General features: G+C 40.4%; 4 protein-coding genes across 4 annotated transcripts in view; 2 read left to right on the top strand and 2 right to left on the bottom strand.

Annotated features, from left to right (window-relative positions):
* Positions 1-4,471: 4,471 nt before the first annotated feature.
* Positions 4,472-13,399, top strand: LOC146309441 (medium-chain acyl-CoA ligase ACSF2, mitochondrial-like). The gene is made up of 16 exons (XM_084744978.1): positions 4,472-4,640; positions 7,622-7,817; positions 8,111-8,239; positions 8,378-8,431; positions 8,615-8,733; positions 9,370-9,532; positions 9,646-9,741; positions 10,146-10,297; positions 10,387-10,475; positions 10,556-10,632; positions 11,326-11,433; positions 11,516-11,667; positions 12,413-12,554; positions 12,908-13,018; positions 13,116-13,184; positions 13,286-13,399. Exons 1-16 carry the CDS (start codon positions 4,522-4,524, stop codon positions 13,334-13,336), a joined length of 1,827 nt encoding a protein of 608 aa, XP_084601104.1. The 5' UTR covers positions 4,472-4,521; the 3' UTR covers positions 13,337-13,399.
* Positions 13,400-16,442: 3,043 nt separating this feature from the next.
* On the bottom strand, positions 16,443-29,254 carry ndel1b (nudE neurodevelopment protein 1-like 1b). Its single transcript, XM_084744422.1, has 9 exons — positions 29,106-29,254; positions 23,923-24,019; positions 20,348-20,501; positions 18,793-18,941; positions 18,557-18,693; positions 18,280-18,447; positions 18,097-18,188; positions 17,424-17,569; positions 16,443-16,636 (listed from the first exon to the last, which is right to left on the bottom strand). The coding sequence occupies exons 2-9, from the start codon at positions 24,006-24,008 to the stop codon at positions 16,546-16,548; spliced, it is 1,023 nt and encodes a 340-aa protein (XP_084600548.1). The 5' UTR covers positions 24,009-24,019; positions 29,106-29,254; the 3' UTR covers positions 16,443-16,545.
* A 2,572-nt stretch (positions 29,255-31,826) lies between these two features.
* LOC146309439 (RING finger protein 222) lies at positions 31,827-33,942 on the top strand. Its single transcript, XM_084744284.1, has one exon. It carries the CDS (start codon positions 32,096-32,098, stop codon positions 32,726-32,728), a length of 633 nt encoding a protein of 210 aa, XP_084600410.1. The 5' UTR covers positions 31,827-32,095; the 3' UTR covers positions 32,729-33,942.
* Positions 33,943-41,203: 7,261 nt separating this feature from the next.
* arhgap44a (Rho GTPase activating protein 44a) overlaps positions 41,204-60,948 on the bottom strand; it is a 36,726-nt gene continuing 16,981 nt past the window's right edge. Inside the window, exons 4-22 of the mRNA XM_084744536.1 lie at positions 60,895-60,948; positions 60,606-60,717; positions 60,334-60,410; positions 59,632-59,746; positions 59,379-59,447; positions 59,164-59,245; positions 58,046-58,173; positions 57,086-57,197; positions 56,496-56,577; positions 56,239-56,319; positions 54,949-55,062; positions 54,760-54,851; positions 53,218-53,401; positions 52,216-52,233; positions 50,627-50,815; positions 49,003-49,515; positions 45,790-45,935; positions 44,225-44,626; positions 41,204-41,660 (exon numbers count right to left, since the gene is read on the bottom strand). The exon at positions 60,895-60,948 is cut by the window's right edge and continues 23 nt beyond it. Of these exons, the coding sequence (XP_084600662.1) occupies positions 41,506-41,660; positions 44,225-44,626; positions 45,790-45,935; positions 49,003-49,515; positions 50,627-50,815; positions 52,216-52,233; positions 53,218-53,401; positions 54,760-54,851; positions 54,949-55,062; positions 56,239-56,319; positions 56,496-56,577; positions 57,086-57,197; positions 58,046-58,173; positions 59,164-59,245; positions 59,379-59,447; positions 59,632-59,746; positions 60,334-60,410; positions 60,606-60,717; positions 60,895-60,948 (2,725 nt within the window). The 3' untranslated portion in view covers positions 41,204-41,505. The remainder of the gene's footprint in view (positions 41,661-44,224; positions 44,627-45,789; positions 45,936-49,002; positions 49,516-50,626; positions 50,816-52,215; positions 52,234-53,217; positions 53,402-54,759; positions 54,852-54,948; positions 55,063-56,238; positions 56,320-56,495; positions 56,578-57,085; positions 57,198-58,045; positions 58,174-59,163; positions 59,246-59,378; positions 59,448-59,631; positions 59,747-60,333; positions 60,411-60,605; positions 60,718-60,894) is intronic.

Genomic DNA, 60,948 nt, shown 5'->3' with positions numbered 1-60,948 from the left:
TGTTAAGTCATTTGAGTTTGCTTCTTCAACACTGTGAACACATGCTAAATGGAAATCCAACCCAACAACAGCGCTGCCTAATTCAGGATAGCGTCACAGGAATTTAGGGCCTGTCGCACACCAGCTCACACATAGCACAGCTCAGCACACGCCCCAGTGCCAACGATGGATTAAACAGAATTTTTACTCTTTCAAATGCTTGATTGGATAGAAAAACTGTTTAATTTCTCTCTGTACAATCCTCAAAATAAGATTAGAGTCTGGGTTATGAGTCAGACAGAAGCGCAGGGCTTTAATTAAAATCATTAGTGGTTGTAAACCAACGTGCTGAGTTCTGAGTTATGGCAACAGTTATCAAGTGGACAAGTGTTGGCAACAGCTGAACGGTCAGCTGGGAAAAGAATGGCTGAGCCCAGGGAAAGTAGAGCTGTTGGGGGTCACACACACACACACGGTTGCATGCACACATGCATGTAGCTGTTTCACATCGTTGCTCGGCACAGGTGACAGTCAGTGACCCTTAATCGGTTCAGAGTTCAGGACCTTGTTATGTTGCCAGAAGCCTCCCTGCACTCCAAAAGGTCAAAGTTCAACCTGATTAATTACCAGTGAGGGTGTAAAAGACAAAAAAAAAAAAGATTACAATTTTTTGGTTGAGCTTGTGAAAATGAACAATTGGCAAAGGCGAGACAAAGAAAATAAAAACAGGCGCTTTTTTTTTGATAAATGAGACCGCAGACATGAGAAATCAATTAAATATAAAGAATATTTATTTCATCCTTTTTGACTCGCAGCCTGTTTCAATTCTTTGCTTCACTCGCACTGTTTCCAATCTGTGTAGTGGAGCTGTGTGTGTGTGTTCATGTTGCACCACAGTCACGTCAACTTTACCCACTTGCAGAATCATGAGACAAGTGCTCAGATTTTTGGGAGGATTATCGCCGCTCTGCTGTGGAATCCATAACGTGTCTGAGTGAGGAAAACAGAGGCGGCAGAGTGCTGACAGTAAAATTTTGTTTCGCCCTTCTGTCAAAAAAAATATGAGACTGCTCAAAGACATCTTAAAGGGACAGTTCACACAAAAATCACATATTTTATCCATCTAGATTATATTGGTGTATGTGTATTATTGGTGACATCAGCATTAATGGTGTCCTCCTCAGCTGAGCTGTAATGTCGAAATGCATGGTACTTAAAGTTGCAATTCCAAGTCAGAAACCTGAACAAGATCCATCTAACCGGAGTTCGCTGACATAAACACACAGTGAGCCATACGTAGAATTACGTTTTCAGATTTTTTTTTTTCTGTATGTGGTGTTTGTGTTGTGAAATGTGCAGTAGCAACTTTGTTGTCACATTCCAATGTCCAATTTTGTGTGCTTGACTGAAGTCTCTGCAGGTATGTGGTACTAGCCTACTTGTATTGTCTCTTTTGCAGTGTGCCTAATCTCTTAAATCAGCTGCTGTAGATACAAACATAAATTTGCTGCAGGTGTCCTTGTTTTCCCGACCAGATGCACTGGGACCCTGAACTATCAACTTCCAACTTGCAATGGATTGCAGCATGACCTCACATGGTCATGTCTAAAATGGAACCCTGGTTTTGTAAAATCACTGTGAGATTTGTACATGCCGTTTCTTCATTGTGCACGGGGCAAGGTCTAAACAGACACCACTTTCCACACACTTACTGGGTCATAAATGATGAGTGAGATGGATTATTTTTGTATGAGTATAAACTTTGATTTTTGGAAAATCCTGCATGGTTTGCCTTTAAAACTTTTCTGTCGAGTCATCCAACTTGGAAGTGTGATACTAAATCACTGGTGCAAGTAAATAAAACATGAGAATCACCAGGCACCTCAGAGTCAGTTGTTGAGTTTCATTTAACTCTTCAGGCAGGTATTTTCACAATTTTGGCATTTTTCATGAAATGCCCTTAGTATGCCCTTGGTATGTAAAAGAGAAAATATTTCAAAAAGTTCACTTCATCAATATTACAAACTCACCCTTTAGTTTGAACGTTCTAGTGTCAGAATTTGTTACATTTTTGCACTTTGAAAAACAAGGCAAAATGCAAACCCCACAGAAAACCACCAGCCTGTGAAATTAATGGATTTAAGCTGGATTTTAACACAAGGCTCACGTCTCTCTCTTAACAGGACAGATGCTGCCCCCCTCAGGACAAATGTCACACTCCCGCAGCAGCTTCATGTACCCTGTCACTGCTGTGTGAATCCTGAGACAATGACAATAGCACATTCATCTACTTATTACAATCATGCCTGAGCCTATGGACTGAGTTATGCAGAGTATTATTAGCCCACTAACCAAAGCCATAATAACAGTGCAGTGAGAGTACAGACTGCAAGCTTCATGCTTAAAATCTTTCGCCAATCCCAGAGAGACTGCTCATATTTCCAGCTGTGGTGAAATGTAGATTTATGCTGTAGTCATAACAAAGCCTGAACAAGACTGACACTGCATAATAAGACGGCTGGAGCTGTGATCATTTGTACTGCAGACATGCTGTCCGCACGCTGATGGATGGGTTGATTCTGTCTCATGTTAACAGTGGATGTGTCCAGTTAAACAAAACAAGGCATTGATCAGAAGTGTGCGTGTGAGGCCGTGCCTACCTGCAGACATGAGTCAATATACAAAGAGAAAGAGCGCGTCTGCCCTGCTGATGCAGAAAACTGACGACTGCAAGTCGCTGTCCCAAAGACAACAGTGACCCCACGAGGGAAGGAAACCAAACTCTGCTTTCTGCTGAGAGCGATTTGGCCGAGTGTGTACTTAAAAACTCATCAGTGTATCCGCAAGGGTTAGATTTTCAGTGAGTGTTGGAAGATATTTCATACCAAATTTAGAAAGAAAACACAGTCCATCAGATCAAGTTCAGTTCATGACGCCTGGGAAGAAATCCAGTAATAAAATAACAGTTATTGTGCCTGTGAGGGGTCCACGAGGTTGTTTATAATGGGCCTGTGAACACTGATGACCTTTAACTCATTTTACTGATTACAAAAAGTGAAAAGTTGTGCCATATTTTTAAGATTTACAGCTCTGGTGCCAAAAAGGCTGGGATGTTTTGTGAAATGTAAATAAACAAGAATAGACGAAGATTTTTCATTCTTAAAATGATAAACCTCTCTTTTTTTTTTATCACTTTCAGAATGAGCGTATATTCACAAAAAATAATAAAGTTTATAAGTTTGAACATTAAATATCTTGCCTTTTTACTGTATTCAACTGATTATAAGTTGAAAAGTCAAGAAAAATCATTTACGTTTTACACTGTCTCAACTTTTTTGGAATTGGGGTTGTACTTTGATTTAGATAAAACAAAACAAACACTTCATGTTTTTCTATATAGTCATTTTATTAACTCCTGAATGGATGAAACAAGACTTTAAACACATAGTGTACAGGTTTTCCCTCAGTGGAAGATTCATAATATAGAATACAGTCGAGTGGGACGTTTGCAGTTCAGCTATGGGTTTGTGCGGCCAGTAAGGATGTTTCCCTTTGTCAAGTTTTGTCTCTGAGAAAGTCTCGTTCAGGTCTTCAAGGGTCATTTGGTTGAAGGGAATCATGTTCTTGAATTTGTCCAACTGGGAAAAGAAGAGTAGAGGATACTGATTAAGTGTTTTCACATTAGAATCAGGCTAATTAAATTAAATCTGTAGATTTGTGTGTGAGACAAGTTTCGGCTCCTGAATTAAAGGTGCACACAGAAGTAAGTTTTTACATTTTTGAATCCCCACCTCTTTTTCATACTGTGCAATATGAGCTTTGGATGCTTCACTGTAGGCAGCAGCTGTTGTGTTCTGGATGACAGAAAGACACATGGGGGAAAAAAATCAGAAAAGCATTAAGGGAGAAATCTGTAATAAATCTACTGTAATAAATCATAAAATGACTGTGATATGTCATCAGAGACAACAACGCTACAGGGGTCAATTATTCCCTGTATTACTTAATGATTTATTAGTTAGCAGGTCACAACCTTCTTATTAGGCCCTAATTCAGACTGTGAGTGACAGGAGATAAGACTGAGATAAGAGGTGATAACAGAGAGGATTTTTCAGAAATGGAGTAAAACAGAAATGGGGATGAACAGAGGTATTAAAAGGGTTGGAGGTGATGAGTCAGTAGCTGTGGGTAGGTGCGAAAGGCGTATGTAAAATAAGGCAATCTTTTTTTTCTCTTGATGGATTATGTTTGTAAGCAGCTACTTGTCTCTTGCTTTTTGAGTTGCAGACTAAATCTTTAGCTTTTTCTCTCCACTGAGGCAGGAGAATGAGTTGTGTGTGAACTTGTGAATTGTTTGAACTCTCCCATCAGTGTGGGACATTGCCAAATGGCAAATATGCTCTTATCTCTGACCTCGTCAGTATGCGTGGAAGTTAAAGATTACACACACAGTGATAATGACGAGAATCAGCTCACACCATACTGTCTCACTCACTCTTTAGATCCAGTTGGAATAGACTGACTGTGTGATAGTTGAGGCTGATGTCAGTGCTGATTTCTTTGTCGCTAAGGTCCTGGGCTCGCGGGCTCAGATCTGTGGATGGACTCAAACATGGCAAGACTTGGAAATTATGCAGCACAAGTTTGCTACAGTGGTTTAAGTAAGTTTATACTCTTCATCTTCAGTGGTCAAATTGTGTCAGTCACAGATATATTAAGATATCTCTGTTCTATAAAAGTCTGTAATGATTTGATGCAGAAACAGTTTTAAATCAGATGACAATGCTCAGTCCAAAAAGACTTGGCTTGGGGAACAGAGAGTGACCAGTTCAATTCAGGTCACACTACAGAATGTGGACACGCATGTGTGCATACGTGTGTGCTTCAAGCCTACTTGTGTGTAAAATTAACAATGGGGTTAAAAAAAAAAACTGAATTATGTCTTAAAGGGTACAAGAAGCATCGCTTGCTGAGGACCCCCATTGTTTTTGTTCTTTACTTCTTCTTATTTTTCTCTACTAAAAGTGTCTGATCAGCAATAACTGTAAGATTAAAACTCACCAAAATTGGCAGGTGCCTCACAAATTCCACCCACTGCTCTACTAAAAAAAAGACACTCGTTGACATCATGGTGGCGCTATGTCATAGACTAAACATTATTTTCTTTCTTCACCATTTTAATCTTTCAGTTCGTCTCCATCCTTTATCAATTAGTCAGCTTGTAGGACTTCTCCTCAATGTTATCAAAAAACTACTTTTGCAAACTCCTCCCAGACTGTTGGGCCAATCATATCTGAAAATGTGTCAGCACCATCTACAGACTTTGCTGATCTAAAGTTACCAAAAGAATTTTGAAACATCAATCTATTTAGATTTTACTAGTCAAACAATTTTCATTAAAGTAGCAAATTTTATAAAATTTGCAGTAACTCATGATCGCGATGAGATATAAAATTGTCAGATGTGTTCAGAAGTGTTCACTAAGCTTAGCTTTTCAAACACATGGCATTTCATGTCTAGAGGGCGCCACAAATTTAAGTTTATATCCTGTAATCGGCCGCCTGAATTTGTATGAAAATCAGTTAGCGCAATCTTGGGTCAGTCAACGCATGAATTTTGGTAATAATTGATTACATTTAATTTAGATTCATAGACATTTCACAATCCAAACTTCAAACCATCCCCTGTACATCCTACATAGCTGAAATTTCTTCATCACATCTGCTGAACTGTGACAAAAGTTTATGTCACTGCAACCTGTGGTCAGAAGTCTGCCAGTCTGTATCAGTCAACCTCTCCACAAGTCTCCATACAAGTGCAGTGAAAATTTACACAGATGTCCTGTAAATGATAAACAGCAATGCATAATATCTTGCTGTACTTTGTACTGCACGGACATTTTCTTCTTTTTTGCTCTGTGTTGCGTCAAATATAACCAAAATATCTGACAAAACACCTGAAATTGGCAGTGTGATTTTTTTCAAAATGTCCCCATCTTTGTACACCTGATGTGATTGCCTTGTCAGATGTTATATTGAAACTGTCCACCTCAGTGGTGCTGTCTGTAAGTCACCTGCACTGATGATCCAAAGGTCAAGTCCACATGTGGATAAGTCCCACTTGCCAGTGTCGTAACAACCTCTGCATGACTTGTGTCTTAACAATGCTTGATTCTTACAAGCATCTAGATACTTATTAAAAAAATAATAGGTAAACCTGTCTCTAATGATTAACCTAATGATTAACACTAGCATTGTTAATTTGCCATGAATGATTTTGAGACTGATCTTCCATCTACACAGTGTTACAAAACAGTCTGTGTCTCACCGGGTGCTTCACCTTTTGGCTGGAGGCAATCTCATAAAACAACATCAGCCTGTATCTGAATGCCTGAATTTCTCATTTGCCGTCTAATGGGATGTTAATATTCACTGCACTTCACTGATAACTTTTGAAGTGTCTTACATATTTATCTTTTCAGCTGTGTAAAGTTTCCAAAACCAGTTTTTTTTTAACTAGACACTTAATTCCTGGAACAATCTCTGCTTTACTTCACTGATTTAACAGTACACATCTATTCTCTACCTGCAGGATGTGGTGTCATATATCAGTTTTACAAGCTGCACATGTGTTCACTTCCTCTCAGCACCATAGTAACGTTACCTTTGCCTCCAGTGTGAATCCACAAATAAATTGAATTCCCTTAATTTCCTGAATCAACAAACATTAACACTGTTCATTCTCAGCAAGTTGACACTTAACAGTAATTCCCCACAATCCACTTTGTTTAAACCATTCGGACAGCATCCAATCAAGTTCAACTTCAACTTTCAACTTTAGATGCAGACAGTAAAAAATGCAAAAAAAACGTACATATGGCACATCAAAGGAGGGAGGGAGAACGCTGGTATAAATAAAATGTTGCAGGCTCAGGAAAACAGCACTGGTCCCAGGTTGGCTTTACAATCGTAGAATACAGTACAAATTAAGATAAAGTGCTGAATTTAGGGCAATTTAAAAAAAAGTACAGTCCTGTGGTCCAACGGAAACATGGTGTCACTCATCAATTTATTAAGATGTCAGTGTTACACTGAAGTCTTGAACGCATGGCTCTTGAATCAGGGGACAAAGATCTGTGTGAGAGACAATCTTGTCTCCAGTACCTAACCTGAATGCTCCTGTTGCTTCCACAAGCATTGTTTAATTGACTTGAATCCTTTATCCACACAGTTACAGTTTAATAGTCTATACCCTTTGCTTTTTGGCAAGAGGTGGTCAGATTAAACAAAGTTAAACTTTTAACATCAGCCTGCCGTTACGTGCCTGAATTTCACATCTGCTGTCTGATGGATCACAAAAAAATACAAAGAATGATAGGTTGATGATTGTTTGGTCATTTGCGGCTAAAAAACTTGCAGTATATATATATGTGCCTGGTGCACTTTTGTGTTGTCTCAGATTGGGTCATTTCATCACTTTTTTGCACACATGACTTTCATCACTTCATATAGAGAGCTTCTGTCGTACATATTTGGGAAATCTATCTTAGACTTTTACAATGTTAAGGCTAAATTTAGGAAGTGTCTGTAATGTGGCCTCTGATCCATGTGCTTTTTTTCCTGAATCTTGCTGTCTATGCCAGGTCACTCCACGTGGACAGTCCTCCTCACATCCCCTCTCTGACCACCAGCTATGTCCATGGTACCTCCTCCAACTCTCTGCTCCCGCTGACAGTAAGCCAGAGCTTGGATGCCACAGTCCAGCGTTGGCCTGACCGTGAAGCTGTGGTCTTCATGCAGGACGGTATACGGAAAACCTTTGCACAGTTTCAACAAGATGTGCGTCTCCGATTGTGGGCCTTCAACTTTTGCTTTCAGGAGCCTTCATGCTTGTTATCAACCCATATTTGTGTTGTCCGATTAAGTCTCCTGTTTCAAAAATACACTAAGACAGCCTGTATTAGTCTGGTTTGTTAGTTTGATAATATGAACTTGATCTCTTTTTGGGAGAAATCATCACCAAGCTTCTCTAAACCACAAAAATAATTAAACTGTATACAGTGGGGGAAAAAGCCAGAGAGCTATATTGCAAAATGGCAGAATTTATACCATGTAATATTTTTGTGGTGCAGGTTGACAAGGCGGCTGCCGGTCTGCTTGCTTTGGGCCTGAAGAGGGGTGACCGACTGGGAGTTTGGGGGCCCAACACATACGAGTGGATCCTTTTCCAGTTTGCTTCAGCCAAGGCTGGAATTATACTGGTCAGTTTGGGAGCAAACACCCTGCGGTCAAGCGTCAGTGAGCAGGACATTGAACCCTCTCGGGGGGCCAGGGAGCTATTCCATAATGTAGGTATATGATTGAATATTCTTGGCTTAAAATTGTTCTTATCTATGCAGGTGTCACTGAATCCGGCCTATCAGGTGAAGGAAGTGGACTTCACTCTCAGGAAGGTCAGATGAGTTCTGTTACATGAGCATTAGCCTCCTTACATAATCTACTAAGATACAATGAAAAAGCATGACAACTTACAGTGGACAATTTTGTGTTTTTATAGTAAAAATAATTCTTACTCCCAACTACAGTAAGTAAGAATATACAACAAGACTCCAACAGAACTGATTTGTCATATGCAGGTCCAGTGTAATGCTGTGGTCTGCCCTACCCACTTTAAAACACAAAATTTTTGTGAGATGCTGAGGGAGATCTGTCCAGAGATTGACACAACACGAGGAGGCATGATCAAAAGCTCCAGGTTTGACAGAGTCAATGTCAAATATCAGATTTAAAGGTTCAGTGTGTAAGATTTAGGGGGATCTATTGGCAGAATACGGCAGAAATTGAATATACTATATGTATATATGTTTTCTTTGGGATATAATCACCTGAAAATAAGAACTGCTGTGTTTTCGCTTTCACAGCCACCATAGGGTCTCCTACCCTTGGAAGGAGAGTACTTTTACTTCACAAAAAATTAAAACCCCTGTACAATGTCTTACGAATGTTGATCATATTGTACAGAATAAAATATGAGCTTGTTTAGCCTGCAATACATCATGTTTCAGCATGCAACTAATCACTGGGGGGCAATTACCCATTTTTAAAAAAAACATGGAACAAGTGCCACCTTGGTTTTCCCTATAGTAGAAATGGAGTGCCCTCTAAAGTGGCAAAATGTTCAAAACACTGTGATGCCCCTCCAGGCTTTCCAGCTGCTCCCGGGGCATCCTGCAGCATTCATAGGCAAAAAAGTAGCAACACTGCTTACAACTACAAGCCACTAAATCCTACACACTGGTCCTTTAATACATGTTCTTCCTCTACTGTGATCACGGGAGTGAATAAATACTTAACAAAGATGTCTATAAAGATCCTATCTTGGGTCCTCCAGGCTGCCGGACTTGCGTATGGTGATTGTGACTGATAGCAGACAACCAGGCATGCTCCACGTAGAGGATGTGATGAATGCGGGGGAGAGTCGGCACCACAAAGAGCTGATGGATCTGCAGAGCAAGCTGTCCTGCGATGAACCCATCAACATTCAGTTCACTTCAGTAACCTTCAGCGTTGCACCTTTCACACTGGCTCATTTGGACTGACTTTATGACCTAACGTAGATCTGACATTGATTCAGATTAAGTCATGTTGCTTGTTTTATTTGTTTCAGGGAACAACGGGGACTCCAAAGGGAGCCACTCTTTCCCATCATAATATTGTAAATAATGCTTACTTTGCAGGTCTCAGACTGGGTTATAATAGCAGGGTAAGTTTGTCACTTGGTTTGAAGAAAACACAAACGCAACAGTTCTTCTATGCTCTCAAATTTTGTTCACAAACTTGTTAAAATCCATGTTAGTGAGCACTTCTCCTTTGCTAAGGTAAAACAGGTGTGACGAATTGAGATGCTGTAAAAATGTACACTTTTATCTCAAAAAAGACATTTATAGGCACTATACTGTGTTTATTTCACATGAAGCTACAGAGTTACACTAAATTTGATGCTGAAACGGTGTAGCAAAAATTTGAACAAATTTGGGAACAAAATTTGAGAGAAATAAACCTTTTCTGCGCACAGAAGTTGTCTCAGATTTTTTATACTTCAACTCATGAAAAATGGGAGCAAAAACAAAAGCACAGTGTTTATATTTTTGGCCATATTTCCATCAGCCTCAGGTACGAATATGCGTGTCTGTACCCCTTTACCACTGCTTTGGCTCCGTTGTGGGAGGGATGAATATGGCGGTGCATGGTGTCACACTGGTCTTCCCCTCTGCTGGCTACAACAGCCGAGCCAACCTAGAAGCCATTCAGAGTGAGAAGTATGACATGTTGCTCATCACCAAAATTAATTTCAAATTCACAATATTATGCACTTTCACTGATTGTCATCCATGTTTTTGCATTCAAGGTGCAACATCGTCTATGGCACTCCCACAATGTTCACCGACATGCTTAGCCAAGATTTACAGAAGTATAATTTATCATCAATTGAAGCTGGTAAGAGATCTGACGACTGAGATCAATCAATTTGGTGTAAGCACTTGAGGCATCCATGTCTACGTGCTGCTATGTTTTAGGTTTGATGGGAGCTTCCCCGTGCCCTCCTGAGATTCTGAGAAAACTGAAAACAGACATGAACATGGAAGAGATAGCGGTGAGTAGTTGCATTTCTGACACATTTTCAAAGAGGTGTGGGCTTCAGTCAAAATTCAGTGACTTGCAACTTGACATGTATTTAAAAGAACACAAAAAAAACTCCAAGGCACTCTCTTCCAAAACAATTAAAATGCCTTTATTGTCATGGCATGGTCATGTTAGATCTTAAAACGAACAAACTGCAACACGACAAAAAAGCAGTAAAATATAGGCCCTTTCCATGTTTTTGTTTGTTTTGTTTTGTGTGATTATTGTCAGTCTTTGTATTTAATATGTTGCTCTTTGTTGCAGGAGAGAACTATGGAGAACTAACATTATGTTACTGAGCTCCAGTTGGAAACAGTGATACCAAAAATAATTTTATTTGCGTATGTTACTGGCCATAAGCCTTGGGGTTCTTGGTGGCTGCAGAACAGTAAGGAACACGTACATGAACAAAAACAGTGCGGCCATCAGCAAAATACAGATCAAAAATTACAGACGCAACAACTTCCAACACTCCTCAAAATTTGAGCACATTGTGACTTGTTTAGCACTCGAAACTTAAAGCTTAGGACTTTGGAATTGTCAGTCTTGACTTGGGGCTTGACTTGGTACTTGAGTAAAAATGAGACCTTATGACTTGCAAAAAAATGGCTTGAGTGTAGCTTTTTCCAGCCTGTACGAACATGTCTACATTATGTTTTAACAGGTAGTTTATGGAACTACTGAGAATAGTCCGGTTACATTTCTAGGATTCCCTCAAGACAACGAGGAGCTGAAGCTTCATACTGTTGGATGTATCCTGAGCCACACGGAGGTACGCCTTAGTTTTTGTAAAAAACTTTTGTCTTGATTACCACAACAACACCGTGGCTCATTTCTGTGAGTCTTTGCAACAGGCTAAAGTGGTGGATCCTGCTACTGGGGAGATGGTCCCTGTGGGGACCTCAGGAGAGCTGATGATCAGGGGCTACTGTGTGATGCTTGGATACTGGGACGAGCCTGAGAAAACCAGTCAGGTTGTCTCCCAAGACCGCTGGTACAGGACTGGGTATGTACAATACTGAAGGTTGTCAATTGACAGAATAAATTACAGCATACTGTATTTCCTCAAATGGTGACTCTCAGTGATACCAGTGACATCCAACATAGTGAACAGAACTTTAAAGTTCTCATGAAACAGCTTGTGGACTGCTTATTGTGTTACATGTTTCCTGTAAAACTGGCAGATAGGGAGGGACTTGTTGCCAACATTGTTTGGTGTTTACAGTAGCCTTTAGTGCTCATACTGCAAACGACCTGTATTCCCTGTCTCGGAGGCTGTGGTCTTCCTGGTTGTGTTCATTGGGAGGCTGCTGAGCTGGTTCTGCAGCAACAGTTACCGTTAGCTACTTTAGCAACTAGTAAGCTAAAGCTATATCTGTCCATCAGGAAACTCTGTTAATAAATCACTGAGAGTTGAAGCTAAGCAGGCAGAGGACATCGGACTGGAAACCAGAAAATATATGTACCTATGAAAAATGATCTAGTTTGCATCCAGCTTTTCAAATTAAAAGCCCTCTAATCTTTTAGTGGACAGTGCAAGTTCGTATATTTTTTCATGTTCTTTATCAGTTTAGAAATGCAAATGTTAATGGCAATTCATGGTGCATTTTTATAAGTTTGGGTCCTGGAGAGACACCACATTTCTCTTTTGGGCATTGAGTTGAAAAAGAGAGACGTGTTACGGGAATTGATGCTCACATGCTGGGAGATATTGCATACATCTTGTGTGACTTTTTTTTTTTCCTGCACAGTGACACTGCCAGTCTGAACAGTCTGGGATACTGCCGCATTGAAGGACGCTTAAAGGACATGATCATCCGAGGAGGGGAGAACATCTACCCGGCTGAGATAGAACAATTTCTCTATACACATCCCAAAGTACAGGAGGTGCAGGTGAGACTCAGAACCACTGGGGGGCAGCAAAGATCAGAAACAATGTCTTCAAACAGCTGACAGCAGTTTTTACTTTTTCGCTTTATGAATGTGTGGACAGTTATTCTTTATATTGAAAACAAAGTGTATTTCATGAGGAAAAATAAAGATACCTAAAGACATATGGTTGACTTTCACTTTTACTGAAGAAATGTTTTAGCAAGATATCTTTACATTTACTCAAATATGACTTTGGGGTACTTTTTACAACACTGATGAAACATCTCAGGATGAGTGCAGTGAAGTCTCTGACAAAATAGGCTTTAGTTTCTCTGATGTTTATGATTTGTTCCATTTGTCTGCTTGTTTCCCAGGTGGTTGGAGTGAAAGATGAGAGGCTGGGTGAGCAGGTGTGCGCCTGCATCAGGCTGAAGGAGGGCCTGACCTCCAGTGCAGAGGAGATTAGAGCATTCTGCAAAGGCCAGGTGAGAGTCGGTGATAAATTAAATTATCAAAAGCTCAACGTACTCAAAATCAAAGCACAGCTGTACAGTTTGTCAACTTGTTTTTTTCCCATCCTAGATTTCCCACTTCAAGATCCCACACTATGTGTTCTTTGTAGACAGTTACCCTATGACAGCCTCTGGAAAGGTACGATACCTCTGCTCTAACGCCACCAACATACCTGAACCATCATCTATTGTTGATTAATATAACAAGACTGAAATGGCTGCTACTTTCTGTGTTTCTAGATAAAGAAGAACGTATTAAAGGAGAAGATGGAGAAGAAATTAGGCCTTTAATTGTGTGGCCCTGCTGGACATTGGAAAGCAGTGGGATTTCGTGCTTTCTATTCCATTCTATTCTGTTCATTAGCTTTACTGACATAAAGTACAATGTTTCCAAAGCACATCAATGTAAACATGCAAAAAGTAAACAAAATAAACAATAGCAACACAAAAGGCAAAAGGGCATGGAGAGCAAGAGGGGCTATCGAATAATAAGAGTTGTTGTAGGTTCATCATCTTTTGACGGACTTTCAACAAATAAGTTGTTCTTTAATAAGCAACATTAATCACTGGCCTTGTGGGACAGGAGGGTTCACAGAGTTGCGGAGCTCATGGCTGCAATATATTTTGCTGCTAGTCTACAGCAGTCTTCCCTCTCTCCCAGTAAGGCCGGAAGTCTTTCAGAGTCACTTAGATAGAGAAAATCAGAGAATATTTTTTTTTTATGATTTTTGTAAAATATACCTCTCTAATATCTTTGTATTGTTTACACTGAGTTAGGAAGTGCAGCTCTCACACTAGGAACACAACGTCTCCTCTCTGAGCAGGTCTGTCTGCGTTGGTCTACCTCCACTGCCAGGTTGTGTTCACTCAGTCTGTGTTTAGTCAGTGCCTTTCTCAGTTTTTTGTCGGACACTTTGGTCAAGTAGGTCGCCACAGTGTACTCTCTGTTGAGGGTTAGACAGGTTTCCATTTTGTTTTGCTCTGCTCAATAATTTATGTACTTTTCTTTTTCTTTCATCATAATCTGGTTGGGTCTAATTTTTTTGGGTGTATGTGTCCTGAGGCTGAGGTGGTCGTGATGTAACTAACTTCAGGACAAGTTGGCAGAGTGGACTCCTTTCTTTACAGAAAGCTGAACTGGGACTGTATAACTGATCAGCTGCTAGATTGTCATTACTTAAGATGTATCTACTTTTACTTCCTATGTATGATAACTCCAACATTACAGTCTTTGTTGTTTTAATCTTTACATAAAAGCACATCGAGTTCATATCATCTTTGAGCTTGAAGTTTTATTGCCATCGTCATGACGCAAACTCCACCCATGAAGACCACAAGATGCAACTGAAAGCTCTGGGAAATATCCAGTAAGTGGTCCTTGTTGCTCTATCATCAAACTGCATCACTTTAAAATGTTCACTCAAAGATCAGAGTTACATATTTTTCTCTTACCTGTAGTGCTATTTAAAGGGACGGTTCAGATTATTTAAAGTGACAAGAAACTTAATGTATAAGCATTACTCTCCCGAAACCAACCAAATCCCATAGACAAAATCAGTCATTTTACCTCACAGATGACAGGAGATGCTCATCTACTGCTGCAACAATCTGTTAGTTTGTGTTATTGTGTGCCTTCAGTAAATCTGAACTAAGCCTTTAAAACACCTAAGTCACACAATAACAAAAACAATTTAACTGATCAAGGCAGCAGAAGATCAGCAATGTCTGTGAGCTACAAGGTAAAAAGATAGATTTTGCCTGTGGATGTGGTGGGTTTAAAGAGAGCAATATTTGGCTTTATATAATGGCACTTTGCCACCTGATGGAAAAGTAAAGCAGTGAAAATATTCTAAATATGGCATACACTTAAACTGATAAAGATATATATTTTTTTTTTACAATCGAGGAAAAATTTGTATTTTAGATTGTGTGAGTATATGACCCAAACTACACAATATATTTGTCATCTCAATCTTTATTTACTTAAACAATTTTGACAAACAATCTGATATCATAATACAATGGCTTTAACCATTCATTATCTGAACATGCCATACAGAATCTGAAATAAATAGGACCTTAATGCCAAATGTCAGTATGTACAAATGTGGTAGGCAAAATTTACCATCCTTACGAGCTATATACACTGACGGTAGAACACACTTTAGTAACAGGCTCATAAGAGTGCCCAAAATGACATCTCATATTATCAAATAACAATGAATACTAAAGGCTTCAACTTAAGATTGGTGACACAAAGGTCTTTGAAGGGGAGAACTGTGTGAGCAAAATGGATTTAGACAAAATTCTGGGATGTAAAATGAATGCATTGCCAGTGTCCAACCTGCTAAAAAACCCAAGAGCCAATTCAAATTAACATTAAATTCACACAATAACAGACAACATAAGCAAATGTGCTGCATGACACAAAGGCCACAATGGACCATAAACTCACATACACCAGCCAAAGTTAACAAACAGTCTCAAAGAAGTCCTTGAGTCAGTTTTGGTTTGCTTCGAGTATCGTTTTATGTGAGTTTTATAAAGCCAAATTCGCCTATTATGAATCCACCGTGAGAATGAGGTAAACGAGCCTGTCACAGGATTTAAAAAAAATATGTTCAAACATTTAAAAAAAGGCAAAAACTTTTCCTCAAAATGTTTATGGATGTCCGCAGAGGAAAAACACTCGACTGCGGCCAAACCTGTGAGGAGCAGTTTAAGTTTTAAGTGCAGGTTTAACCCAGAGGACAGAACCAGCTGATATTTCCAAATGAATTACAGCAAGTAGCCAGTAACGACAGGAACAATTGCACTACGGCTACATGGCTTTGAACGATCAACATTCACTTCAGTCATGAACATGGGGCTCCCACTGTACCTCTCCAACCCCACATTACATATGCACACATGCCAGAAAATTGCAAATAAGAAGCATTTTAAAGCATACTGTGAGATAAATTAGTTAATATGAACATATCCCTTTTTAAATATAATACATTCTAAATTAGTTTAACTGTGCAATTTAAGTGAAAATACAGGAGGAAAGGATAAGAAGCTGTGGTCTATTACGGACCTTTTGTCAGGGATAGTAGCTATGCAGATAAACAGTAGAACTGAGAATATAAAGGAGCCACTTCAGAGTTGACATCTAGAGAGCAACGCATTTGCAGTGACATTCATACGAGCACAGTACAGTTCAGCTTTAGGCACATGCAAGTATGCGGTAGGACACACGGTGGCGCACCTACTCGCAGATGCATTTAGAGCTGCAAACATTGTATAGTCGAGCTTTCTCTTCCACACATCAAAAATGCACGATCCCAAACAGGCAAAACACACACACACACATCACTCTTCCTTTCAAACACTCTCTCTTTCTCACACACACACACACACACACGATTAGCACACAATGTAATGGTCTTTCAAGTGTCCTCTCTGTTCATGTATTGGGTGGATAGGAGTTTCAGTAGAGGTTTGTGAGGCATGGGGACGCCTCACACACTCAGAGGCAGCATGCCGGGTGGAGACACGGCTCTGGATGTTGCCATGGAGGTCAAGGAGCTGGGGTCCAATCCATTAACAGTCCTGCAGTTGACACATGGGCATTAGAAAAGATATAAGCCCCAAATCCAAAAGAGTCAGAACACTGTGTAACGTGAAACCAGAGTGCAGTGATTTGCAAATACGTTTGAACCTAAATTCAGTTGAAAACAGTACAAAATTTTATTGTCTTTTCTAAATGTACACTCATTTTGAATTTGATGCCTGCAACACTTTCCTCATCATGGATGCATGTCCTACGGGCTAAAGAGGAAAAGGATCATTCAGATTGTTACCAGCGCTAATGTCAAAAGCCAGCATCTGTGATGGTATGTGGGTGTAGTATCATGGGTAACTGTCACACCTGTGAAGGCACCATTAATGCTGTAAGGTACATTCAGGTTTTGGAGCAACATAAGCTGCCATCCAGACGTCTTTTTCAGAGATGCGATGTCCCTGTTTATTTCAGCAAGACAATGCAGGGACACATTCTGCACGTGTTACACTGCGGCTTCATAGTAAAACAGTTCAGGTCCTAGAACCTGTCTTCCACTGTTAATGTGTGGTGCATTATGAAGCGCAAAATATGAACCTGAAGAACCTTGACTGTTGGGCACCTAAAATCATTCTTGAACAAAATTCTTGTACCATAGATTGCTCAGAAGTTACAGTAACATAAGAATAAAAACAATAAAGTGTATAAGGAGTAAATATAAACACCAGTGGCTGATAGAATAGCATGAAAAAAGCATGATAGGTTAAGTACAACAAAAAATTGCAAACACAGACTTAACTAAATGACAGTAAAGTAGTGAGGGGAAGAAAGACTCACGTTTTGTCAAAGTAAGTGGTGTGTAGAGAGTGGGAAAACTTGGTGGCGTTGCTGTTGATGAGTGTGCTGTTGTCTTTGGAGTAATTTTTTCTGGCTGCCTGGTCTTTGGCGAAGTTCCTACAGGCGGCGAGTTTGGACTCCAAAGCCTGGTCACAAAACAGGAAAATACAATCTGTGTTTAGCCTAATCATAAACATCTTCCTGTTTGTCCTGTGGCTGAAGACACACTGTTCCTCAGTGCTCTGCAACATATTCACAATTTGAAAGCACTGTGTCTTACATACAGAGAACAAACACTCCATGCAAAAATGGGTAATGTAATTATTAGACGTGGGTAGTAATTCGTTACATTTACTCTTGTTACATGTAGTGAAGCAGTGAAGGCACAGCCGCTGCATTATGAATATTAGGTTAGAAAATACAACATATGGCCAATTTAACCTGATGTCCGGTATAAACCACGCCAACTTCCAGTCTTTTATCTAAATACAAATACAGATAGATTTTGTTGGTTTAACAGATACAAACCCAACTAAATACTTTCATATTCTGACCCAAGGAGTATTTTGATGACTAGTTTTTCTTCTATTTGAGTACTTATTTTTGCAACAGTACTTTTTCTTTAGTACAGTTTTTGGTAATTATGTGTTAAATTAAAGGGAATAATACCTACCCCAACTTTCCGCAGGAGATCACCAACAATATTAAGAGCTGAGATTCTAGCAGAGGGAGTCAGGGCCGAGTTGCCACAACCATTGGTCAATGCTGCACAAGCACACGAAGTGAAATTAGTACACAGATCAGTGAATTGCTCATTTCATGTGTGCTGTAAAGAGTAAGATGGAGGAAACCTGACCTTTTGGGCTGATGAAGGGGTGCTCTATGCTCTTTCCTACAGGTGTGGCTGGGAGGGATAAAGAGGCCTGGACTGCAGAATCCATCTTGTCGATGTCTAAGGTGGGTGAGCTGGGTGCAGACATCCTGTCTGTAGTCCGCTCCCGTACTGCCAGCTCCTGTCTCAGGTCTGCAGAAGACAAGAGTCAGACTCATGAAACACTCCTCTGCTAACCCTTACACAGGTGACATATTGCCAGAAAAGGGGCAGAATGGATTCCTCTGTGCTTTGTCTTTACCTCGTGCTTCATCTTTCAGCCGCTGCACAGATACCAGAAGAGACTCCTTCTCATCCAGCTCACTTTCCAAGAAGGCATTTCTCTCAATGGCCTGGTTTAAACGTCCCTCAAAGTCTTCAAGAGACACTATTGTTGCCCTGCACAAACAGTAGAGGTTGAGGTACACCTGTTAAAACCTTTTATGAACGCTACTAGGTCAAATCATGATAAAATCTAAATACATCAATTCATCTGACCTCTTGGCTCTCTCCAGGTCATCATTAGCCTGCTCAAGCTCCCGGACGTATTTGTGGAGTTGCTCCTTGATGCTGCGTGTCTGGCCCAGATCATCCTCTAGCATAGAAATCTGTTTATAACTCTGGGCATACTGCTGCTCCAGCTTCTCCTGATAGAGACGGACAGAGTGAAGAAGAGACAAGTTTGACTGTGAGTGTGTGTGGAGAAAAAGGGAGTCCTTAAATGTCCCTGACAGGCTTTGTAGTCTGTTTTAGCCACTTGCTAGCAAGACATTTAAAAGCTTAAAAATGCCCACTACTGGCTAATTTTATATCATAGAACAAATCATGAAAATCTCTTAAGATTCTTTCAGGCTTCTAACCAAACTCATGCCTGGGTTTTTAGGACTCATTCCTGCAGTACTCTATTGTTCCAGGAAAAAAAATCCACTTTTATTTCCTTTTGATGAGGCATGCAGTGTGAAAGCACCATTTTATGCACATTACAATAGTCATCAACGAGAGGACCCCTACTACAACATGGTGATTCATGAGACAGTTAATAAAGGTGTTTTCCACATTATTTCACTTTCAAAGAGTCTCTTTGTTCCATGGGGAGGCCCCCGTGGGTTCATTTGCCCTGTGGTAAACTTTACAGTATAGTTAGTTAGTGGCAGGGCTGCGTGCCTGTACTGTGGCCCCTGAGGCACAAAGACAGGAAAGCATGATTCGTGATCTCTCTGGTTCACTGACACAGTTTGTTTTTAGCATTAGGTGCTGCAGGCATGCTCACATGTTGCGCCATGTGAAAAATTGCCAATACTTTTCTGCTCTGGGGCCTTCTTTAAAAAACTCTGCAGAGAATCCACACTAAATGTTTGTGTATGCACAAATGAATGAAATGTATGCATGCCAAAATATATTCTGATTTATGAAACCTAGTGTACGCCTCTTAGCGTACAATTTCCTTTTATAAATTTGAAATTGTCCACACAAGCACATGTCCAACACACCACCTACTTCACTCCCGTGATTACCCATAAATGGCTAAAGAAACGCCCTCTCTGGGGGCCGAGCTCATCTGTGGTGAACTGAGAGTTCAGATACTAGACTGGCCTGTCTGCAGTCCAGACCTGTCTCCCAGTTAAAATAAGTGGCGCATTTGTGCTGAATTCAGTTGAATATAGGTCAAAAACGTTTTGCAAATCATTGCATTCTGTTTTCATTTACTCTTTACACATTGTCTCCACTTTTATGGATTTGGGTTTGTATGTACACTATCACCTAACCACCATTCATCCCTGCAGTGATTTGGAACCAGATTTGTTCTTGTAGTTTTCTATTTCCTTCTTCTTTATCCTGACATCCACTTAAGGAGAGCCAGAGGATTACCTAAGAGCATGCTTTATTAAGAACCAAATGAGACACTGGACCTTGTCCTCAGGATCAAACACAGATCAGATAACCTGTTAAGTAACCGCCAATTAGTTTATTGGCGTCTTAACCCATAGGCCGTAAAAGAAAGCTGAATGTTAAAATAAGCTGCATGCAATGGCAAGTCAGCAGGCACAGTTACCTTGAGGTTGGCCATCTCGTTCTTCAGTCTCTCGTTTTCACTTTGGAGATCTCGAAGGCGGTGCTCGGCCTGACCAAGCTGCGCCTCCAACTCTGCCTCCAGCTCACGGCTCCCTTCCTGAAACTCCTGCAGCTCCTCCTGGGCATCTTGGCAACTGCAGGGTACACGAACAGACACAGCAGGGAGAGACATAAACAGTCATTGTCAATTCCCAGCTACCCCTGTCCACTGTCCGCCATTCAATTCTGCAGAGCTGACTGGGTGAATGACCGCGGGTGCGAGCTCTAGAAAACTGACCGGCTTTTGTCCTGTAAGATGAGCTCAGGCTCAGGCATGTTCTAGTAGCTTTATCTCCAACAGCCAAAAATAAACCTGCATGAACAGCCTGGCAGATATCTGTAGATTTTTAACCTTCAGTCCTGTCTCTGCCAAACAGGAAACAGCTCAGCATTGTCGAGTTAAGCACTCTAAATATACAGCTCCGATGAGACAGCTGAACTGTCACAGTCTGTGGTTCAAGAGTAGCTCAGAGAAACAGGCCTGTGGTGCTGCGCCTTCAGCTGTGGGAGAGGTCAAAGGTCAGAGGTGCAGAGAAACTGAGAGAGCAGAGAAACAGGAAGAGGACATGAGGCTAGGAAACAGGATGTGTGTACACACGGGTATGGGCTGACCCCATGGAGGTGATCTAAAAAACACAAAATGGTCCTCATGTATCAAAATTTGTTTAAATTTCTCTACATTCTCGCTTAATTTTTGATGAGGACAGGTTTTGTTTTGCAATTTTACCTACATAATTCAAGCATTCATCGCCAAAGATAATCAATGAAAAGTTTGCACATGCTAAGGTTGTGACCGGCTACTTTTATTTTCCGTAAGAGGGAAAGCAGAAGCACTGCAAGTTAAAAAACTTTTTTTTAAGTTGTAATTTTTCTTCGTTTTTAATATTGCGATAAATATTGTATCTTTTTATCGTGGTATTATCATGCCATGAGTTTTTGGTATTGATACATCCCTGTTATTTAGATATATTTTTGACGTATCTGATAACATTTTATTATATAGAATTATTTATTATATATAAAATAAGAACAAATCATGTTCAAAGTGGAGGATGAAGGAAAAATTAATTTTGTGGTCATCTCTGTAATCTAAATGGACCCTGTTTTTTTTTTTTTTTTGCCTGATGACACCGTGGCTAACCCCGTTGTGATATCAGCTGACTCGTGTTGGGATAATGGCCTCACAGTGGCTCTCCACAGCCCTGGAATCCATGAATCAGTTGTTGTGCCGGGGTCGTTCCTCACATACCAGCACCACAATGGCTGCTTCATCAGCACGCTGGGCCCTACAACCTCCCTGTTTAACAGCCGGGCTCATCCTCTCTCACACTGTTCACGGCTTTAAGTGACCAACAGCTCTCTTCATGTGTGAAGTTGAACGACAGTAAGTGTGAAAATCAACCATGAAATGTGTGAATGCAGGAAATACAAGCGCATTTCACGTGCTGCAATGATTAGTCTAATTGATTAAATGATTAGTTATTAAATTGACCGCCAACCATTTTGATTATGGGTCATTTTTGAGTTCTTCAGTCCTCGGTAAACTGAATATCTTCGGGTTGTGGACAAAACAAGATATTTGAGGACATGATTGCCAGATTAATAATAATGAAATACAACTGCAAGTTTCAGCCCCATTTCACATTATGAACTCTTTTAATGATAATCATAAACTGTATGATGAAAATAAAAACAGCCAAGATTAAAAATATCACTTCAGAGATAACTCTTCACTTGGTAACTAATAAACACTGGATGCTACAGCTGTGAATGGTTTACTTATGTAATCCTGAGAAAACATAAGAACAAAAACATATGTGAAACAAGCCACACTGAACTGTGTACTCTGTGTTGTTTTTTCCGTGGGTTGACATTTTTTCCACCGTGTACCCACAGCAGGAATTTCTTAGAAAACCACCGGGAGTTTAACCCTCTCTGTGCCGTTTTACTCTTCCTCTGGGAGTGTGATTGAACCCAACTTCACAAATGGAAAACAGACAGAGTTTAAAGGGATAGTTTAGATTTTTTTTGAAGTGTTGAGTTGTGAGGCACTGATCCACAGTCAGTGTATTAGCATGCAGCAGACGGTCAACACACCCCCCGGTTTGGAGAGGCAGCAGGAGTTCTGGTGTAGGAAGCTAACGATGGACTGCTGTGGACAGGGTCAGCCGCAAAAGTCTGGGTTTTTGTCTAGTGTAAAAGGGGCTATAGTTTTTTGTGTTATTGTGTGACTTAAGGGTTAATTAGCCAAAAGAGTTGGTCTTTTTCGAAAGAGAGCGATATTTGGCTTATATAACACTGTTGGAAAAGCCTGTCTGATGGAAAGGTAAAGCAGTGAAAATATTCTAAATATAGTGAACACTGAAACTGATATAGATTTTTTTTTTGGTGACTAACATACATTTTGCTGCTGACCCTGTCCACAGCAGTGCATTGCTTAGCTTTCCTACACCAGTCAGTGCTCCTGCTGTTTCTCTGAACTGGTGGCATACCAACCGCCATCTACTGTCGGTGATATGCTGACTATGGACTACTGCATACTGCCGCTATCCCTTTAAATTTACATGACGTTCAGCAACAGGCAGCACCACTGCTGCCTGTTCCAACATCGGCTATGGTCTCTGTTCAAGAAGTCAGAGATGTAATCATTTCCTCCTGAGCAGGCCACAGCTGTCTGTGGGCACTGATTTCAAAAAGCTTGTCCGGTCATTTGCCTTATATGGCTAAACACTGCGTCTCTGTGATGAAACTTTAAAGCACACATTCAGCAAATTTGTCATCTGCCAATTATGCAAGAGGAGTCGACGACTACAACTTCTTAAACAAAGTTGCCTCACTGCTGTTCGGAGTTTGGAGAGTCTGTTTCACATGGGGAACTGCTGCCATCTCCTATTTGGTTCAACATTTTTTTTACAAGGCACATCACAAAATAAAATATGACACATTGTTACATTACACAATTTGTAGGCAAACGGTTACATTCTCCATGTACAAAAAGTTGAGGACACAACAGAACATCTATCCCGTCATCTGATACACACAGTATGTACTAAGGACTGGTCATAACAAGATGTTAAAAATGTCTACAGAGGTTATACGTGTCACGGACCATCTACACATGCGCAAAATATTCAGATGTTTTCCTTTATTCAGACAAAGACACTATTCCTAGCTTTTTAAATGGCTAATCAAAATCAATATTCCATTAATATTCTTATTTAAGGTGTGTTTCTGCTCCCGACCAGAGGTGTGGGCTTTTCTCTTGTGCATACATCTCTACCTCAGCGCTGCAAACTGTTGATTAACTGGTTTGTTCACAATGCACAGGGCTGACCGTAAACAGGCAAGATGCCATGTGCTGCAAACTGCAGAAATACCCCAGGTATGATATAGATGCGTATTCCAAATGTGCTGTAAACATTTCCAAAGAATGCTCCCGAAACCTGAATAAGTTAGTGTGTACATAAATGTGGTCGCTATTTACTTGTCATACGAGAAGTAAATCACATTGCCTACCTTTTCTTGTATTTGAGGGCTTGGGACTTCCAGTAATCAAGTTCCTCATCCTTTGACGAAAATTTTGGAATCATCTCTTTGTCCATGTCAGGGCACCCTGAGGATTAAAGGGACATATTTGTTAGCTTCACAGTCAACCAGATGACTCAAACAAACACGGAACAAAACTTTCACTACAGTGGAACTCTAACAGTGATCAGATCTGTCCAGTCCAGTTGACCACAAACCACAACAACAAATAAATATAGAACACAGTTAAAGGTTGAATATTTGTAAAATTTTGCACAGACTTATTGCAAACTGTCAAATTGTTTTTGCTTGTTTATGGCAATTTTTCCCAAGTAGCATTTGTATAGGAATGATTCTGTCCAGTACTTTTTGATGTATGTATATATAAGTGGTTGATCACTGTGACTGTGGTAACTGTAAACGTTAAGTTTCTTTTGCATCCTCAGGCATGTTGAATCAGACACAGTGCATTCCCCTGTCTTATCTCTGAGATAGACAACCGGGTAAATCAAGATTCAAAATCCCCCCTTCATTCCTCAGCTGAGAAGATAACCGAACAGATCTCTCTTTATTTGAAAGCGACGAACAACGTCAGATTGGCCCGGCCGTGATCTGAGGTCACGTCATCCCCAGTTACTCATGAATCACTGACTAAAGTACCAACTCTTGTAGAAGCTGATCAACTGACTGACTACAAACACGGCTAACAAGCCTTTCTATGACTGTGAAAAGGGTCCCTCCTCCTCATTAAATTTCAAACCTCACAACTCAGCTCATGTGATGTCAGCATAACTAATTCATCAACAGCCGTCCGCGTTAATTAAGCGTTGCTAATGCCACACGGATCAAAGCTGTCTGTCATGGCCTAGACTTTCTGAAGTTTTTACCAAGTGTTTAAAGTTGTTCCTCTTCCGTCCTGTTTGCAGAAATACCACTTTACTAAACGCTTGTTCCTCTTTTCTGGTGAGCCAATAAACTCTGCGTCACTCTGATCTATGTGGACCAGCGGGGCAGGCTTCCGGAAATTACAAAGACACATCTGGAAAGAGCTGCTGTGTGTGTGTTCCTCTGAAAGCTTCAAACGTCACTGGTGCTTTGGAAAGCATGTCATTCAGTTAAGAGTTCTGAAAGCTTTACGGCTTTGTGATCAGCACATTAGTAGAATAAGAAAAGAAGAGAATAACTGAGAAAGGTGGAGATGTGTCTATATTTAATGCAGGACTTCTGATCAAAAGTAAAGACCTACAGATTTATTGACATGCTGGCTTCTTGGACATTTCTTGGACACATATGAGACTGAAACTATTCATATCAGCGAGGTGTAGTAGTGCTTTGACCCCTGTCTGGAGGGGTTTCTACAACTTCTATTAACCAGCAGCCCCAAAGCTTCAAAGCCCAGAATTTCTTTCAGTAGAAATAGAAAAAAAAGACCCAAAGCTTGCACATCACTGCAAATCCACATATGTTTGTAATCTGAACAGAGATGATATCAGACAGCTACTGGATGTAGCACAGAAAACAACAACCTGAGCAGTATTTGGCAGTTATTGGTAAAGATGTGAGGATTTTGGTTTGGTTATTGTTAAAACTGTCTGTGCAAAAAGAGTGTAGGCTACATAAATAAGAAAGTCTAGTTGTAGGCTATAATTTGACCACACCGGCCTGGCTTGGGTTCAGGCAAGGAAGGGGGATGATGTGTTGTTTTCCCTGCCAAGAAGATGGTGGTCTGGACTCAGAGGCTGGACCGCCTGCTCTTCCCTTTTAACATTCCTCTGAGATGGCGTCATCAACAATTTACTCGCTACGGGCGCCTCACGTGTCAGGACACTACTCTGGAAATCACGAAGGGAACTGGAGACCAAAATACAGTAAGGGTGGAGTGAGGGAAATGTTTCTACTGACGTAACATGTTAGCTGTATTATATGACCAAGGAGAGCCTTCAAATCTGCCCGTGGAACAACCCAAGATATTTTCTCTTCTTATATTTCCAAGAAATCTAGCAAACATAGCAGATGTTTTTTGGTATGATGCTTAAAGTGCCTGAATGGGATCCAGTACCTGGAGGTCACTAAAGGCATGACTGGCAGGAAACTGTTTCCATGGTGATTCAGATCAAACCCCTCGAAAAACCAAACATGGCTAATTATCAGTCCACTAACCAGTGACAGGATACTTAAATCAAATGGTGCCACAAAGATATAGCACTTGTGCTGGGTATAGTTTCAAAAATGATGATACTAGTACCAATACCAGTACCCTGAAAATGATATTGATACCAATAGATGTAAATGGAAGCTTTCCTGAAATAATTCTCCCACATTTTATGTATTTATTTTCATAAAATGACATGTTGTATAGCCATACCTTTGAACATCTTCCTGGCATCTCGGTAGGGCTGCAACTAACGATTATTTCATTATCGATTAATCTGCCTGTTATTTTCACATTTAGTCTATAAAATGTCAAAAAAAATTCATGTTCATCACAAGAGCCCAAAGATAAGTTAAGATAAATTGCTTCTTTTGTCCACCCAACAGTCCAAAATCCAAAGACTCTTAATTTACTCTCAAAAAAGCAGCAAATCCTCACATTTAAGAGGCTGCAACCAGCGAATATTTAACATTTTGATCTTTTGATCTTGAAGTATTATTGATATATTTAACAGATTATCAACAGATTATCTACAGCTCTACATCTCAGCATGCTGAACTGACACCTCTTTTGAATGCATATGAGTCGAAGCTCCTGTCGCCTTATCGTGTCCCATTAAACTGAAGAACGCTTGTGGTGGTTGGCTGTGAGCAAAGCCATGCAATTAGTCTTTTTTTTTCTAGATTAGGGTACAAAAAGGATCAAATGCAGGTATTGTTTGACTGAAAGAGTTTCAAAGGTACACAGGCCCAAACGATACTGGATTGTTGGGGCTTTTAGGGAGTGAAAAATTCTGATATCAATATATGATGATAATCTTTGTAAAGAAGATAGAAAAAAAATCTGTATTATTCCTGTTAAAATCATACAGGCGCATATCAGACACCATATATGCTGATATAGATTTAGACCGATATAGCTGTGATAGGTCAATATCAGTCGACCGATATATAGGTCAAGCCTTACTTGGTACTGAGTTATTCTGGTCGATATTTTAGAGGTAGGTATACCCCTATACATGTGTTTATTCCCTATATCACATAACAGGTCAAATGCTGACGCTCTGCCAGGACAAATGACAGTTCCTGTTATCTCTCATTTCAGCATCCTTTGGAGCGTTGTCAGCTTGACCCCTGGATCTATTTGTCTGTTGTAACAATACCTGGACAGGCAGGGCCGTGGTAACAGTGACACCACACACACACACACACTCACTGTGGAGCCATCTGGAAATTACAGACGGAGGGAGGCAGCGGAGAGAGTTTCCTTTCCCACATTCTTGTCTCTACATCCTCTTTTGTTGGTGATGACGAGGTGCTTACTAAGAGTTCAAGCTCTCTAGCACTGATGTAGTCATATTTTTATAGTGTGGGGCCCATGAGAGGGTTGTTCAATCCTAGATTATAATAGTTAACCTAACCTAAACTAAACTATGCTAAAAACTAAAACGTGTGAAAAAAATTCTTTAGTGAACTGAAATAACTTCTGCAAAAACTGAAAAATACTTGAAATGATAATGCATACTTAAAACTAACTAAACTAAAATTAAAGTATGATAAAACATACAAGAAATGTCTTTAGTTTCAGTCTTGGGGAGACATTAGTGCAAGTTCATTGAAACTGGGATGTCTGGATGAGTGTGAGTCATTTGTGTTTGCATTGTAATTCATATTCTGAACTTCTGACAAATCCCCCCCAATGCTGAAACTGAACTAAACATTTCTAAAATAAAACTAACCCACTGTGGAAACTAACTGAAACTAATCTGGACTGAAAACAAAAATAAAATCTTAAGTATTAAAAAATTAGGGTTTTTCCCATCACCAGTATCACTATTGGCCTCCAATGCCGCCTAAAATGCTGGTATTGGTATCAGTGAGTCCACATGTCTTTGCACTGATTCAGTTCTTAGCGGTATTGGTACACAGTATCAGCTGATACAATAAGTTCAGGTACCGGGAAGGAAAAAAATGGCATCGGAACATCTCTAGAAAAACACAAAGCTGCAATATACCTGATTTTTTACAGCGCCACAACAATTAAATGATTATGAATCGATTATTAAATTACTATTTTGATAATCACCTATTGCAAAAATCAATTGTTTGACTTTTTTTTTTAAGAAAAAAGTCAAATGCTCTTATTTTTTTTGCTCCTTTATAACAATAAACTGAGTATCTTTGGACCGTGTACAAAACAAGACATTTAAGGATATCAACTTGGGCTCTAGGAAATACTGAAGAATATTTTTCACAATTTTCTGGCACAATTATATGTAATTTAATATGTGTAATGTCTTGTTTTTGATATTGACCTTGAGTCCATAGTAAAGTTTACATTATATAATGACTGTGCCTCTCTCTTGTTTGTTCCAATGTGAATATTAATCAAACTACAGATCTACAGGGTGTGGTGGTAGTGTCCCCCTGACCTGAGTCCATGTATTGGTCCTCTGTGTTATGGATTAGATGCAGGATAACAAGCAAAATATTTACACTTTGTGTGCGTTTGTCAAAGTGTACATTTAAAAAAAAAAACAATAAAATGAGACCTGACTGTAAAAATGACAATTACCTTTCACCACAAATTGCTGTCAGTTTCAGCTAATATGCATATAATCACAAAAATGATAAAGTGAAGCACTAAAAAAAGAACAAACACATTTATGAGGCCAGATTTAACCGCTATGTGAAGGGTGTCAGATGTAATTTAAGGTGGCTAATAAACGCAGCTGTCAGTGTGTGGATATCTGATACTGTGCGGTTTGACACACAACACAGAAGCTAAAAACCAAACACTAACCAACACGACATGTTGTTAGAAGAAAACCGAAAACACCGCAAACACAACCTTAAAATAAATAACATTTGAAGGTGGGGAAGAAAAATCGACATTTAAACCGAGCTGGAGCTGTCATCGTCGCGCAGACGCCGAGCGACTGAACCCGACAGCTCAGCAAACAAACAGGTCATTTAAGCAGTAAACACATCAGACGTTATATTTTAACGGTTAAATTCGGTACCTGCTCATGTCAGATCGGTGTTCAACAGTCCTCTGTCCCAGCAGGTCGTCCTCCGACCGGTGTTACATCCAACTCACACACCGCTCCTCTGCCCTGGCCTCGGATGATACTGAAGTGACTGAGCTGTGTTTAGGAAATTGCCAACGCGTCTCCCGGAACCGACGTAAATCCTGACATGGACGTACGACCTGACGTAATTCACGTTACGTCAGAACTGGGCAGGGCTGTTATAGAAATAGATGTACTAGAATTAGGCGTACCTTTATGTTTTTTCGGTTGGACTCTATAGGGCCCTGTCTGTCACTGATCCAAAGCGCACGTGGAAAGCGCAAGGCGCAGTGGATTTAATTTATTCATGCTGGGTCTAAAGCCACCTTTGCCGGCAGGGGTATCCTGTCCTGTCCCGCTACTTGCGCCAGCAGCAGAGAGCAGAATACACCTATCAGCTGCGCCCAAGTAACTTGATTAAATCACCAGCGAGGGGCAGCTTCAAGCCGTGCGCAAAATGACACACAGGTTATCCCCCCAGCATCAGGCTCTGACAGAAATACATATACCATTTTCTCCCCAGATCGAACTGGTCTTGTGGTCAGATATAACGATAAGATCATAACTTTTCAAACTTTGTTTTTCTGGATCCCAATAAACATGCAGACCCAAACACTACAGCTGCTCTCTGACAGCTGTGATGCCGTCCCGTGCACAGCTTGCAGGTCTATCAAGATTTATTTGGCTTTTTAATTATGACGAGAATTCCTGGTTCCTTATTAGTGAGAATAATTTCACACACACGCCCATTAATGGAAGGTGTTTTTAGATCATGGGGACGTGCACGCCTCAGCCAAGCGCGAGAGACACAAACCTGTACGCTTTTAACTTCAATGTTTACACTTTTTTGCTGATAGTAAAGGTATTCAATGGACACTTTACCAATCCACACTCCTGTATGAGGAAACGACTGGACATAGATGGAGGTGTTTTGTGACTGTGGAGACGTGTGTGTGTGCGCCTCAGCCATGGCGAGGAGCAATTGCATTTGCTGTCTTGCAGACGTGGCAAAAACGGCAACTGCGCTGGTGTAAAATAGCAAATCCACCTGCACCACAAACTTAGGGCCCAATAGAAGATAGGGCCCTATATCTGAAGCCACACAGTTTTCACTACAGTGAGTGACCACGAGGTGGCGTATGATTGCCGGAGAACAAACCAACACAAGAACAGAGTACAGTAAGACCAAATACCACATGATCAATGATAGGGTTTCACCTGCGTCTGACTATGTTATTTGGGAAAACACAAAAAAATATTTACTATTATTTACTCTGTCCGAATTTTCTTGTTATTATTCAGGGAAAATAATGTCAAATTTTTTATATTATCATAATATATTAAAATATCTATTTATGATATTCCAGTACTGTAAACTGCAATAAGATTAACACATCAAGAAACATGAATGTAGCATCTTTGCAAGTTTCTAATTTTTAATGCAACACAAATTTTTTTTAATTTTATTTAGTTATTTGTTTTCAGTTTCTGATTGTTCAGTGTCCCCTGGTAAAATGAAGGCTGGTGGAGTTCAGTTTATAAAGATAAAAAATGAAAAGAGACAGAGATGAAATGTTCAGTACAAGGATGTGGAAATATATTCCATAATTAATTATATGTCAATATTAAATCAACCTAATGCTTTGTAGGCACTACAATTGCATTTCCAGTGAGTATTAGGTTAGAAAATGCAAATTAATTTGATTTAATGTGCCTTCCAGTATAAACCATGCTCACATCCAGTCTTCTGAATCCAGACATGGAGACAGATAATTTTGCTGCTTGAACAGATACAGATACACATAATGAACATCTGTCTAATTCCCGAATAAATGTGTAATTGTTTTTATGGACCTAAAGTCTAGATAAGATAAGAGTTAAGATAAACTGTATTGATTTCACATTTGGAAATGTACTTGTTACAGCAACTCAAGGGTCAAAAGTACAGGGAGAAAAAAAGAGAGCCAGATAAATAGAAATACAAATAAAGTAATAATATAAACCATACAACTCTACAGATATATGGATGATAAGGATGATAATTGCACACATTGTATTACACATGTGATGTGGTGCATTATACTGAGAATAATATATATATAATATAATACTCAGAGAATAATCATAAAATGGATGATTACACAGTGATACTGGCAGCAAATTCACAGGATGGTTTCACAGTATGAATATATGGTATTGCGCAGGATGATTGCACTTTAGAGATATTAGGATATATAAGGGATACATAAAGGGATACATATTCAGGGATTAAAGGATAATTGCACAGAACACATATGAATAAATAATTGTATACAGTACCAGGATTACAGGGGCCTGCATGAGAAAGCGAAGAAAATTAGTTCAACCAACTTTATTAAAGTGACCATATATATGAATTACACCAGACTTGATTAAATATGGGTAGAGCTAACATTTTACAATATGGTGCACAAAACTGTGAGTAGTTACTAACAAAGTTACTAACAAGATACTGCGCAAATGAGGAATGATTGTTAATGAGAAGAAAAACTTTGATTAGACGACCATAGCAGACTTCTTCATAATTATTAAAAAGGGTTTGAAAAAGAGCTAAGTACAAGCACTACTGAAAAATACAACACTATAATAAGTGGTTGTATGAAGAGCAGCAGTGAAGGGCTTTTTTCAGTCATCACTACACCATACATACTGCAGCTTTAAAGAATGAGAGTGAACATATGAAATGTGAACCGGCTTGGCCACTTGAACTTCCAATGATGCATTCAGGGGACCCAATCAGTCAAGTCTCCACAGCTACAGGTGGTAGGCCCTGTTTTACCTGGCGCAGCTCTCGCCTCCACCCACAGCCAAGACTACAGAAAGTCATGTGCTGAGAGGATAACCACTTGGAGAGGAATTCACGCTGCATTTAACAGATTGTTGTTGTGGCTAGTTTTCCTTCCATGGCATTTCAGAAGGAAGACAGCCAGGAGGACGCACAGGAGTGTCCGGTGTGCTATGAGAGTCTGTCAGGCACAGAGAGGACACTGAGCTGCGGACATGTGTTCTGCCACGACTGTCTGGTCAAAACGCTGGTCAGCATCAACAGCGATGGAAACATCAGAGACACTATTGCCTGTCCCATCTGCCGGCATCTCACATTCATCAAGAAACAGAAGGAAGCCGCGCTGGTGTCCCTCGCAGCGCGCAAGGATCGACACGATGAGGCGCAGACGCTGGAGGTGCCTCTGCCTCTGCCGCTGGTACAGCTCGAGAGCGCACGGCGCGCCTCCAGGGACTCTTCACCGAGGGCAGTTCAGTGGATTTCTCACTGCTTCAGGGGGATCTTCGAGCGGGTCCGCAGACAGAGGCTGATCAGCCCCGGCCACAACGCGTCTCAGATCTTTATCATAAGCGCTGAAGGGCGACCCATGGCTGAGGAGGAAGCGCTCAGCGTGGTAATGACTGTGGTTCAGCCGCAGCGCAGGCGAAGGCGCAGGATCTGCACAACCGCACGGTGCCTGGTTATTCTGCTGTCAGCGTTTACTATACTTGCACTGGTGGCTGCAACTTTACCCTGGATTCTGTTGGCATAATCCAGTGGGTCCATGGATGCATGGATCATAATGTGCCAACAGGGACTGATGAACATTTATAGAAAACATTTTGTCAAGTGGCTACCTGTTATACAATGAACTCACCAAAAAGTTTTACCAACAAATGTTTTGTTGATTTATTTTTCTTCTTTAGATAAACTTGATTCTTTGAGATTTAGAAATCCCCCCAAAAATGTATTTAAAAATTGTTGAGTAAAATCACTGAGATATAGGTGGATAATGGTTAGTGATTTAATATTTTGTTGAAACTCAAAGATTCAAGTTTATATAAGAAGAAAACTAAACTCTCAACACAAGATTAGAGGTCTACAAAAACTTTGTTTAGTTTCAGGGCTGCAACCAATCACTATTTTCACTGTTAATTAATCAGTCAGTTATTTTCTTGATTAATCGATCAGTTGTTTGGTCTACAAAATGTCAGAAAATAGTGAAAAACCCAAGATGATGTCCTCAGATGTCTTGTTTTACCCACAACCCATATATATATTCAGTTTATTGTCAAAAAGGGATGAAGAAACCAGGAAATATTCACTTTGTACAAGCTGAAATCTGAGAACTGTATTAGTTTTTCCTTAATAATTATTTCCTGACGAGATCCTAGCCTGTGCTGCATCTGCTAAATGAACTGTGAATTGTAAACTGTACTCAAACCAATTAATCAATTATCAAAAACGCTGATGGTTAATAGTAAATTACTATTAAACTAATTGTTACAGCTCTTTTCACTTCATTTTAAAAAATGAAGAGTTGGAGTTTGATTCAAAACTCAAAAATCTAGCGAGGGCACTTTTAGCAGTTTATTTGTCTTCCTGATCAAAATAACTTGGTGCATTTCAGTGAATAAATTTACAATTTAAGGTGAACATTTTCACTTTCATGCTATCGTTTTAAGGCAGAGTCAGGACGTTTAGAGGCATGCCCATGTTGTTTATGTGCATCACCAAGCAACAGTCTTCAGTAAAGTCAAGGTTAGGACAGCAGCCTTGACAGCAAAGTCTTTTGTTTGGCATTCCTGTCTGTAACATGTTCTACCTGTTTTATGAGAAGCAAACATGCAGAACTGTTTGTTTTTCAATGCATTTCAAAGCACATCCAAAAATTCAACTAGAGTGGACATACTGAAATTAAAGTTTCAATCATTAAGAAAAAGTTTTTGTTGAAAAAATGCAATAAAAACGTTTAATGACACTTAATCTTCATTGTTATGAAGGCAACTCAGTTCATTGTGCAGCTATCCTGTTGTTGGATACACACCGTTTCCAAGCAACTTTACAGGTCAGACACTGTAAACTGCAGAGTTACACCCATCCCAATGTCAGGATTATTTTAGGAAGGTTACATTTTGGAGGGGAAACACGAGCTCAGTTAAGTGAGGGAGCAAAGTGTGAAAATAAAGACCCTGTTAAAATATGCATCACATTGACAGGCATTCTCTCCTCCGTACATCACAAGCAAAGATGCCAGACATTTTTTAAAAAGATTCTCACACAGTTTTCACTTAAAACTTTAATTTTACACATGCTGAGCAAGTGGAAAAATGGGACAGTTCACCCCAAAATCAAAATATATTTTTTTCCTCTGCGGGGGTGTAAACAGGACTTTATATATACTAAAAGTAAAGAGGCCAGATTCCCTTTTTGGGCTGAAAAAATCTTATTATTATTATAAATTCTTTCATATTTATGAACTCATTTTAATATCATTTAATCATATCATTAAATCATTTTCTGTACAAATGTATTAGCCAGCCTACATAATGGTCTACATGGTGTGTATTTAATTTATGTCTGCATCTTAAAGGATAATGCAGGTTGTTGCGCTAGAATCAAGAAAAAAAATCTTTACAAACACTTAATTTTTTTTATTGGAAATAGATTCAAATACTCCCATTAAACTAGCCGTTTTTAAGAAAACTCTTAGTCAGAAATGATTCAATAAAATGTCAAATTGAAAGATGCTGAGTCTAAAATAAACACCAACATCAGTTTTTAAAAGACACCATAGTGTGTAACTGTACAGTATAACAATACAAAAAAAACTATTTATGTTGTTAAAATTCCCCAAATCCCCAGAAACAATGCTGAGAACTTGACCTCTGTGTCCTCAGCAGTAGCTGCAGCCATGTTCCTCTGAGCTGTGGTGCTTTTTATCCATCCAGATGTTTTTGGTGGAACTACTGAAACTGCTCACAACAATGTGCGTGGATTATCTTGAATAACTTGGTCATAATTTCTGGAAAGCACCACAAGCCGAGTGCCATCCAGCTCCACTGTATTTGAGAGAGGGCAGACATCTCTATGGCTGATATCTCAGAAACTCAAAAACCACACACACACACACAAATCTAGATGTATAAATAGCACTACAGGTAAGAAAGAAATGTATATTTTTGATTTTGGGGTGAACTGTCACTTTAGCATTTAGATGGAGGGAGTTAGATCCCTCAGTTAAGTGTGACTGGCTCATCTTGTAGTGTGTACAAAGACGGTGTAAATAAAGCCACCTTTAAAACCTTCAGTAAGAAATAATTGATGCGTCACGGTGGTCTGAAGGAGACAGACGAGCAGGTGATGATGAGCTGAGCCTGGCTGGTTGCTGTAAGGAGATACACTGCTGCACTGTGGCATTAAATTACCAACAACTCTCAACACTGAGACGTTGCAGAGAGAGACCCAAATTATGCAACCTGGGGTGGAGATTGACAACAAATGAAAAACTTGTTCTCAGAATGAGTTTAGTCAGTATCACTAGTCTCCATCCTGACAAACGCGTACACTCCTGTGACAAGCCTTCAGCCATCCTGCTGGGCCGGTCCTGCAGGTCACACTCGTCACATGAGGAGGCAGCCATTCCTGGTTTCTCAGAGCGTGGGAGGAGGAGGATAATGATTTATTTCGTTTCATGACTCAGACTTTTTGTTTGTACTCCTGCTGGTGACTTGCGTGTCAACCTGAAAGTTGCAAATGCAAAAAAGTCACAGATTTCAAGGCAAACAGTTGAAAAAAGATATTACTAGCGTTTTATTCAGGTCAAAAAGAGGGAGAAAATTGCTCAAACATTCAAATGTTATTTTGCTGTTATATACATTCCTATTGCAGGATTACCCTCCAGAGGGAAGAACTCAGCTCTGTTACTAAATTACTATGCAATAAAAAGTACCAATACAACAATGTAAAAGTATGCCATTAGAAACATTCTTAGTATTAAGTGTTTATTACTTAGTGTTTAGTATTAGGGCCTGACCTAGGGGGAGAAAAATGAAAGGAAGAAGTTTTTGATTTTGCATTTTGAGAATAAAATCAAAATGTTGTGAATAAAGTTGAAATGTAGATAATAATGTCAAACTTTGAGTATTAGTACTGTGCAGAGGAAAAAAAAATATTTGAGGAGGATCTAATCATTTATTGATTGATTTATTTAGCATTTTGATAATATTGTTGAAATATCAATAATATAGTTGAAATACAGTTTAGAGAGTAAAGTCAAAATGGTATTTCAACTTTGTTCTTGACATTTCCTCCTCTGATTTTTTCCCTTACGGCTGGGCCTAATACTCTTACTTATGCATTTCTTCGAACTTAAATGGTGCAATGAAATGTTGAAATCGTGTGAAAGGATTAGAGGTGAAAGTGCTATGTAAGAGATCAAGCAAAAAAAAAAAAAAAAAGTTTGCAATGCAAGCAACCATTGCTTCCAGGGCATTTCCCTCTCCAACAGGGACGATTCATGGGTAGAGAAAAGTCTTAAAGGACCAGAGTGTAGGATTTACTGACATCTAGAGGTGAGGTAGAGGCTGCACATCGCAACCAACTGAATATTGCTTGCCTCACCCTCCCCTTCACTGTAAAAAAAGATTTTTCCTAATGGCCTTAAATTTAGGCCCCATTAATGCAAACTGATTACTGTGAATGTAATCCACTTATTAAATACATCTGAATTACAGCAGTTGTGTTCATCTAACTTGTTCAACTTGAAAAAAACTTAATTCATTTTGTTTGTATGTTACTAACTGTAGTGATTTTTTAAAGTTGGTCCAACAATTCTCAGAGAACCTAAGGCAGCAGCAAAACTTAAGAAAAATGCAAAAGGCTGTATCTAGAGCCAGTGTTTGGCTTGGTTGAACTCAGTCTAACTTGAGAAAAACACAATTCTTATTAGGAGATTATACACTAATGAAAATATCTTTGTGAATAATGTATTAAATTCCTGCAATATTCTGCTGATTCTGCTGCTCGGACCTTTCATAACAGTTCAGTCGTCAAGGATCATCCAATTTAAAGCAGACGAAAACAAAACAACAGGAACAGAAAATGAGAAACATTGAAATAAACCCCACACAGACCAGGTGAGATTATTAAAAATGTAGAGTTTAATATATATATTTATTTCTGACATTCTGATAAGGATTGCAGGTAGGCTTCACAGTACACACTGTGTTCCACTTGATATGCTAAGCAGAGGAGGGAGGGGTGGGCATGGTGGGCTTGACAAGCGGCAGGTTTTGTTTGTACACTAGTAGTGAAAGCAGAAGGAGGCAGTACATCCACAGGCAACATCTACTCCTCTACCGTATATTGCTCAAAACCCCACAAAGGACCATGTATTGTGATCCACATTCTCTAGAGTCCATCTTTACATTTTACCCCTCTTACAATCCCTAAAAAGACAGTGATTGACACAAAACGTGGATTATCAAAAGACTATCTAAGCGCATGCATGACACTTCTTCAGATTTTCCTTTTTTCTCATTTAAAATCCCCCCCACAAAATGTAAACAAATTGAGCCTTACTTTAGACCGACATACTTGGTGGCGAGGTGAGTTAGGAAACGTCGGCCTACAGTAGCTAAAATGCTTGATAAAACTATGTAACAGTGTACCATTTGGTGCAAAAGGTGGTTCTTATGAATATGCTCTTGAAAATGTTAATTTACTGGCTGAAATTAGATATGTGATGAAGTCATGACTCGTGTTTTGGGGGGAGGGTACAGATGTTATTTTTTTTTCTCTTCAGCAGCATAATAATCACACCTATTATGAATATGAATGCATGCTTTTATGTGGCTGTAAGTTCCAGTTATGATGCACAAAAGCATTGCAGCAACACTGCCTTGTACTGATAATAATACATGCCAACAGGCCGTAATTAACCTTCATCCAAACACACGCTCTCATTTGCCTGTAAGTTATTACAAAATCAGGTAGCCTACCGTTTGAAATCTGAGTGAGTCACATTCAGTCTGCACAGGGAGAGAGAGAGAAATACCCCTGCCTCCTCGTATTTATAAACGTATGGATCCAGCACAGAAAATAAAACCTCTAGTACACATTAATTATGCCTATAGTTCCAAAATAACAACCAGTGTGAGGGCACTTGCAATTGTTGTCATACAGTATAATCACCACAACTATCAATATAATTATCAACATCACCAAAATCTTCATAAACGTAGTCCATTGAGAACATACACCGAGGCATACCATAGATCACTTTTGGAGAGAGGTTAATCAAGAATTCATTTTGTCATAAGTAAACTCACACATAAAACAACCTTAAAAGAAAAAAAAATGAATTGCTTTGCAATAAAATCAATGGCTTTTTTTTTCTATAGGTTTGGGGAGGGTGACTTTGACCACTTTTTGGACTGAGGTGGATCAGTAAACACTGTAATTGCACTTTAATTGACAAAATTATTGTCCTAAAGACATTTTGTATGGAATTAAAAAAGTGACACTGCAGCATTTGTTGTCTGATGAATCCGAAATACGTCTGATTAATTGTCTGTGGTGAGAATAACAACAAAGGGCACAAAAGTTTTCAACTTTAGAGGTGCGTCAGATTTGCTTGTCTAACTGACCCCTGCGTATTTCCCACACTTTTTTGCTCTTGGCTCCAACAGCGGTTGAGCGAGCTGCATACCCAGCAGAATCTCTGTTGACTTTCTTCTTTCCTGTTTTCCTGTACTTAGACATGCTCTGTGCTTGGTTCATCTATGTCAAGGGATCGCAAACCTTTCCATGCCAATGCCATATAGCATTAGCTTATGGATTGGCTCCCCATTTTGTAGGGTATCTCTGAATCCCACTGGGAAAAAAAGATGAATATATGCCTTTACATTACATTTGAAATTATATATTATAGTTTCTATTTCATCATAATACATGTAACCAGTAAAAAAATATAGATTTTTATTTGTTGTTTTTTTTTTGTCTTAGCATTTTCCTTCATATTCCCTTTGTTGAGCCCCCCTCCCACCCCCTTGAGAACCATGAGCCAAGATAGCCTAATATTGCTGTTATACATAATGTCAGACAACACCAAATACAAAAAAAGGTCTGTCCAGAGGCAATTATTTGCTTCTGATTTTTTTTTTTTCACCTCCATTCAGTGAGCCTCCCCTGAAACTGTTGGGAGCCCCACCCCCTAATTTGAAAACCTCTAGTCTATTGCTGAAAAAAATCAAAAAATCAAAAATCAAAACTAGCTAGCTGGTTAGCTAATTAATCTACATCAATGCTTAGCTAGCGAGTTATATCTGACATATCCCTAACCCTAACCCGAGTTGTGCAAAAAGTTAGATAATTAGCTAATTAATCTACAGCAAACATTAATTTGCTAGTTAGCTAGCACTGTGCTAACATTTGCTAACCTAAGATATGACCATATGTCGCTTTTACAGGGCTTTTTATTTAGCTTTATTGAGTAGGGATATTTTCACATTATGATGCACTTGCAGAATTTAGTTTACTGCTAAATACACTACATTATTATTTCATTACCATTCACAACACTGCAAGTATTATTTTAATGCGAAGTATTTAAGTTGCTTCTTCGTGTCTGCCTTGCCTATGAGTTATTGGTACTGAGCTATTAGTTCTTATCTGCCATTGTCTAGCAGGGGAAGGTGAGCGCCATGTGCAAACAGAGTGGGAAGCATGCTGTAAACCCAAAGAGTGAAGCTAGGTGTACTGTACTAACTTGCCATTTGGTGTTGATTAAAAGAAAACTAAAAAAAAAGAGAAAGAGATATTGGAGCCTGCTTATTATCTACAGCCCGGAAGATCTGGAAAACGGTTACGACCAACAAAAGAGGGTTAGGTAAGTACAGGGAATGAGGAAGGAGATAGTTCACAGAGGTTCCATCGAGTACCAAGTTTGCCCAACTATCACTGGAACACAGAGCAAAAAAGGGCAGGACTTAAGAAGGGAATCAGCACATATTTTTACTTTGCTATAGTCAGTCCAATAATATAGGCTTAATTACGACTACATTTATCCTCATCATGATTTAATTAAATGGTCCTTATTTACACAGCAATCAATTCAAAAGGGAAAAAAGCAAAGATAGGGCATTGGTGTGCAACTCATTAGTGCTCTAGCATGTTAGAAGTAAGAGCTCAGGAGACAGAATTAGAAAGACCATGATTGATTTCTAGCAGAAATAACATTCTGCATTTCTGCTGCAGCATCGTTGTAACCTGGTGTTAAAGTGAAACACTATGAATCTACAGTAAACCTGTTCATCGTGTGCAGGGACAAAAATAACATCAATTTTTTAATCATTACATTTTCTACACATGATAAATATCAGCACATATATTATAATTATTATATATATTCAAGATATGCATTTTACATATACTTTCCCTCTCATTTATATACATCAATTTATTTACAGTCTTTGTATTTACACTAGGGGTCAAAGGTCGAGAACCTGAAGCACTTGAAACAAGGTTAAGGGAGAGATCATATGAACCTAAAGGCAGTGTAGTCATCCATACATTATCATCAAACTGTAACAGCACGTGGGTGGTCTAAATTTACTCTCCAAGGACAACAACAACAACAGAAACACTCACGCAAAATAAAAACACTGCCATTCTGAGGCCCTTGATCCAAAGCAGTTCGTTCATATCGGCTCGTCATGCAGAAAAACACATCGTGGTGCTTTCTTCAAAACTGAATAAGAGTTGCAAGTTCAAAAAATTTAATTTACAGTAACATTCCTCTCATACTGTGCTGGTATAAAGTGAGTTAAAGTGAGTTTACCCATGTGGAGGTAAACATCAGATAAAGAACTACAGTTGTATTGTGTAATAGAAGAGGGGAAGTTAAGACCAGGTGTGACAGTAAGAATTAAACTGCATTAAATGTTTCATCCTGCGTACCGAACCTGTCTCTAGGGCTCAGCGTTTTCCTAATGTGCACAAAGCTTGAATACCCTGTGAGCAATATAAGACTACTCTCTCAGTCTGTCTCTCTGATTCACCCTGAGGATGGGCTTTGCTCCTAACCATGTCAGGCTCTGAGTTTCCCTAACCAAAAGTTGTACAGAATATCATATTGCAATTTGATTGCATGTTCTAATAAGGCAAAAAAAAAAAATCAGAAAAACTCACAGAAATACAAACCACTGCATCAAACAACAAAGATGAACAAAGCAAAGCGAGAGAAAAAAAATAAAAAAATCTTTTAATGTTATACTCATCTATATTCCAGTCTTTCCTCCTAAAGGCAACTGTTCCTCCACTATGGCATTTTGGTGTTTTTTTTTTTTGTAGTCACATTTATGTACTAGCGAGCAATTGTAAGAGATGAGTTTCTTTGCAGCCTGTAGCAGATGTGTTCGAGTTCTGGTTTCAGGTGGGCATTGGTGAGGCCAGTGTGTGTGTTTCCATCAGGCCTTGGTGGCGACAGTTAAGAGTATGTACAGCCATAGGGGTGCTGGTAAGCTGTGATGCCTTTAGGGTCATAGGTCATAGAGTGGTGCTCTGGGGCTCCTCCTCAGGCACAGCGTCCCCCTCTGGAGAGTCTGTCACTGCCACGGACCTCCTGCAAGGGGCACCGCTGAACTCATCGATGAGGCTGTCCAGATTGACATTGATGGAGGGGATTTCATAATTGAAGATATCTAATGGTGAGCATGGCGGGAGAGGTGAGTGTGATGAGCAGAATGGTTGGAAATGGTGATGGTGAGCAAGAGGAGGAGGAGAAGAGAGCGTATGATGATGATAATGAGGTGTAAAAAACGGAAGAGAGCAGAAATAATATTAATCTTTTTGAGTCGGAACTCATGGTAAGTGGCATATGATGTCTGCCCTGATTGAGATAATCAGTAGATTACATGTGCTTCACATTCTACACAGGGATGTTTTCAGTGTGCTAGTGCTAGTCACACCTGAACAAACTAGTGTGCAACTAGTGTGGGTTTGTCACAGCTTTTTGTGTCTTTTAAGACAACAACAACAGATATTTTGTCAGATAAAATACAATAATGACTGCACAATGACACATTACTGTACACGTTTACAACAATGGCCAGATAAACCAACACAGAGGCAACAAGATGTGTGTGGAACTCTGTGGAAAAATGGCACCAAGACACCAAGTGGGCTTGAAGTAACAATGGAAATCTCATGAGGACTGGATACAGGATATATATATATATTTTCCTAAATATAGGTATTCTAATGTGCTGCTGCATTTACTGGAAGCAGCAGGTCCAAGCAGAGACTGATGACTACTCCTGTGTAGGAATGAGATGGAGCGTGGCAGTGTAGTAAGAGGGAGCAGAGGTTATAAAAAGCGATGAACCTGCCAAAGGAGGAGTGGGAGTTACCTGTGGCCCCCCATACCGGTGGCAGGTGCGTTAGAGGGGGATGTCTGCTGGTAAAGGGCTGGGAATGGGGAACGAAAGGAGGAGGGGCTTTAGGATGGACCTTTGTAAGCGACGGCGTCTGCAATGTGAGCGCAGTGTGGTGCACTCTGGGAAGTCCTTAAGCCATGCAATATCGGCTGAAGTACAACACCATACAAAAGAGTAAATAGTGCCAACCTGCTGTGAGGAAATTGGGAAAACAGTCCCTCCAGGAAGTTGCTATGTTGCGATGACAACAATGAATGCAAATTCAACCAATAAATTCTGCACGACCTTGCAAATTTGTCCAATCACTGCAATTCTTCCCACAAAGTTGACCAATCATTATAACTTTTCCTGCAAATAATAATGTTTTGCAACTGGAGAACACAATTTGTGGGTGAGGCAAACCCTGCAGCATTACAGTACTTCATTATCATGATTGTTTGTCACACATTTTTCCTTTATCACTTGGACATATTGTAATTTCAAATATATTGCGATTAATTGTGCAGCACCAGTTTGTCATTCTTACTGACATTTATCAATGCTCTGTGCACTTTCATATTATAGAATCTTTTGCTTGCTGAATTGAATGAGTTTGATCTCAAAAAAAGTTTTATTTTAGTTTAGTTTAGTTTACGGTACTTTAGTTTCTTTGACAAAGGATCAAATACAATAGTTAATGCAGTGCCAGCGTATATGACATTGTCAGGAATAACACAATAAACTCCACAACTTTTTTCCATCGTGGTCCCTGATATTCCATCAAACCTTTTGCAACAGTTTGCTTGTGGTGCATGTCTTCATTTACAACTAAAGCATTTTGTCAGAATTTTTGTAATCCTGAGCCTTTTTGTAATGTTATTAAGAATACTCAGGATGGAGTGTGATTTTATTTTCCTTGGAACAAGTTGCCTTTGATTTTAACTGAATTCTACAAAAAATATTAAATTAAAAACAACTTTTTTATTTAGAAAAACTTCCATGAAATCAGGAATTTTAGGCTGCAACAATCCCAAAAAAGGCTGTGAAATCCTGGAGGGACTGAGGAAATGGTCTGATTGAGAGCTATTGGTAGGTACGTTTGAGGCAGGCTGCAGGAGACCCCAGAGGCAGCCACAGCACGAGGCCAGGCAGTGAGATGGAGCGCATGGGGCGGGGACGGTCTGGCTTACCCTAAAAGTCCCCCTCACACTTAGCCCACACTGAATCCCTGGCCTCACACAGCTGCAAGGTACACAATAGTAGCAGGGGGAACAAGAGAATGATAAATATAACAAAGTGACAGAGTGATTGGTATATTATGACAGAACACCTCATCATCAGAACATCATACTGTAGATATAATGTGGGGTTTGTCTGGCTAGGTGTCCACGCCTGCTACACACTGGTGTGAACTGTGCAAGCCTCTGACCTACCTCTGCCGAGTGAGGGTCTGGGTAACACAGATAAACAGAGAGCACATGATGAATCTAATGGCAACTTCCATACAAGCAGGACGAGCTATGCTTCTCTGATGTTTCCACACATTACCCAGAAACATCATCACATAACACAAGCAATGAGTACATAGGTCAGGAGATTTGCTCACTACAATATTTACATCGTCTCATTCTCAGGCATCTGTGTCTAAAAGGCAACGTTTTTTCATTCAGATATTCGTTTGGGAGCAGTCAATAAAGGGGGGAGGGTATCTTTGTACATCTACAGTCCTACAGAGTCCTACACTCGTCCGCCGTCTCCATTGGACAGAGCCACAGCGAGTCTGAGAGAGGGCCGCTGCAGCCCCACCTGTGGTGGCGGCGGGGGTGTTGTTGCCAAGGGGTGGTGTTTACCTGTAGACATGCTCTCCCCAGGAGACAGTCCATCCAGGAGGCCCTGCTCCAGGGGCTGGGGAACTGGGGCCATGGCCGGGCCAGTGAGCCCAGGTGGGGCTGTGGGTGGCTGAGGAGGGGGCAGACTGGGTCTCTGCCTGGGCTTGGGGGCGGGCCGCGACTTGGTGAGCGTTCCGGTCAGGGAGGGCGGGGACGAAAGCGAGTGGGGCGCCCCCAATGGGGTCTGCCCAGGGGACGATGGGGGCACTTGCCCTGGAGGGCAGGCCAGTCCATAAGGAGAGGGGGTGCTAGGAGGTGTGGGGGACAGGCTGACTGGTGACGGCTGACCTGTGGACTGGTCGGACATCCCGCCAGACTGGCCGTAAGGGACCTTGGGAGGCACAGGAGCCAACTTCTTGGAACCTGGAAATATGCAACACAGTCATATTACTGTCTCCTGTTAAAAATGTAAATATGTTCTCTTAAAGGGATAGATACATTTTTTGTGGACTTGTATCAGGTACTTCTCCATAGTCAGTGTATTAACTACAGTAGATGGCTGTTGGCACATCCAAAGTTTGGAGAAGCAGAGAGATGACTGGTGTAGGAGATTAAAGCAATATACTGCTATAGATATGGTCAGCAGCAAAATGTATTTCAGCCACCTACAAAAACGTTCACCTAAATAAAATCTGTTTAAGTTTACGTTATATTTAGACAGCCTTTTCTGATGGAAAATGGGGGTCATATGAGCCAAATATTGCTCTCTTCAAAGCCACCACACTTCTTTGGTGAAAACAGCAATTTTACCTCGCAGAACATGGACTTGCTGGTCTACCACTGCTTCGACCAGTTAATTTATTTCTCTTTATCAGAAAGTACAAACAGTCAAACCACAGAGATTCAGTTAAAAACTACAAAAGTACTGACAGCTGAATACACAGACTTAAAAACGCAATTCTCTTTGCTCTCCTGCATACAACCCTGCAAAACACTGATTGACTGGGGGAGAGGGAGAATGGTTTTACACTGCAACCCACTTCAAGGCAGGTCAGGCATGCTTTGACCCCCACTCCACAGACGGTCCATCTCAGGTGAGATTTGGCCTAGCTCTGCCTATCAAAAGTGGTAAAGAAAAAGCAAATCAGCGTGGCACGGTTTGACTCGGTATGGCCATAACATAACCGATTGAGGCACCAGCCACTCATGTTCTGCAAGGTAAACATACTGGTTTTGACAAAGGAGTGTGGTTACTTTGGAGAGAGTGATATTTGTCTTCTATAACAGCTGGGTGCTCTCAGAAAAGGCTGTCTGACAGCCTGTGAAAATATAGTGAACACTATAGTTAATGATATTGACTATTTTGGGTGGCTAAAATACATTTTGCCACTGACCCTGTCCACAGCTGTACGAGCTGAGCTGAGCTTATCTACTGCTGCGTCTCCGAACTGGAGGTGTGTTGGCAGCCATCTACTGTAGGTAATACACTGACTGTGGATAAGTCTGCATACAACCCCACTTCAAAAAACTCAGACTATCCCTTTAAACTGTAGAAAGCGTAAGCTCAAATGGAGAGAGGTGCTGACCTTTGCGCAGGGTGTGTGGACTGTGCTCTGTGGAGTGGGGGGACTGGTTGCTGCTCTGAGGACTACTGCTGGGGGGGACTGTTGGACCTGCCACCTGGATGGCTTTGTGTCCAATTACAGGGGAGAGCTCTTTACTCTTCAAAGAACTGAAAAAGACAGGCAGACATTAGTGTTTGAATAGTGTCGGTCACAATATGTTTGTCAACTGTCAGTATACCTCATTTACACTACCTCAGTGCCCCATCAGTCACAACCACCATCACCACCATCATCATCATCACCACCATCACCATCATCACCATCAGTGTTTCACTACTTTTAAAGTCCAGATGAAGCAGCATTTCAAGAATAACTAGTTACCCTATTGTGATAAATTTCAGAGTGAAACAGGACTGGCGTGCGGGACATAACATTAGAAGGAATTTGACTTGACCGTTGAAAAGAGGGCGTGTCATAACATGACATATCATGCTGTTGCAAAGTAACTAATGAATCTTAACTCTGTGCTGAAAAAAAGCTGACGATTGTTTGATGGGTGGATGTCAGGGTAAAGCTTGGTTCAAGCCTGCATGAGCACAGGTAATATTTAGAAGACTGAAACCCCAAACCCCGATTCCAAAATATTTGGGACACTGTAATATGTAAAACAGAATGCCACAACTTGCAAATAATTTTCGATCTGCTTAGTTCATCAGGTTGCGCATTAAATATCTTCATCATTGCATTCTGTTTTTACTTATGTTTTTCACAGCATCTCAACTATTTTGGATTTGCCGTTGGTATTTTTTATCTTTTTATGGCATAATGTTTTTTACAGGTGCACAATATGACCGGAGTTGTGATCAAAACGGGTTGAAAAGGCATTTTTCATTTTTATCTCGTCCTTAAGTACGTTGTTACAACTTTCTTAAGCTTTCTGAAACCCAGAAAATCATGTCAGGCGAGGTAAGCAAGTGTTTACAGACCAAACAGTTTCACATGTTTCATCACATATATCTGCATTATAAAAAAGAATAACACATTTCAGTTGAAATACAATGAAAACAAGGCAACGTTAAAAAAAAAAAAAAAGCTTCGAAGTGTGTTTTTCAGACCACCAGTCAGTTGGGAAGAGTTTTCACATGTTAGTCATAGTGTATTCTAAGTTATAAAAAAATAAAAACATTAAATTTCTTTCTTCTCTGTTAAGACAGGAGGTTACAGCGGTCAAAAAAATGAATAATGTTGACTGAACTACAGCCCAGCTAGGGTCTGAAGTGAACTCATAACATTTCTATCTCAGGATGGATACCTGAACAAAATGCTACTGAGCTCCAAGAAGTCGTTCTAACATTCATGAACAGATGGTTTTAATAGACAAACAGAAGGAAGTAACATGAATGCCTCTTTGGGCAAAAACCCATTAATTAACCTTGTTCAGTATTATGTTTACCTTTTTATTACAGCACAGACAGTAGTGAAGATGCAAAGCATATAGAGAGGAGATACTGCATATCAAAATCTTAAAACGTGAAATTAATATGAACAGAAAATAAAATTCATCAATGAATAATAAACATGATTAATTATAATGGTTATTAATAGTAATATTTGATTAACTGTATATTTGTCTTTCTCCTCTTTTTGAATCACTGTATTGTAAGGCTCAGGTCTTCAACGTTGCTTCAAGACAGACAGACAAGGACAGAGCAGAGACCCCCTCCTACGTGTTAGCCATGATGTTACCACTTTCAGAGGTGAGATGAATGCCTGTGTCAGTGTCTCTTGCTCATGAAGTAACGAAACAATTCTGGTGACTCACAAGAGTGTCTGTATGCTACACTGGGGATAACAATGCAGCCAGTTAGCCAACATGTTTTAATAATACATAGCTCATTGTCATTATCAGTAGGTTCTATGAAGTGTAATTTCGTAAGCTTTTGTCAATGTCATATGTCAATATGTCAATTTATTCGTGTTTACAATATACTGAATTCATGTTGGTGTGTATTTTCAGACATATTTTAAATTTGTGGGGAAAAAAAAACAATAATTTGGCAGACCCCCTGCAGTAACTCTGAGGACCTCTAGGGGTCGTGGACCTCCTGTTGAAGACCTATGCTTTAACGTGTATCTATCATTAATAAAGATATACAAAATAATATAGACTAGCATAATTGCTTAACTCGTATGAACTCACACCCACAAAGAGCGCCCATACTGAAGTATCACGGTCACATTTTGGATTATGTGACATCTAATTGCAATCTCCTGCAGCCCCTTTGAGCTGCCTGTCCCCTGAAGTAAGACATCTGAATGGGAAGTCATGGAGATACCAAATCACAAGAAGGATGGTTATTAAGCGAGCTTGTTCTGACCGCTGACAAAGATTTGCTGTAATGACTCACTCTGTCCTGCGTGGTTGTAACACCATAGACTTATGAGTCAGGAAACTGCCACAGTCGCTCTACACAAACTCAGCACTTTGGCTGTAGCTGGAAGATGCTTATTCTGTATGAAGATATTCTATACTGTAGCTTACCAGGACACAATTGCAAACTGGGTGCCCCATTACTAACCCTGAATATCTTGGTCCCACTTTATTTTACAGTACACTAATAAGACGGATCAGTGGGAAATAATACATTTTAGTTTGCAGTACAGTTCTGTTGTAATGTGTCCCTATATACCATTAAAAAAGTAAAATAAGTGGGAAATAATACATTTTATTTTAAAGGACAAGTCCCTTGTAATGTGTCTCTAATGACCCCCTGTCTAATGAAGAATATATTATTTCTAGTTTTTGTCTAATTTGATACACAACATGGCTTGTTATGTGTTATTACTGTACTGTAAAATAAAGTGGGACCAAACTCTTTACTTTTAAAAATGGGATCCTTCTGCTGGTTAGTAAAAGACTGCTGCAAACTGTAGAATAAATACATTCATATGCTATTTGATAGCCATATGCAGCTGTGTCCATGTATTTATCGTCTACTCAATACCAGCATGAAACCGAGCGCTATATAAGCCAGTAACATCCTCAGTTGCTAGGCAACCCCCATGAGAGGAATCCCTGGACAACCTGAATGTTACAGAATCTGAGGTATGTAATTTGAGGGGGGAGGGAAAAAAAAGCAAAAAGAAAATATGAGCCAGCGAGCTAGAGGAGAGGAGAGATACAGCTGCCACTCTGTGATGCATCCATCGTGGCCATGGGTGTGTTGTATTTACCTAGTCAGCCTGGGGGGTCCTCTCTCTCGGACACACGGACAGGCAGCCCACGGCGGGGGCGGGGGCGCGGACGAAGGGAGGCTAGGGGGGTTGCCAAGGGACTGGTCATGGCGGGTTAGTACCAAGGGGGTTTTGATGTAGAGTGGTGAAGCATTAGTGTCTGGCGGGGGGGCATGCGACATGTCACCAGGCGGGCTGTGCTTGGGGAAGTGCAGACAGCTGGGTTTGGGGTTCGAATTGATGTCAAGTGACGAGGAGGAGGAGGAGGAAGAGGAGGAAGGGGGCGGGGCTGGGGGAATGAAGCCAGACCAGCGCAGCGGGGGCGGGGGTGAGCCGGGGGGCTGGGACTCTGGACCCGGTGCCACGGGGCGAGCGCAGGGTGGGGGTTTGGGATAGAAGTGGTGGGGGGCGGCGTGGCACGAGGAGGTGGGGTAAGGGGGGGGTGGCCGGTCCTCCCCTGGGGGTGGGTGGGCATGAGAGGTGTCCGGCCGATTGGGCGACACGTTGTCTGAGCTGTAGATATTAAGAAAATAGACAGCACAAAAGAAACAGCTCTAGTGATTGAACAGGGAGACGCATTGGAGCGATATAGGATAAGCTGTTTTTGATGATCAGGGTGTTAGTGTGTTAGTTGGTCCGTAGCCAAAAATAAGAGGAAAAAAAAAAACAAAAAACCTGCATTTTAGGGTGGGTGGTGGGCACCAAGCTTAGCACACACTCAGCTGAGTGCAAATACAAAGACAAGCACAAAGAAACAGCAAAGGAAAAGAAAGATTTCTTGCCAAAGGAAAAGAATAGAGTGTGTAGGACTCCCTCTGTGATCACCTTGTGTCTGCACACTGCATGGAGCTGTGAGGAGGAACCGTCTCTGTAGTCAAAGTGCTGGTCTTACCCAGCTGAGCTGATGACTGAATATCTCCTCTCTGCTGCATATGGAAACCCTATCTGCCCTTATCTGACAGTATATGACTTGTTTGCATTGCAGGTCCTGCAGTCAGCCCAGGGCAGTGTGAAACAGACACAAAACCCTTTCATCGGCTGAAAGAGCCACAGGAGAGGAGGGGGAAGCCAGCCAAGCCAGAAGCCATATTATCTCTTGTCTGCCACACAGGCAGAGCCAGTGACCATGAAGTGATTATTCATGTGTTTAACTATGATAATCATATCAAAAAATGGTGAAATCAGTCTGAGTGTCAACAGAAAAGGAAATAATTCACGACCAAAGCTGAAAATGCCAAGCCACAACAATGGGATATTGGAAATATTAGCATGCTTGCAAAGGACTTGCAGATTGAACAAAAATTCCATACAGTATTTGGACTAAAACCCTTCAGAGTCAAAAAAGGTCTTTATCCTTTTCTAAATTTTACCCACAGGGACATCAACCTTACAAACCACAGGGAGAACTGAAGAAATGTGGAGAGTGAGAAACTATAATAACAACAGAATGAGATATGATGGTGTTGACAAGGAGGATGGGAGTATGATTAAACACAGCCAAGCACCTCCATCACACAGAGCTCAGAAAGTTAACAATGGTGATGATGATGATGGTGATGGCAATAAAAATGAACAGGAGTGGATGCGTGAGTAGGAGGGGGACAGCGTCTCCACTGTAACTTACCAAACCCTTTCTCCAGGCGGCGGTGTCGCGGACGGGGAGGTGGCGAGCTCTCCGGGCTGTTCGGGGATGAGTGTGTCTGCAGGAGAGCCGGGGCCTTGCATGCCTGGAGGGGTGGAGGAGGCCTTGCGTGCCAGTGTGGCAGAACCCTTACGAGACACCCAGGAAGTATCCATAACCCGGACACCCATACTGGAGACAAACATGTAGACAGAGTCATATATGATGACAAGGGAAGAGGTGAGAGGGGTTAGTCAGGAATAGGGTTGGGTACTGAACTCAGGTGCAGACGCCAGTACCACGAAAAGCAATTCACGCTAACTCAATCGGTGACAAAATTTTGGCACCTGAGTGCAGAGAAAGAGAGAGCAATGTTACCCCTGCAGCTTGTTCCAAAAAGCTAGTTAGCAAGCTAGCAACAATATGGTACCTTGGTGTGTCTTCCATAATGTTCACCATCTCAGACCTTGACCTGCTTTACCAAAATACCGTGGTAACAGGCTGCATTTTATTCACTTTGAGGAAATTTTTATTTCTGAGGCATTTTACAGAACAGGGCTCAGCAGCCTTGTCGTGAACACAGCTGGACCGGGACCGAAAACAGCCACATAGATCCACATGGAACACAGTACACAGGTCATTTACCCAGTTTCCTGATGCTTTCCTGAGCATTCTGATAGCTGTATGTGTTGCTAAAGTAGCTTATTTCCGTTAGCTTGGTTAGCTGCACAGCTAAGTTAGCTAAGTCAGCTAAGTTAATAAACCGCTGCACTGTAGCTGTATGGGTATGGAGGCATTGCATTAATGCTCATTCAGCTTACTGGCTACTGCTACTAGTCTCTCCGTAGTTTCCTGTTTTTACTGGAAAAGTGTTAATATGCAGAATCAAATACCAATCTGATTTTGCATTTCACATGGTGTTTAATTTAGCATTTTCATTTATGTTAGATAGTACTAATGGTATGTTCATACGACCACCAACAAGGCATCAGAAACAACAGTTTTTTCTGAACCATTCTGTATGTCAAGCGTGAGGTGCTACACATCAAATATGTCAACCAATTCCTGTGCTGTGTGAATAAAAGAAAAAAAACCATTAACAAAAAAAAAAATGCTTGACGCTCCATATTCACTGACTTTACAGATAAGCATTCATTGATATCAACGAGATGCTTAGCGGCACTTCACTGAGCACTCAGTGACATTGGGGCTTGGACAGTTTGGCTGTTTTGCAGCTCTGTTGCTGGTAAGTTGAACATACAGTAACGTCAGACACTGGCCGTGTCTGAAATTCCATACCAACATGCTATTTAGCAGGCTAAAACAACAAGTGAGATTTTTTAGTATGTCTGAAAATTATGTATGAAACCAATACTATGTGAATTGCATAAATTCAGTATGCAACACTGCAACAGTGTTGAAATTGATAAGTGTTATAACTGAAATTACAGTTTTATTCTTACATGGAAAATGAAGTATTGAAAAATGGCACTGTTAGGCTCCCGTAACAAAGTCACGGTAGTGGTATTGCGTCAGTTCAAAGGTGAACAGTACCCAACCCTATTAAGGAAAGAAGTGGGAAAATGGCATACCTTTGTATCTTCCTAATGCTGCGTTAGTAGGGGGAAGAGAGGCAAAAAGGATATGCGGTCAGAAGTAATGCAGACATGGTTCGCAATCACATCCTCAAACCACTCAGTCACTCAATATACTGGATATGATGGGGAAATGAGATCCACAGTGACAGAGAGGAGGAGGAGGAGTGATGTTGCAGAGGTGAGAAGATGTCTGGCCACATAACCAGCCTGCACTACAGACCAAAGACTGGCTTGTTTTTTCTAATTAAACCTGTTTGATCCTACAAATACACACAGACACACACACACAGACACACAGAGTGGACACTTTTCCCAAAGCTGATAATTACTCTAAACGGATAAAAGCAATTTTCCTTCACCCCATATTGATAGCCGCTGATTAAGGGAGGCACAGATTTATATAACAGCCTTTTCCTTAATTTGATGGTGGTGTTTTGGTGAAGGCATCGGTTTGTAACTGCCAGTGTTTTTCCACCAGCTGGATGAATGACTCAGGCCAGGTGACGTGCTAGCCAGACTGTGAAGGAGGAGCTGGGTGTGGGAGGATGGGAAGATAGCCCTGGAGAAATATTTCCTGATTTTAAAAAGATAAAAAAAAAAGGTAACCAGCAGCGCTCCATCACAGACCTGTTGCCATAGAGACATGCCACTCAAGGCCCCATGTATTCAAATGAGGCTAGTTTTCAGCCTTCTCTTCTCCTAATGAATACTGATAATAGGGGATGTAGTTATGTGTGCTGGAATTATTGACAGGTGAGATATACGGTGCTATCCTCACCCTCCTATGGCATATGGATGCATCTGGAAAACTTTCAGATTACAGGATCTGTAAATACTCCACCAAGGTAATGGATTTTTAATGTGCATGTGTTGCTGGACTCAAATGTAAGAATTAAATATCAGATGCCTGGGAGGAGGCGTGGGTGGAAAGAAAGAGAAAGAGAGTGAGAGATAGAGTGAGATGTGGGCAGCAGAAGGATGCGCTTGGCATCATACCCATCCTTCTTGTAAAACTCCAGCATCATGTTGTCAGTGGCGACGCTCAGTGGGCGTCGGCTCTGGTCGTGCTGCTGTTTGCGCTCAGATTGGTCCATGTCTGGTGAGGGCATGGAGCTGTAGTTGGAGTTGTGGTTGGTGTGGATCGGGCTGCCGTAGCTGCCTGTCAAGTTGAATTCAATCTCTGAGGGAGGAGCGGACACACCATCAGCATACAGTATATTGATGTTACAGTAATACCAGTTTTAAAGGGATAGTTTGGATTATTTGAAGTGAGGCTGTGGGAGGTACTTATTAGCCACAGTTGATGGCGGTTGTCACACCTCCAGTCTAGAGAAGCAGAGAGGAGCACCAGCAGAAGCTATGCAATGAGCAGCAGCAAAATGCCATTTTAAAAAAAAATCAACTAAGAAAATCAATATCAATTTAAGTGTATGTTATATTTAGAATATTTTCACCACTTTAGCTTGCCACCAGACATCCTTTTCCAATGGGAAACCAGCCAAATATTGCTGTCTCCAAACTAAACCAAACTCCATAGGCAAAATCATAAATTTTACCTTGAAGAATACAGGAGTTGCTGGTCTACTTCTGCCTCTATTAGTTAGTTTGTTTGTGTTGCTGTGTGACTTCCGTGCTTTAAAAAATTAGTTCGGATTCACTCAAGTCACACAATAACAAAAAACAAGCTAACCGATTTAGGCAGCGGTAGACAAAATACTGCTGTTTTCTGTAAGGTAAAATCACTGTTTTTGCCAATGGAGTCTGGTTGCTTTGGGGAGAACGACATTTGGCTTATATAACGGAGGTTTCCCATCAGAAAATTCTGTCTGATGGCAAATAAAGCTGTGACAATATTGCAAATAGAGTGCAGTACATTGCTTAACTTCCTTTGCTGGTACTCCTCTCCTCTTTTCCAAACTGGGGGTGTGCCAACTGTCACTGACTGCAGGTAATACACTCATTATGAATAAGTGCCTCATACATTAAATACATGTCTATATTATTTTTTGACTTGTGCATACAAGAAGTGATCCATTATATTGAATGACACATCGTTCAAACAACAAAGCATGAACTGCTGCCATATGCCCTAAGATACATGATGCAGCAGCTTCGAACATATCATGTTCAGACAACATGATGTGTGCAGCACTCATGAGCAGTTTATTAAGCCTCCTGTGCATTTTTGTTGTGTTATAGCTGGTTTGTTGTATGGCTGTTTGCTGTATTCATTGTGTTTGTGTGATTTTTTTTCTTTTAATGTTTAAGAAGATGAAGGACAATGACAGCATCATAAGGTCATCATATTCATATAGGGGAAAAAAATCACAACAGCTATAACACTTTTTCTTATATAATAAGTTATTATTCTGAAAAGAAGTTTGACTTCACAGCTGCTGTGGTATGCTAATTTGAACAAAACAAAATTGTGGGTCATAACCTACCAAAATCCCATTATTTACAACAATAGAAGATCAATAAATATCGATGTGGTGCCCAGCCTGACTACAATATTGCATACATAGCAGTGATCCTCACCTCCAGGGAAGAACCAGTCAGCGTGCTGGATGATGGGTTCAATGATGCCAACAATCTGCAGGGACATGGTGGTCATCATCTCTGTCATGTTCCTGCATAGAAGAAAAAGAATTGAACTGCAGCATAACCGTTATGTGAAAAGTTGTATGTATATATGTATAATATGTAAAACAGTTAGTAAATACGTACGGTTCAGTGTGTGTCCAAAGCAAGTTAGGGCCAAGAACAATCGCCATGTTACCGGGAGTCATTTTGTTTGCGTCTTGGTACTCGCTTAGCTTGGCTAAGAATTTGATTAGATATCTGTGGGATTTAAATAGAAGGTCATCTTAATACCATATAATATTATAATTATTTCTTCCTTTTCTACCTTCAACAGATTTTTGAGTTTTTAATAAAGGTCAATTTGGTTTTGAATAAACTAAAGTTTTGCTGACCTATAATCTTTTGTTGAAATAATTTACATTTCTTCTTCAGATAATCTTTCAGTTTTAGAAACTTGCAATTTGGATTGTTCACAGTAAGCTTTGGACCTGGTTTATCATTGTCTGGGCGCTTGAAAATTAAATGCAATTGAAAATAAGAAATTATTTACCATTATCCACTTTCACTTAAATGAGTTTGAGTTTCTAAAACTAAACGATTGAAGTTTATCTAAAGAATAAAAATAAATGATGTCAACAAAACATTATTAGTGGCTAAAACATTCTCAGAACTTAAATGTCTGAGTTGGGCTCAAAACTCAAAAATCTATTGAAGTTGTGTTGAAATTTTTAGTTTTCAAGCCGCAGCTTGACTCGACTCGCTCTGTTTTGGTTTTCTACTACAGACAGAACTGGTACCTGGCACTTCTTTGGTATCAGCTCAGTCGAGGTTCCAAACAAACTGGGCCAATACTAAAAGGTGATGTGAAAACACTGCAGACCACTGATTGGGCAGAGTAACGTAGTGTTGTGAGTGCGTTGGTGAGGCGCTCAGAGATTGAACGGCAGAGAGGAAAAGGTGTGTGGTGAAGTTGTCAAACTGGCAGTAAATGCACAGTGTAGGTTGCACTTTGTCAGTCGATAAAGGCTGCAGCTTTTCAAGACCAAAGTAAAGGTCAGCTCCGCCTACACTGAGGGCTGCTATCCGCACTGGAATACATAGATGAACCATAAGCAGGTAAAGTCGAAATTTGAAACCTGCTGCTGCCGTTACGCCTCTTGCCTGTAGGTGGTGTCGGTTGGACTGAAACTGGAGGGATGGCACTAGTTTATTTCAGTTTGACAATACTGTCTGGCTTTGTTTTGGATAATTTGCATCAATGACACAGTTGTTCTCATTTTGTGGAGTTAGTTCTTGTCTTCTTAGAGAGCTGGGGGGTGGAGGGTAAAATGTCAACTCTGGAGTCGTACAATGATTGTCTTACTTTTTGTAGGAGCAGGGCCACATGGGAACAAGTACAAATGATAGGACAGAAAATCAGAGGAAGCAACTGACCTGAAATTGTTCAAGTTGTCCGTGGGGAGTTTTTCACACGCTGCCATTAATGCTTGTAGTCTCTTGTCCATATCTTGAATGCTGGTGAAATAAAAAATCATTTTGGTTTACAGTTGCTCCACTTCTTAATAAATGTCACCATTTTTCATTTTGGCAGCTTACATCCCCCGAATAAAGACTTTGGACTATTTTCTGTTTTCACTGTGGCCAATGGCATAATTCAAGAAAATGCTTTTAATAAGAAAACAACAACTCACTTGGAGGCCTGAATCCATTCATCATAAAGTTCAGTGGTCATCAGTGGCTCAGGGAGCTCACGGAGGTATGATTTCAGAGCCCCTTTGGGTGGGAAAAACAGGGAGTAATCTCTGGTTAGCTTTTTTTTAGAGGAGGGGAGGGTTGTTTTCTCTCCTCCTGAGCACTGCCGAGGCCGTGCCCCATATCTCCACTCCCCTCCAGCAGGCCCTCGCAGCCAGTGCAGCTGCCAGAGTCAGATTGCTCAACACAGATTTCATGCTAATGTGTGAAATGGACAGCAATATTAGGACATAAAGCCTCCAGGAGAAGAGCACTGAGGGCGGAGCTGATGAAGACCGCCCAGTGACTGTTCTGCTCGCCTTAAAAACCACATTTTCTGCCAACGAGGTGCATAATCCATCTAAAAACTTTTGTACAGTACAGATGACTTTTCCACAGCATAAAAAACGGTTGTAGATGTTGAGTAAAAACCCTTGCCTTTAACATAGATGTATTACACAGTTTTTCCTGCTGACTTAAGATGACAGAGTGTAGGGGTGTTGTTATGGAAATGGGCTTCGAACAAGGCATTTGTGTGGGCATAGTTCACCTGCGATGGCGTGTGGGTCGGAGGAGTACTCCTGCACATCCAGAACTCCACAGTCCAAGGATGCTTTCAGCTTCTTTAGCTTGGAGGCTGAGGGAGCCACTCTGAAGAGGCCCTGCAGCCCACACACAGGAAACACATCATCATCATGTGTAATTACCAGATCTAACATGACCTGTGCATAAATGCTGTACAAGAGTCGCAGCCCCTATCTGTGGTACTTGACATCTATTGATGATAATTATCACAGCAACATACTGAAGAATACCACATGATGTGGTTTGGTCTAATTACCACAAACAAATAAAACCATCACAAGGATGATTAAAAAGCTCAATATCACAGCCGAACAAAAGAAACTTATTTCCTGGTGCAAAAGATACTGCTACTTGTCCTCTCTCTCCTTCCTCAATTTAATTTAATTTACTTTAAAGGTCAAAAAGATAAGAGTCAGTATGCTGTAAGCTGTCCAATCTCCAGTTTCTGGGAAAAAACAGCAGCTCTGTTCTTTAAGATGATCTTTTATTTTGTCAGTTATACTAAAGAAATAAAATGCTGGGTTTAACATTTCTGCCCGGCTGGCGGGTGGGTCAGACATCTACATGCCCAAAGGGGCAAATAAAAATTATGCCCCTGTACAAATTGTTTTATTTATTAGCACTAATCAAATAACGGCAAACACTAAAGTTAAGTGTCATGTTTAATCTTGGGCTGCAATATTTATAAAATGTGAAAAACACAAGTGAAAGAGTTAAAAATGGCCACACCAGTTTTTCATAGTCATTCCAAAAACCAAAGACATTCACTCTAATATGATAATAAACGTAGAAAAGCAGGAAATGTCAATATTTGAGAAGTTGAAAGCAGCATTTTCTGCAGACAAAGATGATAAAAATATACATATTAACCTAAAATGTCTGATGTGTACTTCTGCGTGTGTGTGTGTGTGTGTGTGCTCTCTACCTCCTCTTGCATGCCACACTCTAATAGCATGGTGACACAAGCTTCGATGGGGAAGGCAATCTCTCTCCCGCTAATATTCAGGTGTTCTTCCAGAGACTTTCCAAATGATGGCTTCTCCACCCACGCCTCTGCAACACAAAACAGCATCTTGAATCACACACAGACACAAACAAACCTACGCACCATCACTGCATCTTCTCCTCCTGGAAGACTTCACACCAATGACTGTATAGAAAGTTTGAGGCACTGCCTGCAAGAACCTTTACTGACAACAATCAGTAATTAAATTGTGACTTTCAAGGTTAGATTACACATGAGTGTTTCACCGGTGCCACATTTCTATTTGTGGTATATATTAGGAAAATGTGATGATTAAGACCTCTGTTTGATTTGGCACTTGCAAGGTAGCCATAGCTTAAAGGAGCAATATATAACCAAAAATGAGAAGAGCAGTCCAAATAGCAGGGTAGAGCCAGAGAAATCGTATGTAATATACGATCTATGGTTGAGACAAGTTGTTTCCTCCCCAGACTTGAGGAAGCTCAGGCAGGCTGCAGGAACACTGCAGGAGCACAAGATGACCACAGCGATAACAAGGTAAGATAAGATAAAATGAAATATTCCTTTGTTAGTGCCATATCGGGGAAATTTGCAGCAAGTGGACGACAAAAAAGAATGAAGCATCAATAAGAAGGGATTAGTATAGTAAGTAACCAAGCAATATAAATAGAAGGATATATAAAAATAGGAATACTATAGTCAAGGGCAGATGTAAAAATAGGAACAATATAAAGAGAGGAAATATAAAATTATATATAAACAATATATACAACATACACAATAAGCAGACTGTAGCGTTGTTGTCAGAGAAGCGAGTATTTCAATTCAAGTCATCTCTGATGACACGTTATCACCATTTTATGATTTATTACAGAATATATTACAGATTACTCCTTTAAGTATGAGGGTGGATAATTATAGCTTAACAAGGTTGTTATGTGACACGTCAGGGCTATTAACTACATGACATCTCATCTTGATATTGCTTCAGGTGCAGAATTAGAGCAGATCTATACACACAGACACACACACACACACACACGCAGTGTAAGACTCACCTTGGTGAGCTTTAATCTGGGGCAGGACGCTGTGAAGAATCTCTAATGACTTCCTGTGGTATTCTGCCTGTGTTTCTATCAGCTACAGAAGAAGAGGAGAGTGTGTAAGTGTGCATCATGTAATGAAGCTATTACATCATCTCTAATGTTAACTGTAACATGTGAAAATAAATAAAAACTACAATATTTACAGTCTTTTTTCCCAATATACTTACTGTCTGGAAGTAGTTTGCATAGTCTATTTCTTTGGCCACAAAACTGTACATATCTGCTGACAGCTGATCCTGAAACAGAAAGTAGAGAACCATCACCCCATGAGAAATGATCTGACCTGCATGTGACTGTAAAACCATCCTGGCATTGTGGTTCATTTATGTCTGATACATGCAGGAGGGATATAAATCAGACGGAGAGCAAAAGGAGCCTGAGGAGAGAATAATATTTGAGTTGCTCTGTCTGGTGGCTCACCCTACAAATCTCCATCCGATTGGCTGCCTCCTCCATCTCCTCTCTGAGGGACTCGGACTTGGCTCCAGGCTGCAGCGTGCTCGGGTGACTCGATGACTTGGACGACTGCTGATATCTATGAGCATGGGGTAAAAAACAGACCACACTGGATCACGCTTCTTGCACAGACACTTAAAACCCGAGCCTTTATTTTAAAAATAAATGAACAAGAGCAGGTTGTAGCCTGACTAGGGCAAAGCCAGTAAATTCAGTGAGTGAGAACTTAAGCTTGCTGATTTGGGGAATTTTATTAATTTTGTACAATTTAAACATAAAATTGCACCCATTACTGCTGTGGTTCCTGAACTTTTTCTAGCATCCCCCCTTCAGAAGCCAAAAAAAAGTTAACATCCCCAAAACCACAATTATTATCAATCACTAACAATAATCAGGGAAGCAACTGATAAAAAAGGACTTAAGAGAAATAAAGGTCAGCATTATAGCATCAGTATACTCTTGTTTGTTCATTTTCATGGCCAATGCAGGAGAGGACGTCATCAACGTCCCCCCAGCAGTGGCTCAACGCCCCACAGTCACGTGATTTGAATGAGTTCAGATTTTAATTATGAATTTAAGTAACCGTAAAGCAAAGAACACAGTTGTTAATTTGCTAACACCTTGTCTTTCATAGTTAATAGCTTTTAAATGTGGATGTGGTTTCACCTTGTCCGTGCAGAGTCCATGTCCAACACAAGTTTAGCTAAGTGCTTCCTCTGTTTCTGGATGTTGGGAATATCCACCTGCAAAAGAAAGGCAGCTCAGAGAGTAAAAGTGCAGTACTTTTATGTAAATGAAGACCATATTCTGCTTGTAATTTTATGTTAATAACATCTGAGATAATAAAAAAAAAGTGACAGAGTGCGGCTCTGTAACTCATATCTGAAGGGTGTTAGGTCTCTTAATTGGTGCATTAAGTTACAGCAGTGCCAGCTCACCTCTGCGAGCACATATAGAGGCTCCACCACATCTCTCTCTATTTGGAACTCAAACTGGAGGAGCTCCTGGGCCAACTTCTCCTCCGTCTCCCCACACAGCTTCAGCATCTTCCTGTTTGGTGACAGCCAAAGTCACAGGCAATCAAGTGCAATTAAAATGCAGACAAGGGTAATGAGGACAGAGAAGAATTCAATAGCCAAATCAATAATTAAAGATGACTCTCTTTCTCTCTCTGTCTGTGTAAGTATGCTAGGGAAGTGTGTGAGCAAAGGCCTGTTAACGACTCACCCCAGGAGAGAGTCGTCCCCCAACACAGCAGCCCCTTCTACCATACACTGTGCC

The sequence above is a fragment of the Lutjanus erythropterus genome, chromosome 19 (genome assembly GCF_056507025.1).
Source record: "Lutjanus erythropterus isolate fLutEry1 chromosome 19, fLutEry1.hap2, whole genome shotgun sequence".
NCBI lineage: Eukaryota > Metazoa > Chordata > Actinopteri > Lutjaniformes > Lutjanidae > Lutjanus > Lutjanus erythropterus.
This window is presented reverse-complemented; position numbering and strand designations above follow the sequence as displayed.

Excerpts from the sequence above, each read along its gene's own strand:
- LOC146309441 (XM_084744978.1), top strand. The coding sequence starts at position 4,522 with ATGTCAGTGCTGATTTCTTTGTCGCTAAGGTCCTGGGCTCGCGGGCTC. Across the intron at positions 11,668-12,412 it reads GACCGCTGGTACAGGACTGG|TGACACTGCCAGTCTGAACA; the intron begins GTATGTACAATA and ends TTTCCTGCACAG. Across the intron at positions 13,019-13,115 it reads GAGCATTCTGCAAAGGCCAG|ATTTCCCACTTCAAGATCCC; the intron begins GTGAGAGTCGGT and ends TTCCCATCCTAG.
- ndel1b (XM_084744422.1), bottom strand. The coding sequence starts at position 24,008 with ATGGACAAAGAGATGATTCCAAAATTTTCGTCAAAGGATGAGGAACTT. Across the intron at positions 18,694-18,792 it reads GACCTGGAGAGAGCCAAGAG|GGCAACAATAGTGTCTCTTG; the intron begins GTCAGATGAATT and ends CTGTTTGTGCAG. Across the intron at positions 17,570-18,096 it reads ATCTCCTGCGGAAAGTTGGG|GCTTTGGAGTCCAAACTCGC; the intron begins GTAGGTATTATT and ends TTTTGTGACCAG.
- LOC146309439 (XM_084744284.1), top strand. The coding sequence starts at position 32,096 with ATGGCATTTCAGAAGGAAGACAGCCAGGAGGACGCACAGGAGTGTCCG.